A 72,089-nucleotide genomic window follows, 5' to 3' on the forward strand; every position below is an offset into this window, starting at 1 on the left:
CAGCAGGGGGTTGTTGACCCTGCATGAGAGAGTCTGGGAGTCGTACTGGGGAGGAGTGCGGAAGGTATTGATAGATGAGGCCCACAAGTCCTGGTTCTCCATCCATCTGGGAGCGACGAAGATGTACTGAGATCTTCGCCCAGACTACTGGTGGCCCTACATGAAGCGGGACGTAGCCTGGTACGTGGAGAGATGTCTGACATGCAGGAAGCTTAAGGCAGAGCACCAGAGGGCTCACGACAAGATGCAGCCGTTAGACATTCCTGTGTGGAAATGGGAGGATATCACCATGGATTTCATTACTAAGCTTCTCATGACAACACGTGGGGTTGATTCGACATGGGTCATCGTGGATTGGCTGACCAAGAGTGCTCACTTCATACCGATCCAGGAGAGTATCTCGGTTGAGAAGCTGGCCGAGATTTATGTGCGGGAGGTAGTAACACGTCACAAGGTGTTTGTCTCGATGGTATCATACCGAGATGTGCATTTTACTTCCAGGTTTTGGAAGCGGTTTCATGACGAGATGGGTAATCGTCTCCACTTTAGCACCGCTTTCCACCCCCAGACGGATGGGCAAAGCGAGAGGACGATTCAGAATCTCGAGGACATGCTTCGAGCATGCGTGGTAGATTTCGGTGGTAGTTGGGAGACATATCTTCCGTTAGCGGAATTTTCGTATAACAACAACTACTACTCCAATATTGACGGACCTCCCTTCAAGATGCTTTACGGGAGGAAGTGTAGGATCCCAATCTGCTTGGGAGACATTGGTCAAAGGGTCATGGGGAGTACGGAGGTAGTACTAAAGACCACATAGTAGATCCAACAGGTCCGGAGCAGGTTCCAGACTGCTCAGAGCCGACAGAAGAGCTAATCCGACAAGCGGCGTTCGGATTTGGAGTTTCAAGTGGGCGACATGGTCCTCCTGAAAGTGTCACCCTGGAAGGGTGTTATCAGGTTTCGTAAGCGGGGAAAGCTAGACTCAAGTCCATTGGTACGTATAGGGTTTTGGCCTGAGTGGGTCAGGTTGCTTACCGGTTAGACCTTCTAGCAGAGCTCAGCTAGATCCACCGCACGTTCCATGTTTCCCAACTATGGAAGTGCTTGGTGGATGATTCAGCAATAGTACCCATAGAGGATATTCAGGTTGACGGCAGCCGGAATTACATAGAGAGACCCGTGGCGATTTTAGATCACAAGACGAAGGAGCTGAGGACCAAAAGGGTCGAGCTAGTGAAGGTGCAGTGGCAGCATCGCAAGGGTTCGGAGTGGATGTGAGAGCCCGAGTAGGAGATGAGGGAGCACTACCCATAGTTACTTTCAGACACAACAGACTTCGAGGATGAAGTCTAAGACAATTGGGGGAGAATTGTAATGCCCCGTTCCTGGTACGCAATTATTTAATTAATCAAGTATTTATGTTTGAGCTACTCGACGAGTTGGTAGCCCTGACTTGTCGAGTAGATTCCAGAAAGGACGCGAGGTTTGAAGGGTCTACTCGACGAGTCCAAGCATGGACTCGACGAGTAGGTCTGCCAGGAGGAAACCTTATTTTAGGGGTTTTGCACCCTATTTAAACCACTTAAACCCCCTTTGGGCCTCCCTTACCAGCCTCATTGTCCTCCAGAAACCCTAATCTGATTGAGAGCTTCATCATTGAGATTTTGAGTGTGTTTTTGTGTTATTGAAGATAGTTGGAAGAGATTGGAGCTAGCAAGCTTGTGGAAGAAGAACAAGATCTAGGAATACATTCATCTTTGGCAGCTTTCTGAGGTAAAAAGCTCTTAGCTTGATAACCCATAGCTTAGATCTCCTTTAATGTTGATTTATGGGTATTTTTGACCCTTTTGAGTATGATAAGTTGCTTTTCATGGGTTGTATGCCAAGAAATCCCTCTTTCCTGTGATATTTAGCCTCTAGAGTCATAAAAGGGGTCTTGAAACCATTTTCATCCAAGCCATGGTCATATTCATGGAAGTAGATTGCTATAACTTGAGTTTGGGTCCATTTGAGGTGCGCAAAGCCGTCAAGTCTCCAACTTTATATAAATGGACCATGGAAACGACATAGATTTGTATTTTGGAGCTGTAGAAGTGTGAAACCAGTTATTTAGGTTAGATCTGCAAGGGACTCGACGAGTTCATAAGGGAACTCGGCGAGTCTGATGAAGAAACCTTGATGATGTTCATAGGACTCGGCGAGTTAATTAAGGAACTTGGCGAGTAGGAGGATCTTGTCCCTTTTCTGATTATTCCAGGACCCGGCGAGTCTGAGGATGACTCAACGAGTCAGTTCGACCAGTCACAATGATAAGCAGCTTGGGAACACGACGAGTCATAGAGTGACTCGACGAGCCGGGTAGCGATTCTAGAGTTTTGAGTTCTATAACTCGACAAGTCACAAGGTTGACTCGACGAGTTTGGTCAACTTGGAGAGTTGACCTTGACCAAGATGTTGACTTTAACAAGGGGTAAAATGGTCATTTTACCCTAAGAATGGTTATCAGTTTCTGACTAAGTGTCATTATGGAATTCATAGCCGGAGAGTTACCGGAGCAGCAGATAGGGATTTCTCACTCAGATTTTCAGCAGTCAGTCATATGAGGTGAGTTTCCCTTTAGTAGGAATGGGTTTAAGGCACCAAGGCCGGCCCATAGCATGTTATGATAGTAGCTGAGTGTGGGCGGGGCCCGTATCTATTTATAGTCGAGTGTGGGCGGGGCCCGTATCTCATAGATGAGCTTGATTATATTATATGTCTGAATGATAGATTTAGTTATACTTGTTGTCTATGTGATACTTGTATGTTTTTCTGGTAGTTGAGTGTAGGCGGGGCCCGTATCTCATAGTAGTCGAGTGTGGGCGGGGACCGTATCTCGAAGTAGTTGAGTGTGGGCGGGGCCCGTATCTCATAGTTAGAGGAGTATGGGCGGGGTCCATATCCCCTAGTTAGTGGAGTGTAGGCGGGGCCCGTATCTCCATGAGTGTGGGCGGGGTCCGTATCTCCTAGTTGCATGTTATATGTGTATGGTATATGGTAGTTTGGGGGAGCCCACTAAGCTTCGTGCTTACGATTTTCAGTTTTGGTTTCAGGTACTTCCACTAGCAAAGGGAAGGGATCGGGATGATCACATGGCACAAACCACATTCATAGCCTGGGAGTTTACTCTGGTGTGTTTTGTTATGAGATCTTGATTTGTGATAAATACTATGATGTTTTATGTAACATGATTCATGATTTTACTCGTTACTTTGGATGATTTATGATTTTAATAATGATTTGAAAACGAAATTTTTGGTCCGTATTTTTGGGATGTTTCATGGCAACAACCATGACCACACATATATTCTCCTTTTTCTCTTCCATCACAACAACCATCATCGTCTCCATCTTCGCTCGAAACCACCATCACCATTCGTCAGCGCACCACTATCGCCGTCTTCTCCCCTACCCTTACCTGAAAGAAAAGGAAGAACGGATTTGCGATTTTTTGCCTCTATCTCCATTCTAAACCCTAGCTCCACCTCCAACTCAGTTTGGAATCCTAAATCTGAGGTACATTTTGCCGACGTATTACGATAGGGAGAAGGTTTAATATCGAATCAAACTCAACAAAGTTTCATCCTTGAAGAAATAGAGTCTTCCATTGTTAACCTATTTAGAAAAAATGAGTCTACCACCACCTGGAGTGTAGATCTATGAGGATGTGGTGATGGTAGGTGTTTCTGTCTCTCTTGCTCCGACTGGTGTTTCTACAAGACCTGGAGGTCGACGGTGGTAGCATAAGGAATGATGGGAAGAAGAAGGAGAGAATAAGAGGTCATCGATAATGTTTTTGAGAGACAAAGATGTGGTGGTTGACGGTAGTGTGTGGTGGTCTAGTGGTGGTACACGGTGGTCGATGGTGGTGCGTGGTTGTCCGCCGGTGGTGATGATTTTGCTTTAGGGGAAAGTGGGTTTAGAAGGGAAGGGGTTAGATAAGGTGGGTGAGGTGGGGTTTTTATTTTATTTTGTAAATTTTTATTAACCGTAAGAAAAATAAAGTAAAACAAAAATAAAATAAAAGGGCAAAATAGTCCTTTAATGTCACATAAGTTGTAACAGCTCGTTTTAAATAGAATAATTAAATGGCTAATGGGGTGTTGGTTTTGGGAAGTCAAATGGCAAGAATTGAATCTCCAGGGGTTAAAGTGTAATTTTGGGACTTAATTTGTAAAGATTTTCATAAGTCAAGGAGTGTTTGGTATTATTTGGGCTAAATATGTAAAGATTCATGGAAGCAGGGACTAAAGGGTAAGTTCTGGACTTGAATGATAGGATTTTCAGAAGGCGGGGTCTGATTAGTAAATTTTGGATTCGTTTTGAAAAGAGTATTACAAGAAGGGACCAAATGCATTATTATGGAAACTTGTTCAAGGGATCGGGTATTTAACCTCTTCATCCGTCACTTTCTAAACCCTAACCCTAATCTCTATGTGTAGCCGCCACTCTCCCAACTATCTCCGACGCCACCATCTTTCACACTCGACTCACTTGTTCCAACCAACCAAAGACCACCTTCCACCGCCGCCTCCTTACCTGTTGAAGCCGGAGCACCTTTAGCCACTAATGCTATAGGAGTCGGAGAACCCCAATCAAACAATCGTTGGCACTGTTAATTATCGGAGAAGAAATGAGACGCAAACCCGACGTATGACAATCAGGGTGGTCAGGAGGGCGGGGGTTTCATGGTTCACAAATATTGTTGTGGTTCTGATCGTCCCCGTCCCTTCCGTTGTCTCTTATTACATAGCTCGTGTTGCCGGCTATCGCTGCAAGCTACCGTGAAGAACGACTGGGTCGAGTTTTCACCATTAGGAAGGGGGTGTGTTTGTCGTTGAGGATGACAGGATTCACGTGTATGGGTTCGTTTGGCCAGAAAAAAATCCGAGAAGAAAACCACCATGTCTGCTGGCCATGGTGGTTGTCGCCGACAACCGCTGCTGCTGGCCGTTTTCCTTGCAGCCGCTGCCACCGTGAGCCGCCAGGGTGGCTGGAGTATATTCTGAATCGGATGTGTGTGTGTGTGTGTTGCAGCCGTATCTTACAAATTTGTAGGTGTCTCGGGTTGCTGCTGCCGGAGAAAAGCCAAGGAAAACCACCATGGCTACCGCCTCAAGGACCACCATGGAGAGTGTGTATGCTTCTGTAGGGTGTTACTTTATATGTGGGGGTTTATTAGTGTTTGTGTGTGTTAATCAGATGGTATTGTAAATTGTAACAAGTGGAATAATGAAAGAAAAGTCTAAACCACCACCGTAGGGTGGTGGTTGCCGCCTCTTGCCGCCGTGTCGGGTGACGGTGTGCTTTGATTACATTTGGACCTCGTTTGGGGGATGTATGGACAATGTGGGATCAATGAAACCCTAATGGGCCCAAAGCAACCCTAGTGGGCCCAATGGAACCCTAATGAGCCAATAAGGCCCAATGTGACCTAAAAGCCCAACCAAGGGACTAGTGAACTAGTATTAGGTTGGAAAACCCTAATTAGGGTTTGGAAAACCCTAAGGGCACAAATCTCTAACCTGTGGAAATTGATCGGGACACACACACGGGAATTATTTAATAGACTTGAAATATTAAATAATAATCATTGGCAAACTAACTTAAGGCAATAATGGACTTAATGGATAAGCCCTTAATGGATTAAGTCCTTAATGGGGTAAGTAATAAACACTTAACCTTAATCATCATTTCATGTGAAAGTCCTAATCTCACTCGGGCCTTGAATTGGGCCTTCCTTTTGGGCTTTGGCAATTGGACTATTGGTGGGCCATCCAAGAACAAGTTAATGGACCAAAGTAATTAGATGGGCTTTAGGATAAGGCCCGTGTAAGGACTTGGGCCCAATTTGGAAAATTAGGCCATTGATGGGCTATAATTGGGCCTTTATGATTATGTGATATTGGGCCATGGGAATTGGATTGGAATAATTGGATGGGCCTTAAGGAAAGACCAAGTAGAGGTTTGGGCCCAATTTGAAAAGTTGGGCCATATGTTGGGCTTTGGCCCATTATTTGACTTTTGGGCTTTTGTAGTGTGAGTTGGACCTTGGGCTTGGAACCTAATTATTAATTGGGTATTGTTTGATGTTGACAGTTCGGGAACCTGTCAACCAGTAGCTGGAGTTTTATCTGCGGGACTTCAGCAATGCCATGTGAGTTTTCCTCACTATACTAAGGGGTCTAAGGCACCAAGGTCGGCCCATTGGATATGTTATCCTAGCAGTGTTGGATGTTGAGTATGTGTTAGTATTGCATGCTAGTGGTTATGACACTTAGGTAGATCTGTAGGACTACCTGTGATGTTATATGATTATTGCATGCTCAGTGGTTATGTTATATGTTATATGTTATGTGGGATGGGTTGAGGTTGTACTGCTCCGTGCGGTAGCCAACAGACCCCAGAGTATTCTAGATATGAGCTGAGGGCCCGATAGGCATTCCAGACTCATACTGAGGACTCGGGAGCATTCCAGATACGAGCTGAGGCCCGGTAGGCATTCCAGAATTGTACTGGGGGATCGGTGGCAATCAAGATGTGAGCTGAGGGCTCGGTAGGCATTCCAGAATCACACTCACACTGTGGGCTCAGGGGTATTCCAGTCTGTAAAGTTGTGGACACGTTACGTGCTGTTCTGTTCAGTTTGTTATGTTATGGTATTGCTGACATGGTTATGTGGACTGTATGTTTATCGGTATTTTGGGGGTAACTCGCTAAGATTTTGGGCTTACAGTTTTAGTTTATTGTTTCATGTATATCAGGGGATCGTGGTAAGAAAAATGCATGATCGTACATCTCCTCACTCTTTATGACTTTGTTTATGGGATACTGTGATATGATACATTTTGAAAACAAGTTTTGTAAACGTTAATGGATTTGCAATGTTTTTAAATGTTTAAATTGGCTTGAATTTTGCGGGTGTTATATAAGTGATGAAAATGTAAATTTAAACTAATGAGGAATGACATGTGCAACTTTTAACCAAACAAGGGGCGTTCCGAATTAATTTTTGAAAATAGAGACTGACCGTGCTTTTTAACACATATCAAAAGACGATTCAAGTAATTTACTCAAAATAGAAACTCCCATTATTCGAAAAACTTTTCCAAAATAACTTTAACCAAATGCAAACTAACTATTGAACAAATATTTCTCATGACTAGAGGACGATATATTCATTAATTTTTATTTTTCACCCTTCAAAATTCATTTTGTTCCAAAATAGCAAAAACGACCACCACAATTTTGATTGGGTAAATTACATCAATCGTCCTTCGTGCATATGCGTTCAATCTTTATTTTCAAAAATTAACTCGGGCCATCACTCGTTTGCTTAAAACTTGCACGCTTCGTCTATGATATATGTTTTTGTTGCAAATGTAGTCCACGCCAAATTTGAAATGAGCATTATACCATTGGATATTTATTTTTAATTAATCAAATATTATTTATTATTATTTATTACTTCAAAAAACAAATCTCTAATCTCTTTCTCTTTCATACGCCAACAAAATACCACCACCATTGATCTCTCTCTCTCTCTCTCTCGCGCGCGCGCGCGCGCACACACACACACACTCGCGCTCCCTCTGTCTCTCATCCTCCTTCTCCATAATTTCATTCACTTCTTCATTTTCACACGAAGGAAAATGATGAATATATTATTCCGGACTCTTGACCTTCTCTTCCGTGATGACTAACCTCCTGTCGTTTGTGCAATACTTCGTTTGTGTAATACTGTCTCATCACCGTCGACGTTTGAATCAGTAATGACATAGGAAGTTCCTTCCGTTTCTTTTTGATCACTGATGATGTAGTACTCATCCCCCATTGTTTCCGATTCTCCGATCGATGACTACTGTTAGATGACAGTGCCAATTCAGTCCCCGTCTCCAAAATCAACACAACTATCAACAACTAAGGCTTTGAAAGATCCTATCAACGACGGATAGGGTTTCGATATATGCATGGAGCTCCACAACTGCCATCGGCAGCTGCTAGGGTTTTGATCTTTGCCTCCATCGTGGCTGAGATATGGAGACCATCAAGCTCCACCATTGGAATCGAATCCGACATGAAGATGAAGGGTGGATCGATCGCAGGTTTATATATTTCTATCACCCCACCTTTTCGCCCCTCTTTCTCTCGATCACAGATTCCTCTTCATCATTCTTCTTTCTTTTTGAGTTACAATTCTGATCATGTGAAGATCAGAGTAAGGTAAGTGATGGTCCTGATAGTAGTTTTTGATGGATGGTTTTCTTGATATCAATGGTCATTTGTGTGAGATTAGGGTTGTAGAGAAGGCGCTAAACAGGAAAGAGTTGGCGGTGATATGTGGTGGTGCCGGAAGAGCCGACGTTGATATGTGGTGGTGGGTCGGGAGAATCTTGTTGTAGGAAATGAAAGGGGGAGGGGTGGAGATATATATTTTTTTGTTTTGTTTTGTTTTTGTTTTTTTTTTTTTTTTTTTTCTAATTTATAACTGATAAATAAATAAAAGAAATTGAAAAAAAAATTATATATTTGTTTTGTTTTGTTATTTTTTTTTCTAATTTATACGTGTAAGAAAAAACTTAAGTACGGTTTAATTTTTGAAAATAAAGAACACAAAACGTGACCTGGATGAGGGACGAAAACTGTGTAATTTACCCATTTTGATTATATCCGGCGGGAAATTTCCAAATTCTTCCAGATCCAGCGAAAGAGAAGAGATAGTGGAGATGGAGGGCAGCGAAAGCGAGGTGATTTTTGATTCCTTAAACCTCAACCCGCAGTTATTCCTCAACGCCGCCCTAAACATCGTCGACGAATTGATCGCGAGCGCCTTCGAGCATCTTCATCAGTCCGTTTCTATCATCATTTCCTGATATCGTTTCTATTAACTATTCACTATGCAAAAGACTAACTGTGCTCTTACAGGGAGGCTTCAGCTCAACTCAAGGTCGATGGTTCAGATAGGGCTGAAGATTTAACCAAGGTTTACCACCTGTTTCTGTTTTTCACTTCTCTTTTATTTCAGATGTTGTTCAAATCGCCTTAACTGTTTGCTATCTGCGTTTCTACTTGGTTCTGTTGTTGTGCCCTAAATTGTGGATTATTTGGTTAACAGGTTTTATTTTTCCATTCTAAATGTCATTTAGGGCTTGGATTACATTCGAAACACAATTCAATCCGCCTTGGACAAGCGATTGACTATGTGGGAGAAGTACTGTTTTCTTCGCTTATTTGTGGTTCCAGAAGGATTTTCACTGCCCAAAGATGTACATCCCTTTACTTTTTCTTCTAATCTATCACTAACTTATGTGTTTGATTTAACCCAAATATGAACTTCTAAATCTCCAATGTTTGTGTATATACAATCTTCAGGATGAGGCATCTGTTGGTGATATAATGGATGTTGATGTTGTTGGACTTGGTATCCCTGATCTTGACTCCCAGTTGGTTTCCTTGAGAACAAAACTTACTTTGGTAATAAAATTCTGATTCTACTCAATAAATTATTCTTGGTTTATATTGTTCCTTGTTATGTTTGATAAATAATAAGTTTTCTGTTTAATTTGTACAAAGGCTGAACAGGAGTCTGTTCAATTGAAGAGAGAGATTCAAGCATTGGAAAGACAATCTGCCATTAACAACCATCAAGCAACTGCAATAAGTGAATTAACAAAGCTATCTGACCAAATTTCTGAAAATGATGCATTCCAAGGTACTTACTTCTGTATATAACCTGCCATTTTTTCTTGGAAGAATAGTCTTTAAAACTTTGCTTAAATGAACAATGCACTGAAGATTTTGGATGCTACATTGTTTGTTGCAGAGTTGCAAAAACTTGCAGCGGAATTACACATGAAAGTGGAGAAGTTAAAGACTGAAAGAGAGGATGAAACTCAAAGGGATAGGTTCCAGAAATTGCATTTATGGAATGAAGATTTGTTAAAGATAATTGGTGGAAATGGTAAATATACATTGCAAGTTAACAATCTATATGCTAATAGCTATTATGTGTATAGTGAAATAGTGTTTTAATATATATAATAATGCAGGCCTTTCCAATGCAAAGCCAGAAGAAGTTGAAGGATTTCTTGCAGGTTTCAACACTCGTTGAACTTCTACAAACCTGTTAAAGCCAAGCAAGAATTCTTCTTTTTGCTTATATGTGTATTAAATGGATCAAATATTTAAAAAAACATCAAGAACTGAATATGAATTTGGTGCTTTTAGAATGACCATGATTCAGTTATAATGTTTCTTCCTCACTCCCCATTCCCCAACACCACCACTATGTCTCTTTCTTGTTGTAGTAAATCATAACATATTATACATTGTATTAATTTCGATTCCTCTGATATCCCAAAAATACCCCTAGTGATTACTTTATGCATAGAGCTAACTTGGTATAACCATTGTTTATAAAGTACTATTATTAAAAATTTCATACAGAAATGGATATAAGTATAAAATTTTATAAAAAGGAAATCAACCTTTATACTAGGTTGCCCTTTTATTTTAACATCATTCACCTTTTATTTCATAGGCCAACACACACACATGTCTAATTAGAGTAGACACCGATGAAATTAGTAAATCGAGACCCCACATACAGTTTTCCATCTTGTTCTTGAACCAAACTAATCGTCTTGTTGACAAACTCTTTAGCAAACGAAACCGTTTGTAGCACAACCCCATTTGAATCAAACCGCACCCCTTGAGGTGTAATGAGAGGCGTCGGTGGCATGAATCCATCTGAAACCGCCACCCAAAACTCTCCCAGTCCTCCTGCTCGCTTTATTTTATTCGGATTTGTAACATTTAGCAAAGGTTCCGCCGTATTTGCTTTGGGCCCTGCAAGCCAGTATTTTGAAATCCGATTCCCAGTAAGCTCAGGTACAAGAACAAATGCCCCATCGCTACTGACGGCAGGCCCACCACCACCAGAGAGACCGCTCAGCAAAACTGACACCTGTCTGGTACGTGGGTTGTAACGCATGAACCTCCCCGTTGAATCAGGCATAAATCCTGGTTGTGTAACATCTCTACAGAATATACAAAATATCCGAGAATTTGTAATAGCGTATGTTATAACTTATAACGTGTGTATTGTATGAAACCAAAGTGGTTACCTGATAGTATAATTCATACTAGCATCGCTGAAGTAAACATTTCCTGTTAACAAGTCAACGTCAACGCCTACAGTAAACTTGAGACCTCCAACTATTTGAGTTGCAAGCCCTCCGAGGGGGCCCACAACTAGAAGTCCATGATATGCATCGGCTATGTATAAACGGTTGGTTGCCGGGTGAAAACTAAGAGCCATTGGCCGTCCGCATGTTGGTCCCATATTAGGATCTGTGGTGCCATCACATCGTCTTTTTGTCCTGAAAACGTATTCCAAGAATTTTAAAAAAAGTTCATAAGTATATTACCACCTTAGGGGCGCATAAATATAATTAATTACACATAAAGTTGAAAAATAACCTTGTTGGAGATGTAAATGCGAAATCCACAAAACCGATTCTAGGTCCTCTCCATCTCATAATCCTACCATCGGTCACGGTGGTAAAGGGCCCGTTGACTGGACGTCCTGTAAATGCAGCTGATTCAGGACCAGTGACGCCTGTAGGCAATACTAACGTACTAAAATTGGTGAATTGACTAGAAACAAGGTTTCCAAAAATGCAAAGAAATGTAATATAAATCAAAAGTATTTGTGGAGAAGCCATATTTGGATATGTGAAGGGAGCCATGAAAGAGCATTGCATGATGCTTGTCTTTATATAGGACTGTATATATCATTAGCCGTCATATTTATTGGGAATGAGTATCATAACAACCATGATGTGATGTTCTTACCCATTCGGCACCATATTGGGAATAAGCGTCTTTCTAAGTTTAGAAAATCACAACAAATTGTATTATAAAATTTGGTTGTAGTTTAATATTAAAACATAAGTTTTATATTAAAAAAATTTAAAGGTGGTAGAACGGTTTGGAAGGTCGGATTGGAATAAAGATGAAGGCATGTTAATGTATAGGTGCACAATCCTAACCATTTTTTTTTGGTGATTGGTCCCATAAAACCGACCTGGTTTTTTATAATTTGTTTAGTTAAAACCGAATTGTCCGTTTGATATAGATTTTTAAAAAAAATTGAAACTGGTTTTCTTAAAAAACCAAACCGGACCGATTTTAAACGAAAAAATTGATTTTTTAATAAAATTTCGCTTCTGAAAACACCGGACCAATTATACCGGTTTCTTAACCCGAACCAATCTAAAACCCGTGTTTGTGCACCTTCGTGTTAGTGTCACAGCTTAGTTCTAACTGGGCCAGGCCCAAATTATCACAGCCTTATCCTCAAATGTTGGGCCAAATTGGCTTGAGCATGGTTTTTTTTTCTTGTAGGGAATTGCTATAAAATTTCATATTTTGTTATGTATATAAAATTGATCTTAACTTAATAATGTACAAGAATAATAGAATTAATACATTAAATTGTAACTTGGATTCTGACATTAATTGCTTTTACTAAATAGCATAGGCTATTAACGACAACGCAAATAATTTTTAAAAATGAACAAAAAAATATAGGGAAATCTCCAGAAAAGTCTTAAAATTTTATCATAATTTACGAAAAAGTCCAAAACTAAATTTTATTTACGAAAAAGCATGAATTACCGGTAAAAATGACAATTTGACCCATTTTTTTTCGGTTTACCAGTTTTATTACTTACCCGTTTCACTAAAGTCTCATTATTTTACCATAATTTGCGAATAAGTCCCAAAATAGAATTTATTGATGGTTTGACCCTTTGTTCTATGTAACATAGATTTTACCGGTTTCACTGCTGACCCAGACGCCTAGTCATTAAATGAGATGATGAGATGAATATGTTTAGTTATATAATGCTATGTAGAGCATAAAACTTGATATCCTGATGTATTGTCTATCTTTTTGGAACATAAAATGAATCCAACGACGACTACAATAATTACATAAATTAACAACAACTGCGTTATTTTTTATGTTTATAAGAAATATCAAATTGTCTATCTAATCTTATAGAACCCAAAATATCCATCTCATTAGACATCAACTCATTTTCTGCCATTTTTTCTTGGAAACACACATTTTATTGGTTTCATTGAGGACATAGATATATAGTCATAAATGAGCCGATAAGATGGATATCAAATTTTTTAGTAAATGTGACATGATATAATCAATCATATTCATCTTGTCAGCTAGCTTAGTGACTAGGTGTCTAAGTCAGCAATGAAACCGATAAAATGTATGTGACATGAAGAAAATGGCCAAACATCAGTAAATTTTATTTTGGGACTTATTCACAAATTAGGGTAAAATAATGAGACTTCAGACTTTAGTGAAACATGTAAGTAATAAAACCGGTAAACCGGAAAAAAGGGTCAAAACGCCATTTTTACCGGTAATTCATGTTTTTTTGTAAGCAAATTTTAGTTTTGGACTTTTTCGTAAAGTTCTTTTGTTTCGATGTTTACACAGGTTCCTTGATTTTTTTTTCTTCTCTTTTTTTTTTCTATAATTTTTATATATGGGTTTCACGTTCAATGAAATGATGTTGATGGTTTTTTACTATTAATATAAATATGAGTAATTTGATAAAATTGTCCTTGTGGTATATTGGATTTTATGTATAAGGTTTATTGTTTTTTATTTTTATTTTAGAGAAAATTACAAGATTGGTCCCTATGGTTTGGTGTTACTTGCACGCTTCGTCCCTGGAAAGAATATTTAACTCGGACCATCCCTATAACTTTAATTTGTTACCCACCTAGTGTGTGTTTGTGTGTATTTTAGAGAAAATTACACGATTGGTCCCTATTAGCACCATTTAGAAGACGGATGGTTTTACAATTCCGATCATCGTCAAACTAAAACACACACAAACACACACTCAGACGAAATCCCTTTCATTTCTCAAACCAAAAACCCTAATCGCTTGCTAAAACTTTGTATGCTTTTCCAAATAATCAACAATGTCGGTTTGGAAATTAAGTGAAGCAGGAGGTCAGATCATCAGTGAAGCAGAAGTTCGTCTTCAATATGGTAAGTTTACACGAACTAACCATTAATCCCCTTTTTATTTGCATTTGCTACGTGAAATCCTACAACCCTAATCAAGTGTTAATCCATTTTTTGGGCATTTCCTTAATAGGTAAGCATCCGACTATGTTTTGCATGCTATTAAACAATGGTGGAAAGTTTACTGATTTTCCTGGAAGGAAGTATGTAAACGGAAAGAGACATTATGTTGAGTTAGTAGATATCGAGACTTTCTATGTTCACGATATTGATGAAAACCTACATGTGGAGATGTACTATCGATGAAAACCTACATGTGGAGATGTACTATCATTTTCGAAGGCCACTTTGTGATCTGGATTTTGGCTTGTTCACTTTAGCTTCAGATGATGATGTTAGGCATTTAGCAAAATATGTTGGTCAACATAAGCTAATAAAGGTGTATACAGAGAACGTGCAAACGAAATTATACACATATTCGATGTCCCCAAACCCATCTAAGGTACGTATAGTTGAGATTGATTGTACCCCAAAAAAGATTGTTTTTGGAATGGCATGATACACAAGTTGAGCCTAATGACGTGTCGCCATTTAAGCCTAATAGAAACAACCCTCCTGTTTCACCTACTAGAAATGAGCCTTCAATTGACAACGTGGACATGGAAACTGATAATGCAATTGACATGGAAATTGAAATTTAACATGACAATGATGATAGTAGTAGTGGTGATGAGATCAACAGTGGTGATGATAGTGACAGTCAAGATGGTGACTTTCTTGTGGACGAAGACAATATCATTGATGATGTTGAAGTTGACATGAGAGAATTCCACTTGAACGTTGACCCAAATGTTGAGTGGATTGGAGGTGCTTCTAAAAGAAAGCATCATGTAGTTACAGATGATGGGAGTGAGCCAGACATTGAAGTTATAGACAATAAACTTTTATTGTCTGAGTCTTCATCAGATGATGGGATGGAAGGTGAAAGAAAGAAAAAGATTAAAGCTATTAGAAGGGCACATAAGAACAAGAACGCCCAAGTCAGTGAGTCTTTTTATTTATATCAAAAATTTAATTAGTCAAAGGAGTTTAAAGATAGAGTTAACCAACATGCAATAGACACAAGAAGGGAATGGGACTTTGAGAAGAATGATAAAAATAGAGTAAGGGTTGTATGCAAGGGAACCATAACAAGCCTAGGTGGTGGGACCGGCCAAGAAGTAGTTAACGAAGAAGGTAGGTGTCATTGGGTTCTTTTAGCTAGTAAGTGGAAGCGTGACAAGTATTGGACAGTTAAAATATATGTTAGTAAACATAAATGTCTTCAAACAAGAAAGGTTATGGCTTGTGATTACAAGTTTCTTTCAAAGCAAATTCTATAACAGTCAAGGCTTTAAGGGAACAACTTTAATGTATTTACAAAGTAGATATTTCTAAGATGAAAGCCTTTAGGGCAAGAGAAGCAGCCTTAAAAATTATCAGGGGTGATTATGCCACTCAGTACAAAATCTTACAAGATTATTTGTTAGAGGTGCAGTCTCAAAACCCAGACACCACCATTAAGCTTGATGTCGAAAGTGAACCAAATCCTAATGTTGAGACAAGAACCTTCAGACGTGTGTACGCGTGCCTTGGTGCTTTGACACAAGGGTTTGCAGCAGGGGAGAAGGATTTTCTTGGGCTAGATGGGGCTTTCATGTATGTTATTGGCTACCAACCTAGAGGAACATGTACTCATTCAAAGTGGATCCAATAAATGGTAGGAGAATGTGGAAGAAGTCACCTTATCCGACTACTTTGTTGCCTCCAAAACACCGTGTCCCAATAAGGAGACCAAAAAAGAAAAGAAGGAAGTCAACTTCATAAAAAGAGGATATGATCAAAGGGAATACAGTTTTTGGAGCACAAAAAACTGTTACATGTACCAAATGTAACAACAAAGGACACAATGTCAGGACTTGCAAATGGCAGTTACCAACTGTTGGTGGTGCATCTGGGAAGAAGGGAAAAAAGGAGAAAGGAAAAGAAAGTGATTCACTAAAATAAATTATTTGACAACTGTGTAAGGGAAAGTAATCGTAAATAAAAAATTATATACTAAAATAGATTATTTTTCAATCGGAAATTATTCAACAAAATACTATTCATCGTCCAACGAAAGGGAACTAGTATCCAAAAGAAGATAATCGTCACTGCCTCATCATGTTGGTATTATTCGTTGTCGTAAAATCGACTGATGACAAGATGAATGTTCCTAGAAATATAATATGTTTTAAGATGGAACTAAATTGTCGAAAGAACTATTTGCCGCCGCCGCCGCTTTGCGCGGGTACACCACTAGTGTTAAAAAATATATATCTTGTTATGTTTTTTTTCAAAGAGTACATGTTGCTATTTATGGTATAAACTCAAAGTAGTTGCTACTTTTATAACAAGGAAAAGTTCATGGCTATTTGAATCAAAACAACACATTGATTTCGACTTGGTTAGCATCAAAACAACCTTTGTCTTACAATATGTCAAGATTTACATTGATGAGCAGTGAATGATTGTATTATAGTTGACCCAAACTAGAAAGTCAAAGTATGTGCAAATTTCTAAACACATAATCGAACAATACAATTGAGTTGCTCACAAACAATCGATGTTGTGAAACTGTTAATTAGAGGCTACAACATAATCAACTTTCTTGGTTGTTAGTTTCACACTTCTAGATTTTCACTCACTCCAGTTTGATGGTGTTTAAGGCTCCCAATTGTTGGTCTTTTCAAGGCTACCTGTTTCTCACTCACCTATTGATCTAACACTACAAGTCCAGCCATTGAATTCCAGATTCAATTACCAATTGATGCAAGAAAAGTTAATTCTGTTAAGTTGACAAACATATAGACAATGTATTTCACATTTTTCATCATATGAAGTGTATGAAAGATAGTTGTCAATGTTGACATCAATTTCTAATAAGCAAAGTAAATTCTTCTATCTGGAATTTTTCAAACACATGTATATGTATATCTTTTTACAAATTAACATGTAAAGATAATTTAGAAGTGATTGTATAGTATAATAGTAACACCCTCGTGCTAATGATATTTTTTGAAGTTTTTATCTTCTAGATAATTGTGTTAATTATACAATAACATACTTTATCTATTAAATATGTTTTGTTAAGTCGGACGATAAAAACAACAAATAATAAAATCCAAATCATGCACATATAAACTAATACATCCATTTGTAACTTAATCTAACAATTATATTAAGACCATAAACCATTGACATTCAATAAAAACTAGTTCAAAAAATAATTAATCAACATATTACCAACTAATATCAAATAAACCTCAAACCTAAATAGAAATAATTATAAATAATAAAAAGATAGAAGATAAGAGACAATAAACAATTAAACCCCAAAAATTGCACAAATGGGAGCTAATTATTGCATATTCAAATAGATTTAACATGTGTCCATTAAGTTAGGTTCCACGATAAATATGTCCTTTTAGAGACGCAGAAAAAAACAACAAACAAATCTCTAAATATTATTAAAAGAGAACTCTTAATTCACCAATGAAGCAATCAAGGCCCTTGATTGTATTTCAATCATATGATTTTCACCATTAGATCAAATTGATGACATCATCTTCTCAAAACAGAATTCAAACATTTAATTATAGAATCTTTAAATTTACCAATTACATTTCAAACACAATTACATTAAATTATAGAATCTTTAATTATAGAATTTATTAATATTTAATTATAGAATATATTCATACTTTCGAAAATATATTTCACAATTCGGGCATAATTACATTTAATTATAGAATCTTTAAAATCAGCAATTATGTTATCAATTAAAGCATATCATTTTATTTATATATGAGACATCGGTTTCTCCATAAATCTGGCCAGAAACATGAATAACCGCCCCCATCTTTCTCCTTTATTTTTTTTCTCTTAAACTAGAATTCCCTAATCCTCTTCTTCCTCATGTCAATGGTTGTGCTTCAATTGATGTTTTGTGTGTTCATAACAGAATGTAGCACCATAACGTGGTTCCTTTTTCTCATGTATTCTTAGAATTTGCGTATTGCCTTTTCCTTGCATCTCCAATTATCACACCTCTGCTTTGGCTTCACACAAATCTCTACAAACTAAAGCAAGAATCTCCTTTAAGACATCTTTTGACGATCTATGTCATCATTAACCCTAATTAATATTGTTCATAATTTACTTCCATTATTTATAGTTTTTGGCTTCAAAATTTAAACCTGATTAGTTTTTTCTTTTTTAAAAAAACTTATTAAAAATAAGCATATCAAGAATTCTGTTATCTTTAATCTCTCTCTCTCTCTCTCTCTCTATATATATATATATATATATATATATATATATATTAAAAGAGAAACCTGATTACATCATCTTCAAAAATCAGGTCTGTTGATTGGCTTTTTCTTATAGTTTTTCACCCTTAGATCAATTTGATGATGTCATCAATGTTAATAGGATTTTTTTAAATCCTTTCAAATGTTGATTAAGGAAATAATTATTTTTTTGGATTCCGACATTTATGATTAAAATGTTAATTAAGGAAATAGTATCTTTAAATCATTCAAAATCGTTGACCCTTATAATGTTCAAAACCATCATTTAATCAAATCTCATTAAATATGCATCTAATTCATCTATTTTTGACAATTATTTGAATTTAATATAAAATTACACCTCCTGTTTTCTAATTATTTATTGAAAATCGTTAATCAGCTCTCATTCCTTATTATCTTCATCAATTTCCTTTAATTCTAATCTTTGGAGATACTAAATAATAAATAAACATGTTGTCTCCAATTTAAAGTAGATTTTAAAAGATTTAGTTTCTCATTGTCCGCATTTTGAAAATTATAAATAGTTCTCACATTTCTCATTCTCTCTTTCACATGTTCGTTCTTATATCAATGCACTACATAAATTGAACAAAACAATACATCAACCTTCACATCAATTTTATTACGAATCTTCAAGGTATGTCCTTATCCGTGTGTGCTTTTTAAGATGTGTATGTGTTGTGTTTCCCTTTGTTGGTACCTCTTATATGTGTTAACTAACTATTTGTAAATGTTCTCAAAGAAACCTGCATAAAAAGATTTACAACTTCATAAAAATATTAACAACTTCATCTTCTTTATATAAAGCAAAGTGTCGAATTTCTGCATCTACACACATTTATATTGACCCTTATAGATAGGGTCAAACTTAATATAAGTGAAATATAGAAAATCATAAGTACATGAATATATTCAGATTTCTATAAACATTTGAAATTCTTATAATCATTTGTTATGTTATGAGATCCATCTATGAATTTTATAATCTCTCAAACCTAATATAGATCAAGCAAAAATAGTTAATCTACATCATGGAAATTCAAATTAACATGTGTATGTGTTGTGTTTCTCTTTGTTTGTACCTCTTATATATGTTAACTAACTATTTGTAAATGTTCTCGGTGAATCCGTTCATTGCCCACTGCATAAATTCAAATAAATTAAAAAATATATATTGTTAACAACATGGGTTATTCACTTTGATACTTTTGCATGCAAACTTAGCAACCAAAGTCTGAGGTTTTTTATTTTACTTTGAATAATTATTCTTTTTTGTTTATTTTCTAATTTTAATAATAGAATATTGGAATTTATTGTTTTACACTGTGTCATGACAGCAATAGAATTTCACGACCATAAAAGTTGTATTTTATTTGCTTATCAAATAGTTATTAAGAAACAACTTACCTCAGATTTTATTTAAATAGTATTTGTTTTTTGGCATCCAACTTTGTTTGGCCAGTGCTATTTGGTTTCAGGTTGTATGAATTTGCAAACTGTTTTTTTTGGTGGGCAGGACGGGAGAGATAAACATTTTCCTTCATTAAAAACAAGATTTATGCCAGCAACAATCATTGTCAATATGAGGAAGCAATTTTTTAAAATTAGACATAAATTGAGAACTAGGAACATGTATTTGTTTCTTGTCATTCAATTTGCAATAAAATTATGGCATAAACTGATTGTGATTGAGTATATCGATCTATTAGGAAACAGTACAGGGACATTTTCGTTAATTTTTATACAATAACACACATTAATCCTTTGTTTTGGGTCATTTTTGCTGACTGATTTTGTTAGTTTCAGATTCCTTTGTGAAAATTTGGTGTTTTTCTTGGCTTTTGGTGCAAGTGTATGGTTTATAGTTTTTTTTATTTATAGCAAAGTACTTTGCTATTTGTGTATACTTATTTATAAAACAAAAAAGTTTTATTTTTTGGTTTGTGCGAGATTCGATCTTCAAGGAATTATTTTTGTTAATCTAAAATAGCAAAATGTTTTAATCTAAAATTATAAAAATATGATTAGAGACATTTTTAGCTATTTGGCTATTCGATCAAGGCCCAGATGTCAGGTTTGCAACCTGTGAAATTTTTGCATCTTATTCAAAGCTTATGGTTAGTTTGGTTCTCATGATATAAGTAATGCATATTTATGCATAACATTATGCTATGAATGTAAAAATAATAATAAAAAAAACTTTTATTTAAATAAAAATGTGGGTTTTAAACAAATATTTATATGGTTTAAAATGTAATAAAAGTATATTTATATGATTTCAAATGGAAAATGGTCAACATTGAATGAAATTGGATAAAGTGATGTTCGATTTGGAACAAAAATACAGAGTGTCAAAACTGGAAAAAAAATTACATTTAGTGTCAAAATCCAAAAAAAAAAAAAAAACAACGTAGTGTCTTTTGTGGGAAATAAATTCAATTTTGACATGTCATGTCAGCTTGTCACGTCATCATGCCACATCAGCAGCCAATCGGGTTGAACGGTCAAGTGGTCAGAATTGTAAAAAATTGAAAAACACAGTGTCAAATTTGAGATAAAAATAAACATAGTGTCAAATTAGAATTTTGGTGTAAACTTAGTTATTACAATTAGTTATAACTAAAGATGAAATTACGTTTAATCTATTGGTTATTTTAAAATTTTATTAACATTAAAAAAAACAAATTTTTAAATGATATAACTTTTATTTTATCGGTATTATTTAATTATAATTTGAAAGAATGTTAAGATTCTATTTAAATATGTTATGATATCATTTTTTTTATTTTAATTAAAATATTATAAAATCTTTATTAATTTTGGTATGATGTTGAATATTTTTGGTATAATTTTTTAGATGTATATTAAATTATAATTTTAATTAATTTAAAAATATCGAAGTTAATTATCTTTGGATTTGATACTAATTACAAAAATATCATTTTTATATATTAGAGATGATTATGATTTTTTTAAATATTATGTTATAAGAATCGGATTAATTTTGATATGATTTTAAAATATTTTGGTATGACCTTATTATACTTTTAGGTTGATTTAATAGTAAATAATATATAATCTATTTATGCATCCTTTGAAATTAAGTATATAAACGATTTTGTTGACATCTATAATATATGGGTAATAATTTCCAAAATTGTCTTTAAACTTCTATTGTATATATTGTATATGACTTCCTTAACGATTACTATTATTCACTGTGAACATCAAAACTCTCTAATATCGGAATCAAGATACCAAGAAATACACAAGGTTAGTGATTTTATTCTTTTTATGTATACAATATCAATTTTTTAATTGACACACATTGAAAGACAATTATTACATGATGTTTTGCTTACTAATTGTCAATTCGACTTATCAAATCACTTCAATTTATCAAATCAATAATGGAGCACGCTTCAGGCAATAAAAGTAATGATGCACAAGATCACTCATCCATAATATGTGGTTTACATCTTATTGTCTAACAATGACATATTGCAATTCGATGTACATTTAGAAGATTAATTAGTGATATATGCACCTTTTATTATTAATGATCTCAACTTGAATGCATCGAGACTTACCAAGTTTGATAGAAAATTGGGATATTTTTCTATAGGTAGAGATCGTTTGTGGGGTATTTGGGTTTTCATACATAATCACTGAGTTAAATCGATATTAGTAATTACAATGTCGATTCACATGAATGCTGAGATTATCAAAACAATCTCTTTAATTTTTTTAAAGGAAACACGATTAACTATGTTGTTCCGACACATCGTTTCTCAAGAAGTATTTTCATTTCATTCAGATTTTGAGATAATGACTGGGTCAAGTTTTAATCGTCAACTCATGTTTTATTTTGTTTAATGATATTAATTTTTTAGGTTACTTTATAATTTTTTTTTATTGTGTCGACTTTTTATAACTTTATATGATTTTTTTATACGTTCTTCCGCGTTTAACGCGGGTCATAATCTAGTAAAGATATAAACCACATGCATAAATACCAATATACCAAGGGGACGATTTTTATAATTTAATCTAACAATTATATTAAGACAAAAGAAAAAAAATTCAACCTCTTGACTACTACTATGGAATAAAGCTCAAATTCGTATTAAAAAATGGGGAAAAAAAGAGATAAGAAAGTAAAAAAGAAATTTAAAAAAAAAAAATCTAGGAGACCTTGTCAGCAAAATGAAACAAAATAAGTCCATACAAATTCAATAATCTTTTGCCGTTCTTGTGTATTTTCTTACAAATATTTGTATTATTTATACAATTCAACTCCTGTCAAAATATATGTTGTATCTTTTATTGCATTATCTAAGTAATGTTTTGATTTTTTTTATTTACAAAATAAAAAAATAAATAAAACCCCCAGAAAAGACCAATATCAGCCTGAGTTTAAGTCTAATGCATCTCCACCACGTATCCCTCGATCCATCCATCCATCCATCTCAATGCTTCTATTGTTCACATATATAACTTACATTTTAAATACAAAACCATAACTAAATTCTAAAACATAATTTGTTGCATACCTTTGTATAAATAGAAGCATCGTAGTCTTCCCAACATAATGAAGCATGGCTTCTCCACAGATGCAAGCACCCAATCTTTCTATCTTATTTTTGGTGACACTTCTCTTTTGCATTTGTGGAAGCTTTGTTTGTGGTGAATATGCCAACTTTGAGAAATTAGTATTGCCCGAGGGTGTCATCGGCCTTGGGGCAGTCACATTCGGAGGACTTTTCGCCCCAGGGCCCTTCATAACCGTGACCGACGGTAGGATTATGAAATGGGCAGGTCCCACCATCGGTTTTGTGGATTTCGCATATACTTCACCAACAAGGTCCGTATTACTACTTTTTCAATTTATCATATATTTACAAAATAATTTACATTTATAGTCCTTATATATTTGTTACCTTTTTTGAATAATTTTTTTGGAGGACAAAACAATTTTGTGATGGCACAACAGATCCTGAGAAGGGGCCAATATGCGGACGGCCAATGGCTCTTAGCTTTCACCCTGTGACCGGGCTTCTGTACATAACCGACGCGTATTTTGGACTTTTGGTTGTGGGCCCACTTGGCGGGCTTGCAACTAAACTAGTCGGAGGGTTTAAGTTTGCTAATGGCATTGACATTGACTTGTTGACCGGTCATGTTTATTTCAGTGATGCTAGTATGACTTATACTCCTAGGTAAATCATTTATTATTAATATTAACTACAAGTGATAAAAAAATCATAGAAAGTATGTTGTTATATTATTATGCAGAGATGCTGTAAAGCCAGGATTTATACCGGATTCAAGCGGGAGGTTATTGCGATACGAGCCCCTAACCGGAAAAGTAACGGTTTTGCTGAGCGGTCTGTCGGGAGGTGGTGGGCCCGTGGTGAGCGGTGATGGTAAATTTGTACTTGTATCGGAGATTAATAGTTTCTGGATTTCAAAATACTGGCTGGTGGGGCCCAAAGAGAATACGGTTGAAGTTTTGCTAAATACAAATGGGAATCCGAATAAGATGAAGCGAGCAGAAAAACCAGAAGAGTTTTGGGTGTCAACTGCAGGAATTGGGTACATAGCACCAAAGGCTGTCATCGTTCCTGAAGGGGATCGGTTTAATTCAACTAGGCATGTGCTGCTGATAGTCCCATTTGTTGCTCAATACTCTAATAATGTAACTAGTTTGGTTCAAGAAAAGTATGGAAAACTCTATGTGGGATCTCTTTTCACCAATTTCGTAGGTGTCTACTATAATTAATTAGACAGTTGTTGTACTACCAAATAATTCAAAATAAAATAAAAAAGGCAACTTAGTATAATTGGTTGATTCCTTCTTTATCATTACACAAAATAGCTTATGTTACAAGATACTCGAAGTCTAATGTATAAAATTTGCAATATTTATATTTTAATAATGTTTATTTAACAATAGAAATGAGATGAGATCGGCTTTTCTTTTTTTGGATGATATTGATAAGCGTTGAACCAAGTAGGAACATGGATGGGAAATTAAACTCATTTGCACCAATAGTTGAAACAACACACAAAAGAAAAAAGAAAAAGAAAAAATGGAATTGAAAAACCGATGGCTATAAACTTGAAATAAGTAAATTAACTAAGTTATTGTGTTTTTCCAGAATGCCAACAAAGGGGTCCCTCTATATTAGTTCATGAAACCAAATTTCAAAAAGACAATTAGTTGTTAATTTATTATTTATGGATCTTGATTTTTGAAAAGACTATTGCTGAGATGGATTTCATTAATAAAAACTTGAAATCAGTAAACCAACTCTTCGTATCAAAAAGAATATTGCTTGTTAAACATGGATATGTATGGATTTCTAGATTACTACCTTATCATATATATTCCAAAATGTACAAAAATGTATTATTATTTACGGTTCTGATTTTTATTTTTAAACTAAAAATTGTAAATTTTGCTTTTTAAATGAGAAGTAACATTGTAGTCCCAATTCATAATAAATACTTATATCACGTTCCCCACGTACACAATTTCTCATATGTAACTAAATTACATAAAAATACGTTCACACTTAACATCACTAGGGAAAGTTTTATCTTTTCCAGATAATTGTTTTAAATTTATATCACACATTTCCTTATCAACTTGGCAGCTAAATATACATATTTAAATAGATTTATGGTATGCATTGTTAAGTTAGATCCAAATATATAAGTTATACAAATGACCATGTGCATAAAAAGCTACTACAAAATAAAGATGATATATAATTGTAATTTAATCAAACCACTACGAAATGTGTGCTCCAGGGGCTCAATATTTAGAAGGAAGCAACATTAATGAATGGAACGAAAGAGGCACATGATGCACATGTCTATATCTTTTTACAAATTGCTAACATGTGAAGATATTTTTTGAGTGATCGTATAGTAACACCCTCGTGTTAAGGCTAGTTGTAATTATAGTAAAAGTTTTTATCTTCCAGAGAATTGTGTTACATTAAACATAACTTAAACCTCAGATATGTTGGCACTTACCTCACACATTTCCCTATAAACTTGGCAGCTAATTATACATATTTATATAGACCTAACATGTCTTGTTCAGCTACATCCAAAGATAAAAAGTCATGATAAAATCGAGAAATGAAAAAAATAAACCATGTGCATATAAACGATCAATACACGATAAGGATGATTCTTGTAAATTAATCAAACAATTATATTAAGATCTTGAGTACGTACTAATATCGAGGAAACTCGTGTAAAAATCATTAAAAAGATAAAAGAGGAAAAAAAAACAATTAATAAGACCACACAAAAGAAGTTAAACAAAGGAACTCGCTGAGTTTATTAATCTTTTTCCATCTTCTGTATATTTTAACAATATATGTATTATTTTGAACAGTTCATATTATTTATTAGATTTGATTGATGTTGGACTTCATATCGTACCTTTTGATCATACTGTGTAGTGGTGATGAGACTTAAGCTTTATATAACTATACCTGACTCGTACAACCAACTACAATTTTACTACTTTAACTTTTTTATGTATAAGCTATGTTTTAATATAGAACTCTAACTAAATTTTATTGCATAAATGATGTGTTTACCCAAAATTAGAAAGGATTTTGTGCCTAATATGGTGCAGCATGATCAAACCTCACATGTTGGCCTTTGTGTCACCCATTTCTCAACGAACTTGGGAGCTAATTATGCATAATTGTATAGAATTAACATGTGCCCCATTAAGTAAGGTCTATGAATAAAAAATCATTTTGCCTATTAGAAAAATAAATAAATAGAAGATATGAACCATATGTACAAATATAATAGCATATACTAGAGAGACGAGTTTATATTGTCTATTAAACTCAACCCAAGTCAAATTGTAACATCCCGAAATATCAAGAGTAGAGTTGAAGGGCTAAAAGAGTAAGTTGTGGAAGAGTGACTCGGCGAGTCCATGAATGGACTCGGCGAGTAGAGTCGCGACCGGGTCGCGTGTTAAGTAGCCGACTCGGCGAGTCAGTAAGGAGGACTCGGCGAGTAGGCGCTGAGTGGAGAAAACCCTAATTCTCGGGGTTGAGCCCTATATAAAGAACATAACAGCCCACTCTCAGCCTCTTTATTCATCCCCAAGTCCAGAAACCCTTAGCCTTCGTGTGTGAGTGATCCTATCTCAATTGGGAGCTTGAAGGAGATGATTATTGAAGGAACTTTGGGAGATTGAAGGCTTGGAGCAAGGGGCTTTGCTTGGATTCGAATTTCATTGCAGTTGGGGCGTCCATTGGAGGTAATATCTCGTTCTTGGTCTGATTGTATGTTGTTTATTCATTTTGGGGTTTGTGGGAACTTGTCTATGGATGTAATTGGAAGTCTAGAGGTTAGATCTGAGGTTGCTACCTCAGATCTGGAATGGAGAAGAATCAGAGAGCGTGAAAGTCCCTGTGTTGGAGTGTTTAGTGAAGCTTACATGTCCCAAACCCTAAACCAATGTGCAAAAGGCCTAGATCTCTTTGGATTCACGTAAAGTTTGCCACTTTACGTGATGGATGAGTTGTAGGAGGCTAGATCTATGTTTTGGATCAATTGCATGGTCTGGAATGCTTCTGTATGGATTCAGATCGGTGGTACTCGGCGAGTCACATGGGTGAACTCGACGAGTTGTTTGAAGATGAGCTGGGACTCGGCGAGTTGGAAGAACAACTCGGCGAGTTGGATGAAGATGGCCTGGAACTCGGCGAGTTGTATGAACAACTCGGTGAGTAGGTTGAAGATAGCCATAGACTCGGTGAGTCTTGTCGAAGAGTTCCGATATTCTCTGGTTGAGTCGAGAATCGGTGAGTCAAGGGATGACTCGGTGAGTTGTGTGCGAGAGGACTCAGAAGTTGTGGGACTCGGCGAGTCTCGGGGTGACTCGGCGAGTTAGGTCGCGGATTGAGTGAGCTCTGAGTATGGGAACTCGGCGAGTCATCGGGTTGACTCGGCGAGTAGGGTCAGTCAGGGGTTGAATTTGACCTTGTCTTTGACCAAGGGTTGACCAGTGGTTTCCAGGGGTATTTTGGTAATTGTTGTTTATGGTTTTGAGTTCAGTGCATTGGTGGCTGTCCAGTGGTGGAGATCGTATCAGTGATCGGAGCAGCTTGAGTTATCTGTTCTGTCGGCAGTTTCGAGGTGAGTTATCCTCACTATATCGATAAGGTTTATGGCACCAAGGCCAACCCTTTTTATCGGATGGAAATCCGGATAGTTGTCAGTTATTATGTTATGGGCCGGAAGGCGTTATATGTTGTGGGCCGGAAGGCATTTGCGATGTGGACCGGAAGGTCATGGCATGGAAAGGCGTATGTGTACATTTAGTATGTTGTCAGATTCGTAGGGTGATGTTATGCTAGTGACTGGCTAGGCTGGTATCTTGGTTAGGGTAATGCTATGTTATGTGATCTGTTGATCGATTGCTGACTGTGAGCCGTTATATGATTATGTGTTATGTGCCTGATTGCTAGGTCTGGGGTGTGACCCGGTATGCGGGGTCGTTCTATGTTCTGTTATGATATGTATGCTTTTTATGCTGTGGGCCGGAAGGCAATATGTTATGGGCTGGAAGGCAATATGTTATGGGCCGGAAGGCATTGCGTTATGGGCCGGAAGGCGATATGTTTTGGACCGGAAGGTCGTGGCCTGGAAGGGCGTATATGTGGTTGGTATATTGGGGGTATCTCACTAAGCTTTCGGGCTTACAGTTGTGGTTTTATGTTTTTAGGTTCTCAGGAGTCTGTGGCAAGGCAAAGGCGTGATCGTACCGTTCCTCGCGTTGGTGTTTTATGATTTGAACCTGGGAAAATACTCTGTTAAATAATGTATTGAAAACCTTTTGTAAAGATTTTATGGAATCGAGATGTTTTTGAAAAATTTAAAATTGGTTGTAATTTTCGGTCGTTACAAGTTGGTATCAGAGCCTTGGTTTGCGTGAATTGGAGGAACATTCGTGTGACTCCAGTCTCAAATCGAGGAGAGTTTTCAAAAGAGTAATTAAAAATGGTTTTAAAAAAAAATGAGTAAGGGAAGACGCGGAGGTACGATCAGCCGGAGCCAGTAAGTAACCCCCCAAAATACCATGCATGTTATTTGTTTTGAGCTTTGATAGAGCAGCATGCTAGTGATAGGCTAGGGATCTTCAGGAATTCATGATAATGTTGCCTGATTTGTGATGCCTGTAGCCTAGGATCCCTTATGGGAGATTCTCAGTGTTCCTCTAGGGGTGAGGGTTGATCGTTGTTATGCATGTTCTCTAGGGTATTGTGGTAGTACTTCATACAAATATGGGTAGGTGTGGAAGGTAGTATGGGCCCGTACTACTGAAAGCACAGGACCCATATGCGTATTAGGGAAACCATGATCTCTAGGGTTGGGTTGAGAGAGTTGGATCCCAGGCTTGTGGGAAGTGTTTGAGATTTTGTGGTGTTTTTCAGTATGGTGATCCCGAGGCATGCTGGGAGTGGATCCGGGTCAGGATCGGGAGTAGGAGAAGGGGTTCAGGGCGGGTCTGTGCCGCCCGAGGTTATTGGTCAGATGAGCTCGAGTGAGTTGGATGCGAGGATTCGCGAGATCCTGCATGATGAGGTTGCTGCATTGTTCCGGGCTGAGTTGCCGGAATTGCTTGGGTCGATCAAGACCGCCATGGTTGAGTATTTTGATGAGCGCTATGCGACTCTTGTGGAGACGGCTGCCGCGGCGGCTACAGTGGCTGTAGCAACGGCAGGGGGAGGAGCTGATAGGGATTTTCAGTATCAGGACTTCGATAATGCGGAGCCTCCCACGTTCGATGGAGTTCAGGACCCGATTGTTGCTATGAGATGGTTATCGGACGTGGAGGGGTGTTTCTTCACGTGTTCATGCCCGGCTGATCTGAGGGTGAGGTGTGCTCTGAACCTGTTGAGGCTCGGGGCGAATGATTGGTGGAGAGTGACCACGGGGTCATACTCGGATGCGCAGAGGGCTGCGGTTTCATGGGATCAGTTCAGAGAGATGTTCAGCACTCGCTATGCTCCACATGTTGAGAGGGAGAGATTGGCTCAGGAGTTCCTTGAGCTGAAGCAGGATTCGGAGTCGGTGACTGAGATCACCAGGATGTTCACTGAGAGGGCGATGTTTTTCCCTAAGTTCGCTTCGGAGCAGGCTCATATGTCCCGATATCTGAGTATGATCAAGGGGGATATCAGACAGATCGTGTCTGCGCAGAGGTACGAGACCTTGTTGGAGTTGTAGGAGGCCGCCAGGCGGCGTGATTTAGAGGTTGAGTTGCAGTTGCGTGAGCTGAGGCAGGCTCCGATGCAGTCGCAGCCGGCGCCGAAACGGTCTAGGACCGTTGATGTTAGAGTGGGGAATCTAAGCGGCCACACTTGTGGGAAGTGTGGGAGGGGTCATACCGGAGTTTGTTGGTCAGGTGGTGCATGCCGCAAGTGCGGAAAGGAGGAGCACTATGCGCGGGATTGTCGGCAGTCAGTGCCGGTTCGGGATTTGAGGATTTGTTATCATTGTTGTCAGGTTGGACATTTGAGGGTCAACTGTCCACAGCTTTCTGCAGGACCGGTGCAGGCTCCCGCACCGGCCACTTTGAGGATTCCAGGAGGAGGTCAGGATGGAGCGGAGCCCCCAAGGGCTCAGGGTCGTGCTTATCAGCTTGCGGTAGAGGAGGTCAGAGCAGTGCCGGAGGCAGCTGCGGGTATGTTTCTTTCTTGATGTTTTGTTATCTTGCGATTATGGTGGTGTATTGTTTATGCTGGTATCTTTGTGTGGATTTCGATGCAGTATTCGTCGTTTTGCGGGTTGAGGTTTGGGTTATGGATTTGTGTTTCGGGTTTTTGTCTTGGTATCCGTTGTTCCTTGAAGGTTTGGCATGGTTATGGATTTGTGTTTCGGGTTTTTGTCTTGGTATCCGTTGTTCCTTGAAGGTTTGGCATGGTTATGGATTTGTGTTTCGGGTTGGTATCCGTTGTTCCCTGAGGGTTTGGTATGATTATAGTTTGGTGTTTTGTGCTATCGTTGGTTATCGTTCGTGAGGGTTATTAGTGGAGATGCGGCATTGGGTTGAATGTCGGGTAGCATCCACATTCGTGGAAGGGATAATTGGAGATCGGATTCTTTTGAGCGGATTGATCAGTGAGGAGATGTGTTTTGCTGAGGGTTGCTTATGCTTGTGGGAAGCAGTCAGTGTGTAAGTGTTCTCTTTGTGCGGGGTTGTTCTGGAAGGTCGTTAATGGTGACCGGTGGTTGTTAGTCAGTGCTTTAAGTGGGGGAGAATTGGAGAATTCTCCGGGAGATCGATGAGTATTTGAGGGTGCTTAGCTGTTGGGATTCAGCAGTGTTCTGTCAGCCCAGAGTATAGGCTGATAGGAGCGAGTGTCGGGCATGCGGGGCGGGATACAGACCTAGGGCATTTGGTTGTGGAGGCCTGGGAGCAGGCCGGGATCAAGTTTGAGTAGGTAACCGGGGTTATGTGATCAGAGTATTTGTATGCTTTATGTACGTGATGTGTTGTACTGCTTTATTTCTATGTGATTTATGCTGTGCATGTTTATAGAGTTGGAACCGGAAGGTTCCCAGAGTTAGAACCTGAGGGTTCACAGAGCTTGGGTATACGGACCCACAAAGTTATAGCCTCGAGTGGCTAATATGTGTTATGTGAGTCGGTCCAGTCATGCTGGAGACTCTGTTGGTATTGTCGGATCAGTTTGAGATTGCGGATTGTGTATGTTGCAGTGGGATTGCATTGGAAGGTCTGGCCCCAGGTAGTGATCTTGTTTAGTTGAGGTAGTGCATGGGCTTGAGAGTCCCTGCGAGGAGAGTCAGAGTAAGTGTGTGGGATGGATAGCGGAGACGCTAAAGGGTGGTGTAGCGTTAGACGTGCACCGTGGCATTTGTCGGAGTGACATTGTGGCCGAGTGGATTCCTTGGTAAAGGAAGAGAGAGAGAGGTAAGAGGTGTGTAACTCCGAGAGGGAGTGCAAGTTCACGGAAGTGAAAGCGGCAGAGCAGAGTTATGATTAGAATAATTCGAGTATGGTTATTGAGCAACGTGTTTGCGGCAGTGGAGTAGAAGCTCATCTGGTTTGGAATGTCTGCTGAGGTCGCGGAGGGAAATCCGCAAGTGTAGAGCCAAGAGGCTCGGAAGGGATGCAGGGAGAGAGAGTCTTGGACTCTCAGTGTGATTCTGATCAGGGTATGGGGTGTATATTAGTGGTTCATCCTAGGGGATGTTTGAGGATATTATCAATGTATCAGGTTTTCCCAACCTGAGGGTGTTAGAGCTGGTTCAGCTTGTGTGCGCGGTTGCAAGGGGAGAACTCGTGAGAGTTGCTCTGAGATTGAGAATGGGTCTCTCAGTCGCCCCGGAATGGATAGAGTGGGATTCAGATCGGGGATCCGATGGTTCATGGTTTTCTAACCCTCATGGGTCGAGTGATTATTGAGATTTGGGGCAGTGATGCATCTTGGGTAATTCTCGGTTATTGAGAGTGATGATCAGGGGGTACAGTCGGTGCCCGGTTCGAGACGGTCGTCAGGACACCGTGAAGGAAGGGAAAGTGTGTTCGAGTTTCGATAAGTATGCCTTGAGAAACCTGGTCTGGTTAAGGCCATGTGGAGCGTTGTGGGAGTATCCTTGGAGTTGAGTTGCTGTAGGCTTCGAGGGCAAAGCTTAATTTAAGTGGGGGAGAATTGTAACATCCCGAAATATCAAGAGTAGAGTTGAAGGGATAAAAGAGTAAGTTGTGGAAGAGTGACTCGGTGAGTCCATGGATGGACTCGGCGAGTAGAGTCGCGACCGGGTCGCGTGTTAAGTAGCCGACTCGGCGAGTCAGTAAGGAGGACTCGGCGAGTAGGCGCTGAGTGGAGGAAACCCTAATTCCCGGGGTTGAGCCCTATATAAAGAACATAACAGCCCACTCTCAGCCTCTTTATTCATCCCCAAGTCCAGAAACCCTTAGACTTCGTGTGCGAGTGATCCTATCTCAATTGGGAGCTTGAAGGAGATGATTATTGAAGGAATTTTGGGAGATTGAAGGCTTGGAGCAAGGGGCTTTGCTTGGATTCGAATTTCATTGCAGTTGGGGCGTCCATTGGAGGTAATATCTCGTTCTTGAAAGTATGTTGTTTATTCATTTTGGGGTTTGTGGGAACTTGTCTATGGATGTAATTGGAAGTCTAGAGGTTAGATCTGAGGTTGCTACCTCAGATCTGGAATGGAGAAGAATCAGAGAGCGTGAAAGTCCCTGTGTTGGAGTGTTTAGTGAAGCTTACATGTCCCAAACCCTAAACCAATGTGCAAAAGGCCTAGATCTCTTTGGATTCACGTAAAGTTTGCCACTTTACGTGATGGATGAGTTGTAGGAGGCTAGATCTATGTTTTGGATCAATTGCATGGTCTGGAATGCTTCTGTATGGATTCAGATCGGTGGTACTCGACGAGTCACATGGGTGAACTCGACGAGTTGTTTGAAGATGAGCTGGGACTCGGCGAGTTGGAAGAACAACTCGGCGAGTTGGATGAAGATGGCCTGGAACTCGGCGAGTAGGTTGAAGATAGCCATAGACTCGGCGAGTCTGTTCTTGGACTTGGCGAGTCTTGTCGAAGAGTTTCGATAATCTCTGGTTGAGTCGAGAATCGGTGAGTCAAGGGATGACTCGGTGAGTTGTGTGCGAGAGGACTCAGAAGTTGTGGGACTCGGCGAGTCTCGGGGTGACTCGGCGAGTTAGGTCGCGGATTGAGTGAGCTCTGAGTATGGGAACTCGGCGAGTCATCGGGTTGACTCGGAGAGTAGGGTCAGTCAGGGGTTGACTTTGACCTTGTCTTTGACCAAGGGTTGACCAGTGGTTTCCAGGGGTATTTTGGTAATTGTTGTTTATGGTTTTGAGTTCAGTGCATTGGTGGCTGTCCAGTGGTGGAGATCGTATCAGTGATCGGAGCAGCTTGAATTATCTGTTCTGTCGGCAGTTTCGAGGTGAGTTATCCTCACTATATCGATAGGGTTTATGGCACCAAGGCCAACCCTTTTTATCGGATGGAAATCCGGATAGTTGTCAGTTATTATGTTATGGGCCGGAAGGCGTTATATGTTGTGGGCCGGAAGGCAATACATGTTGTGGGCCGGAAGGCATTTGCGATGTGGACCGGAAGGTCATGGCCTGGAAAGGCGTATGTGTACATTTAGTATGTTGTCTGATTCGTAGGGTGATGTTATGCTAGTGACCGGCTAGGCTGGTATCTTGGTTAGGGTAATGCTATGTTATGTGATCTGTTGATCGATTGCTGACTGTGAGCCGTTATATGATTATGTGTTATGTGCATGATTGCTAGGTCTGGGGTGTGACCCGGTATGCGGGGTCGTTCTATGTTCTGTTATGATATGTATGCCTTTTATGCTGTGGGCTGGAAGGCAATATGTTATGGGCCGGAAGGCGATATGTTTTGGACCGGAAGGTTGTGGCCTGGAAGGGCGTATATGTGGTTGGTATATTGGGGGTATCTCACTAAGCTTTCGAGCTTACAGTTGTGGTTTTATGTTTTCAGGTTCTCAGGAGTCAGTGGCAAGGCAAAGGCGTGATCGTACCGTTCCTCGTGTTGGTGTTTTATGATATGAACCTGGGAAAATACTCTGATAAATAATGTATTGAAAACTTTTTGTAAAGATTTTATGGAATCGAGATGTTTTTGAAAAATTTAAAATTGGTTGTATTTTTCGGTCGTTACACAAAAGTTTTATGTTGTATCTAAGTAATGTTATAATTCTGTTTTATATATACAACTTGTGTTTTGATAACTAGATTTTATAACATAACTTGTTGCTTTTTCCCTAAGATTAGAAAGTTACTTATTAATTCTTAATATGGTGGTGAATGATGAAGTAGGTTTGCATATAAGTAGATGGGTGGTGTAGAATAGTGTTCCACACATACTCAAATATGGCTTCTCCACCATCCATCCTTTCTATTTTGTTTACATTTCTTTTTTGCATTTCTAAAACCTTTGTTTCTGGTCAATTTGCCAACTTTGAAAAATTAGAACTTCCTGAGGGTGTTAGGGGCCCGGGAGGACTCACGTTTGGAGCACTTCCAGACGAAGGGCGCTTTGTAGTTACCTTGGATGGTAGGATTATGAAATGGATAGACCCCACCATCGGTTTTGTGGATTTCGCATATACTTCACCAACAAGGTATTTTTATAACTTGTTATGTATAAAATAAAATAAAATAAAATAAACATTACATTTACACATACAGACGACATACTCGCTCTTTTTTATATTTTTTTTTCAGGACAAAGGAACTTTGTGATGGTGTAAGAGATCTTGACACGGCATTAACATGCGGAAGGCCATTCACTCTTAGCTATCACCCCGTAACACACGACTTGTACATTGCAGATGTGTATCATGGACTTCTAGTTGTGGGCCCCGATGGTGGGCTTGCAACTCAGCTTGCAGGAGGGTTCAAGTTTGTTGATGCTGTTGACATTGACTTGTTAACAGGCCATGTTTATTTCATCGACGGTAGTTTGAATTTGACTTCTACTCTTTGGTAACCAATTCGACTACAATCTATTATGTATGTGTTTGTTAATTTAATTATAGTAAATAGCATTGTAACTTAAAATGGTTTATATATAACGTGCATCGATTCTTTACAAGTAGGATTCATACCTGATTCAAGTGGGAGGTTATTGCACTACGATCCAATCACGAAAGAAGTATCAGTTTTACTGAGTGATCTCGCGCGTGGTGCTGGTGTGGTAGTGAGTAGTGATGGTACATTTGTTCTTGTATCTGAACTTGGTAGTCAACTGCTTGTCCAAAAGGCAGATTGAATTGTGTTTCGGATATAATCCAAACCCTACATCACAATTCACAATTAGCATTGAAAAAACAAAGCCGCTTAACTAAATAATCAATAGTTTAGATCAACACAGAGTCAAAATACAACTGAACCAGGTATACACACATATACGAAACTAAATTCATTAGCACCAAGCAGTTAAGTGATTTGAAACAACACGAAAGATAAAGGAGAATTGAAAACAGGACAAGCGACAGACCTTGGCTATTTGAATCAAAACAACTCTGATTTGGACTTGGTTAGCATCAAAACAACATTTTTCTTACAATATGTCATGATTGTAATAGAGTTGACACAAACAAGAAAGGTAAAGTATGTGCAAATTTTCTAAAACATATTCGAACAATACAATTGAGTTGCTCACAAACAATTGATGTTGTGAAACTGTTAATTAGAGGCTACAACATAATCAATTTTCTTGGTTGTCAGTTTCACACTTCTACATTTTCACCCACTCCAATTTGATGTTCCAATTGTTGGTCTTTTCAAGGTTACCTGCTTCACACTCACCCATTGATCCAACACTACAAGTCCAGCCATTGAATTCCAGATTCAGTTACCAATTGATGCAAGAAAAGTTAATTCTGTCTAATAAATATTTGTATTAGAAGGTAAAAAAAAGTAATAAATAATAATAAAATAAAATAAAAAGTAAAAACCTCTAGGAGACCGTGTCAGAACACATGAAACAAAAGAAGTCCATAATTTTTTTGGCTGTTGTGTATTTTCTTACAAATATATGTATTATTTAGAAAATTCAACTCATGTTAACAGCTTTGTTGTATCTTTTATTGGATTATGTAACTAATAATTTGATTTTTATATATTTACATAATAAAAAAAAGCTCAAAAAAGACCAAGATCGGGCTGAGTTTAAGCCTAACACATCTCCAATCCATCCATCTTAAAGCTTTTAATTTTCATATATATAACTAATGTTTTACATACAAATCTATAACTAAATTCTAAAACATAATTTGTTGCTTTTTTCCTAAGATTAAAAAGGATTTTATATTCCCAATTAATGGTGGAAAATGGTGAAGAAGCTCACTCATAGGCCTGGCAATCGTGTCGTGTTCGGATTGGCGTGTCGCGGGTTCACGGGTCAAAATATGCCAACCCAAACACGACCCATGTAAATATACATGTCATGGGTTGGCGGGTCACGGGTTGGTGGGTTTGGAACATAAACCCATATATGGCCCACCAACCTATTTATTTATATGGGTTCACAGGTTGGCGGGTTCGTGGGTCAGATTTGGGTTCGTGGGTCCAAATTTTAGGCATTTAAGTATTAAACATCCAAATGAAAATTAAAAGCATTTATAGAAACATGCTATAGACTTAGCCTTATAGGTTACGACTTACGACCTTAAACCATCCACTACGAGTCAAAATGTCAAAACAGTCAAATGATCTATGAATCAATGGTATATATTATATAATACTTATTAAATATTAATATTTGATACATAAATACATTTAAAAATAAAATAATTTTTTTATTAAGAATATAAACGGGTTAGCGGGTCAACCCATTTCTTTTTTGAGAAACCCATATATGACCCGTTTATTAAACGGGTTGGCGGGTTGAAAAACTCAACCCAAACCCATTTATTTCGTGTCGTATCGCGGGTCGTGTCGAGAATTGCCAGCCCTACTCACTCACAATCACATGACTACTAAAGTATGCAAAGTATGCATGCTTACCTTTCTATAAAGTATGTAATTCCAGTATTATTGATAGATATCTAATCATATGGAAATTATTATCCAAATGCTATCATCTTCATTCAAACATACTATTCATTGTGTTGTTGGACTATGGAGAGTTAGTCCATGAGTCACTCTCATTATTCATTTATTCTTATCAATGTTGCCATCTTTTTAAACGTATAGTTAAAAGATGCCGCCACGCAGAAACCCAAGGCGTAACCCAAATAACGAAATGCTGATACCACCACCTCCCCCACCTCCTCAACCACCCCAACCACCTCCTCCTTTCGATGCCACTATGTTCCAGGCAACCTTCATAGCAGCCGTAGCAACTGCTGTGTCAGCCATCAATACTCTTGCCTCTAGTGGATTCGGATCAGGTGCGCATCCCTCCAACCACGGCGAGAGACATGGGCATCCTAGGGAATGCACCTACAAGGACTTTACGAATGTTAAACCCCGGAACTTCAATGGAACTGGTGGGGTTATGGTCTTAAGGCAGCGGATTGAAAAGACGAAAGCGGTCTTTGAAATCTGCGCCTGCCCGGACGGCAACAAGGTCAAGTTTTCTACTTGTACCTTCTCTGACAGAGCACTAACTTGGTGGAATGGCCATGTTAAGTCTCTGACTATAGTGGTGGCAAATTCCATCAGCCGGAAAAACTTGAAGACCATGTTGATGAGAGAGTACTGTCCTCGAGGGGAGATACAAAAACTCGAACAGGAACTCTGGGGTCTAGATATGGTTGGTTCCGACACATCAACCTATACGAATAGATTCTGTGATCTGGCAATTCTATACCCTGATATGGTTGCTCTCGAGAGTAAGAAAATAGAGAGATACATCTGGGGACTGTCGCCCTAGATCTAGTCAAGTGTGTTAGCATCCAAGCCTGTCACTTTTGACAGCGCCAAGGAGCTGGCACAATCTCTAATAGATCACGGGAAACACCAGAACCCAACAATCCCTACACCCCAGCCACAAAAGGGAAACAACGACGACAACAAGAAGAAGGGGTGGAACAAGAGAAAAAGAGGGGTTTCGCAAGATTCCTCGAAGAGACAACAACTCGTGGCGATCAATGCTGCTACGGTAACCCCTGTTGTCCCTGCAAACCCCTTACCAGCAAAAAATTATGCTGGAAATCTTCCGAAGTGCACCAAATGCAACTTCCATCACCATGGACCTTGCAAGGAAATGCACTGCTCTAACTGCAACAGGAAGGGGCATACAACCCGTTTCTGCAAGACTTCAGCAGGGCCGACCGCCCAAGTTCCTAACACCGGTGTGGACCAAGCTTGCTACGGTTGTGGCGAGGTGGGCCACTACAAGAGGAACTGCCCTAAGGCAGGGATGGCTGACGGAGTAGGAAGAGTTATGGCCATGGGCCACGAGGAAGCGGTAGCTGATCCTACGATAGTTACTGGTATGTTTCTCCTCGATAACTCATATACTTGCATACTTTTCGACAGTGGAGCAGAGAAAAGTTTCGTAAGTCATAAATTTGCACACTTACTTAAACAAAAACCATGTGCATTAGATAATTCATTCACGGTAGAAATGGCAAACGGGAAAACGGAAAGTACTAACTGCATATATGTAGGTTGTACTTTAACTTTAGATGGTCATACTTTCAAGATAGACCTCATGCCAGTCCCAATTAAATGTTTCGACGTTATTATCAGCATGGATTGGTTGAGTCTTCTTCGCGCTGACATCATGTGCTTTGAGAAAGCAGTCCGTCTTAACCTTCCTAACAACGAAACCTTAGTTATCTATGGCAACAAACCTAGTACGAACCTTCACATCATTTCATGCATCCAAGCTCAGAAGTGCTTGCGAAAGGAATATCATGCATTCCTCGCTCACATCGTTGATACGAGTCAAGAAGTAAAAGACATTCAGAACATCCCTGAAATACGCGAATTTCCCGACACTAATCTCAAGTGTTGTTTGTGATATTCTTCGCTTATGGAATAGACAAGTATGTCGTCAGCGAACATGATAACGAACTTGTCCAGAAAGGGGCGACACACCCGATTCATCAGGTCCATGAACACTGCCGGTGCGTTGGTTAGACCGAAGGGCATCACTACGAACTCGTAGTGACCATATCGAGTCCTGAATGCTGTCTTTGAAGCATCGTTCTCGTGAACACGTAGCTGATGGTACCCTGATCTAAGGTCTATCTTCGAGAAATAGCTGGCTCCCTGAAGTTGATCGAAAAGGTCATCTATTTGAGGAAGAGGATAACGGTTTTTGACGGTCAACTTGTTCAACTCGTGGTAGTCTATACACATACGAAAGGATCCATCTTTCTTCTTTACAAACAATACCGGGGCTCCCAGGGTGAGGAACTCGGTCTGATGAACCCTTTACTAAGTAGCTCATTGAGCTGACTGGATAACTCCTGTATTTCTGCTGGCGCTAAACGATAAGGAGATTTGGCTACAGGATTTGCTCCAGGAATTTGGTCGATGCGAAACTCGACTTGACATTTGGGAGGAATTCCTGGAAGCTCTTCGGAAAAGACATCAGGAAAGTTGCAGACTTCGGGGATGCTCTCAAAGTCTTTAACTTCCTGTTTCTCGTTTATTACATGGGCTAGGAATGCGCAACATTCCTTTTGCAGAAGTTTTTGAGCTTTGATGCATGAAATGATGTGAAGATTGGAACTAAGTTTATCGCCGTAGATCAGGAGAGTTTGCCCAGAGGGGAGATTGAGACGTATGGATTTTATGTACCAAGGATATCAGCATGATTAGGGCTCAACCAATCCATGCCAATGATAATCATCAAAGCTCTTTATGGAAACTGGCATTAGGTCGATGGGAAAGGAATGATCGTTTCAGGGTAAGGGTACAACCTATGAATATATTGCTAACGTTTTCTTTCTCACCGTTAGCCATTTTGACGGTATATGCTTCGGTTACTAGTTGAGGACTATGTTTAAGAAGATGTTTGAATGAATGGCTAACAAATCTTCTTTTAGTACCAGAATCGAAAAGGATTGCAAGCTTAAGAGTTGTCGAGGAGAAACATACCTGTGGCAACGGTGGGATCGGCGACTGCCTCCTCCTGCTTTATAGTTAGAACTATCCCGGTGTTGTTGGTTGTTGTTGCTTTTGGGAAGTTTCGCTTGAAATGCCCGACTTCACCGCACCTGTAGCAGGCCTGATCAACACCCGCTCCATAAGCTTGATTGGTTGGTTGAGCTGGTGTTTTGCAGTTTCGAGCAGTGTGGCTCTTTTTGCCACAACTATTGCAGATCATGTCACGGCATGGGCCAGCTATACGATGGTGGTAATTGCACCTGTTGAACCAAGGGAGCTCACCAGCATACCTATTGGTAGGTGCTTGAGCTGTAGGAGCAGCGACAGGAGTAGTAGCAGCTTGGACTGCCACAGTTTTGTGCTTCTTGGAGGGCCCTTGCGAAATCTGACCCTTTCGATTTTTCCAGAATATCTTCTTACTTTGACTACACTCATTCCGGTGCCTCTGATCACCTTCATGATCTTGGGGATGGGTGTTACTTCCTGATCCGCCAGACCCGCCGGGGTTCAAGTGTGACATTGCAGCCGTCACTGCGGCAGTAACAGCTGCCTGAAATATGATAGGGTCAAATTGAGAAGGATGTGGTGGCGGAGGATTGTTGTTCCTTGAGCTGGGTCCTTTCTTTGGAGGCATATTGATCTAAAATGATCAGGAAAGAGAGGATGGTAAGTCCTCTGAATTAAATCAAGAGATATGGAACAAGAGATATCTCATTATGACAGATAGAGTGTTCTACTATGTGATAATATAAAGGAAAGCTACCAAAGCAAGGGAATTTATCGCTAAGGGAGAATGAGTAGCAAAACTTGAACGAGCATTTCTATAACGAAGTTGGCTCTAGAAAATACTCCCCTAGTATTTTATGTTTCGCTGCTACGATGACTCATTGTTTGGATATTTGGTAAGTTTTAGGCCTGTTGCACACCACAGTCACTCCCAAGCACATGTTGGCCGTCTCTCGAATGAATATAGTTGATCAGGCTATATTGACCCTGGACACGACTACATAACTACCCAGGTTTAACCGCAGTGTACAACACCCAATTACTTATGTTATGCTCTACTCAGGGTTACGATTTCTGGCATTTAGCTATTCTTGTATACTTTTGAAAAATACTTATATTTTAAAGTATACTTTTAGTTCAGAGCACTTTGGCCCCTTAGTGTTTATAGTTATATACCATGTAAGGTTCGGTATACTTAGTTCACTATAAACAAGGGCTCTGATACCAATCTGTCACACCCCGAAACCAATGGCGGAAACGTTCCGGGGCGGAGGACGTCATGTAAAGTATCACAACCAATGTACATAGTAATCATAGTAAACACAAAACATTACATTACATAGGAATATTTACATTTGTTTGAAAGCAAAGTGTTACATGTTTTATCGATACATTAGTACGAACAAAAGTAAAGACGAGATGTAACACTGTAAATTTCAAAACAATTTTTCGCATTTTATAAAAGCATAATTCATTTATTACCCATAAAAAAACATCATTGTTTAAAACTCAATTCATAACATATATCAATCCCAAGATCTCATAGCATAAAAATCCCGTGTGTGTACTGATCAGGCCGGCGCCTTCCCACGATCCTCACTAGTACCTGAAACACATAACACATAACACTGTAAGCACGAAGCTTAGTGAGTTCGCCAAAATACCATATATAACACATATTAGCCACTCGAGGCTATAACTCTGTGGGTCCGTGCACCCAAACTCTGTGAAACCTCATGTTCTATCTCTGTGAACCTTTCGGTTCTAACTCTGTAAACATGCACAACATAAATCACATAGAATAATGTAGTGCAACACATAACACATATATAACATACAAACACTGTATCACATAACTCTGATTACCTACTCAAGGTAAAGTATAGTGAGAAGACTCACCTCGGATATCTCAGTAAATCTCTGACTCGGTAAACTCTGGTCTAGCCCCTGCCTAATCACATGAAATAAATACTCTAATTAATACAACCCTCGGGGCTAGGCTAATCTCTCTCTCTCTCTCTCTCTATACATCCTCTTGGAAGGGTAAAAGACTATCCTACCCTTCCGATGACTCTAAGGTCCAAACATTGACTAACCCTAAAAGTCAACGGTCAACCTTGACCAAACTCGCCGAGTGCACAACTGTGACTCGGCGAGTCCACACGTGTTCTTCACTCTCCTAGTCCTCATTCGACTCACTGAGTCAACCTCAACTTTGCAAATCATCACCGATCACAATCTGTGAAATGTCCCGACCCAACTCGCCGAGTTTGGCTTCTGACTCGGCGAGTACCATCGTGCACTCTGACCTCTAGATTCCCTCTGACTCACCGAGTCACTTCCCCAACTCAGTGAGTCACCAACTGTTTGATTATTAGGAAAACCCTCGTCCTACTCGCCGATTCGGCTATAGGACTCGGCGAGTTCATGCCATGCTCAAGCTGAACTGACCTCTTGAGGTCAGATCCGCTCCTTTAAACTGTAGATCTAGCTTCCCAAAGCATTATAATCACGTAAAGCTAACATCTTGGTGCTCATGCAAAGGCTCAAAGGCCTTATTTGAAGATATGACCTCTAAAATGACATCCAAAGCTCATAACCCCCCCCTTAACACTCATAAAGCCCCTTAAATAGCTCACTTAGGGTTTCTCTCTGGGGTCTGGTAGCCGCAAATGACGACCATAAGGCCCTTTAAATAGGCCCCAAACCCGAGGAATCAGGGTTTCATTAAACAACATGGACTTGCCGAGTCCTTGGGGCGACTCGCCGAGTCCAACCATCCACCCGAATAATGATTCGCGTCTCTACTCGGCGAGTCTACGCACCAACTCGCCGAGTTCTTCCACAAAACATGAAATACAATGAATAAATATAATACCTGAAATTCCGAATGTTACAATTCTCCCCCACTTGAATCAGACTTCGCCCTCGAAGTCTCATCCCTGAAATAGCTCCGGATGCTGCTCACGCATCTCCCGCTCCGGCTCCCAAGTCAACTCGGATCCTCTCCAATGTTGCCACTGAACCTGCACCAGAGGCACCTCCTTGTTCCTCAGAACCTTGATCTTCCGATCCACAATCGCAACTGGTCTCTCCGTGTAGTTCAGGCTCGCATCCACCTGAATATCCTCTAACGGCACTACCGCCGACTCGTCGGCTATACACTTCCTCAACCGAGACACGTGGAAGGTATTATGAATCCGCTCCAACTCCGCAGGTAGCTCCAAGCGATATGCTACCCTGCACACCCTCGCGATCACTCTGAACGGCCCAATATACCGGGGCCCTAGCTTGCCCCTCTTCCTGAATCGAATCACTCCTTTCCAAGGAGATACCTTCAGGAGAACATAATCACCGACCTAGAACTCAAGCTCGGATCGTCGCCTATCCGCATAACTCTTCTGGCGACTCTGAACGGTCAACAATCTCTGTCTGACCCGCTGTATCTGCTCTGTCGTCTGAAGCACAATCTCTGTGCTACTCATCACTCGTTGCCCTACCTCTCCCCAAAAAATGGGAGTCCGACACCTCCTCCCATACAACAGCTCAAAGGGCGGCATACCAATGCTCGAATGATGGCTGTTGTTGTAGGAAAACTCCGCTAAGGGCAAATACGTGTCCCAACTACCGCCAAAATCCAACACACATGCTCGGAGCATGTCCTCGAGCGTCTGAATTGTCTGCTCGCTCTTACCGTCAGTTTGTGGGTGGTATGCGGTACTAAAATGCAGTCTCGTACCCAACTCTTCATGGAATTTCTTCCAAAATTTGGAAGTGAAACGCACATCCCGATCTGACACAATCGAGATCAGCACCCCATGCCGTGATACCACCTCTCTCACATATATCTTTGCTAACTTCTCCACAGAAGAACTCTCACTAATGGCGAGAAAGTGAGCGCTCTTTGTCAAACGGTCTACAATCACCCAAATCGCATCGACACCCCTCGCCGTTCTCGGCAATATGGTGATAAAATCCATGGATATCTGCTCCCATTTCCACTCTGGGGCTTCCAGTGGCTGCAACTTACCATGTGGTCTCTAATGTTCGGCCTTAACCCTACGACAGGTTAGGCACCTCTCAACAAACCACGCTACATCTCTCTTCATACAGGGCCACAAATACTCCCTTTTAAGATCCAGGAACATCTTAGTGGCCCCGGGATGGATCGAGAATCTCGATCTATGCGCCTCCTCCATCAAGATGGTATGCGTTCCTCCAACAAATGGTACCCAAATCCGACCCTAGAAGGTCATAAGCCCTCTGCTATCGGTCACAAACTCTGACACCTGCCCGATAACTCGCTCTCTCTTACGGTTCTCCGGTCTCACTGCCTCAGCCTGAGCCCTTCTTATAGTGTCCAACACCGGAGTCATCACCGTCAATCTCATACAAATATCCCGAATCGGGGCGCTCTCTTCCCTACGACTCAGGGCGTCGGCTACCACATTAGCCTTGCCCGGGTGGTACAGGATCTCACAATCATCATCCTTCAAACTCTTGTGGCTGATCCATCAAAATACTTCAAACTCTTGTGGTCCGTGTATATCGTACACCGAACCCCATACAGATAATGGCGCCAAATCTTGAGGGCGAACACCACAACCCCCAATTCTAGATCATGGGTGGGATACCTTGCCTCATGGGGCTTCAGTTGCCTCGATGCGTACGCTATCACATGCCCCCTCTGCATCAACACCGCGCCCAACCCAGATATCGATGCGTCACAATACACCACGAAGTCCTCCATTCCCTCTGGAAGAGCCAACACGGGGGCTTCGCACAACCTCTGGCAAAGAGTCTCAAATGAGGCGTGCTGCTCTGGGCCCCAACTGAACACCACACCCTTCCGGGTCAACCTGGTGAGAGGAACATCAATCTTGGAGAAATCCCTGATGAACCTCCGATAATAGCCGGCCAACCCTAGAAAACTCCTGATCTCGGAAGGAGATTTCGGCACCTCCCAACTCATCACCGCCTCGATCTTGGTCGGATCGACCAAAATCCCCTTTTGGTTAATGAGGTGACCAAGGAACTGCACCTCTCGTAACCAAAAATCGCACTTGGAGAATTTGGCATAAAGCCTCTCCGATCTCAGCACATTGAGGATTTCTTGCAAATGCTCGTCATGCTGCTCCCTGGATCTCGAATATACCAAAATGTCGTCAATGAATACAATCACTGATCGATCCAGCATCAGTCTGCATACCCTGTTCATGATATCCATGAACGTTGCAGGCGCATTGGTGAGCCCGAATGGCATCACCACGAACTCGTAATGCCCATAACGAGTCCTAAACGCGGTCTTCTGGATATCCTCCTCGTGCACCCTCATCTGATGATATCCAGATCTCAGATCAATCTTGGAAAACCAAGATGCTCCCTACAGCTGATCGAACAAATCATCGATCCTTGGCAAAGGATAACGGTTATTGACCGTTAACTTGTTCAGCTCTCGATAATCTATGCACATTCGGTGCGAACCATCCTTTTTCTTCACAAAAAGGATCGGTGCTCCCCACGATGAGCTGCTCAGCCGTATAAACCCCTTCCCCAGCAACTCCTGAAGCTGCGAGGATAACTCCTGCATCTGTGGAGGTGCAAGGCGATAGGGCGCCTTGGCAATTTGTGCTGCCCCTGGAATCAAATCAATGTGAAACTCAACCTGCCTCTCGGGAGGCACATCCGGTAACTCCTCGGGAAAGACATCCGGGAATTCCCACACTATCGGAACCTCCTCAACCGTACTCGGTCTTTCTGCACCAACTCTCGTATCCATCACATACACTACAAAACCACTACAACCCTGTTGTAGACTCTGTCTCGCTCTAGCAGCCGAACAAAACGTTGAGTCGGGACGGGTACCCTCGCCGTACACCGTAAGAACTCCCCCACTAGGGTCTCGTATAGTCACCAGTTGCCGCTCGCAATCGATAACGACTCTAAATCTGCTAAACCAATCCATGCCTACAATGACACAGACGTCCCCCATCGCAATCAGAACCAAATCAATAGGAAACTCTACACCGAAGATCTCGAGTACACATCCTCGAATCACCTCCGTGGCATACACTGCTCTCTTGTTGGCGATGGAGACTCTCAGAGGTCGACTCAATGCCTCTCGACTAATACTGATGTGCCGACTAAAAGCCAACGATATAAAAGATTGACTCGCACCCGAGTCAAATAACACCAAAGCAGGTACAAAACTCACAAGAAAAGTACCTACGCATATCATAATATAAGCACAAAATCTCAAACATTAAAATAAATACATGAAAGAATACTTACCAACCACGACATCGGGCGCTGCATGGACCTCTTCCGCAGTCAACTGGAAGGCTCTCCCCCGAGCCTTCGGCGTCTCGGTCTTCACCGGCCGACTATCAGAAGCTCTAATAGCAGTAGGGGCAGACCCCTGAGAAGCTCCCTGTGCTGACCCTCGCAGCAGCGGACACTCGGCCTTCCGGTGTCCAGTCTGGTTGCAGTGGAAACACACTGCAAACCCCTTGGGGCAGTCCTTGGCAATATGCCCCTCGTTGACACACTTGTAGCAAGGCCCAACCCTACAAAATCCATCATGACCCTTGCCGCACTTTCCGCAAGTGCGGCCCTTCTAGCTCCCTGCTCTGGGATCAGCGGGCTTGGCCCGCTTGGCTGCCGGCTGGGACTGTGCCGGTCGCCGATCCCTCCCCTAAGACTCCGCCTCCTCCCTAGCCTGAGTCTCTAGCTCGATCTCCCTCTTCCGGGCATTTTCCTGAAGCTCGGAAAATGTCCGGTACGAGGAGTTCGCCACGAACTCCCGAATATCTCTCCTCAAAATACTCAAATAACGGCTCATACGTGCCTGCTCTATAGACACGTGCTCAGGGCAGAACATCGCCCTCTCATGAAACATCCTGGTAATAACCGTAACAGACTCCGTACCCTGCTTGAGGGTCAAAAACTCCTGTGCCAACCGATCCCATTCCACTGGGGGAACGTACTCATCATGAAAGATGGTGGTGGACCTCTCCCAGGTCACCGCAGCAAGCTCTACTGGAGAATAGTGTGCTGTCGTGAACTTCCATCAGTCCTTCGCCCCCAGGCGAAGCTGGTTCAGTGCAAACCGAACCCTCAAGTGCTCCGGGCACGAGCATGTATAGAAACACCCCTCAATATCAGATACCCATCTCATCGCTGCAATCGGATCCTGCGTCCCATCAAACTCTGGTGGCTTCGTGTTGCTGAACTCCCTGAACAACAACGAGTCACCCCCTTGCGGCTTAGCGGCAGCGACGGCTGCGGTGGCCGCTGCAACAACAGCCTCAGAAAGAGCGGCATAGCGCTCGTCAAAAGTCTCAATCAGCGTAGTCTTGATAGACCCGAACATCTCTGGTATCTCTGCCCTAATGGCTGCAGCCACCTCCTCATGGATGATCCGTCGGATCTCCTCATCACTAGTCTTGCCACTCTCTGGCGCATGACGTGTCCTCACCATGATCTACCTCTGAAATACAACATATGATATATTAGAAACTCACTCGAGCATACTCGCACTCAATAACTCATCCCTCCTTGATCTTTGGCATCCCGAAGATTCTTACTTGAACTGTACACCATCCCGGTGTTTTCAGTAGTACGGGACCAATATTGCCGTCCACACCGCATCAGTATACACCCCAAGTCCTCCTCCTAGGATCCCAAGTCCCAAGTACTCTATTATGCATAATCCACTCTCTAACAGATCTCTAATAAGCTCCTCACTGCTACCTACTCACTCTCAAGCATCTCATAGCAGCTCACCTCCCCTTAGGCTAAGGCATCACAAATCAGGCCACTCTAGTCCTAATAGGAATACCTAGCCCACTCTAGCACGAGAATACATCATATCAATCTCATAAGCATATAACATAAGGGTATTTTGGGAAATCACCGTTCGGGCGTTGACTGATCGTACACAAGACTCTGCTCTGCGTTATTCAAAAATCTTTTACTCTCTTTTTAGAAATCATGGTTCTCTTTTGAAAATATTTCTCAAATCCTCAGTTTGAGTTCAAATACGCCCGAAGGTGTACTCGAATCCCTCAAACCAAGGCTCTGATACCAACTTGTAACACCGTAAATTTCAAAACAATTTTTCGCATTTTATAAAAGCATAATTCATTTATTACCCATAAAAAAACATCATTGTTTAAAACTCAATTCAGAACATATATCAATCCCAAGATCTCATAGCATAAAAATCTCGTGTGTGTACTGATCAGGCCGGCGCCTTCCCGCGATCCTCACTAGTACCTGAAACACATAACACATAACACTGTAAGCACGAAGCTTAGTGAGTTCCCCAAAATACCATATATAACACATATTAGCCACTCGAGGCTATAACTGTGTGGGTCCGTGCACCCAAACTCTGTGAACCCTCATGTTCTATCTCTGTGAACCTTCCGGTTCTAACTGTGTAAACATGCACAACATAAATCACATAGAATAATGCAGTGCAACACATAACACATATATAGCATACAAACACTGTATCACATAACTCTGATTACCTACTCAAGGTAAAGTATAGTGAGAAGACTCACCTCGGATATCTCAGTAAATCTCTGACTCGGTAAACTCTGGTCTAGCCCCTGCCTAATCACATGAAATAAATACTCTAATTAATACAACCCTCGGGGCTAGGCTAATCTCTCTCTCTCTCTCTCTCTCTATACATCCTCTAGGAAGGGTAAAAGACTATCCTACCCTTTCGATGACTCTAAGGTCCAAACATTGACTAACCCTAAAAGTCAACGAAGTCAACGGTCAACCTTGACCAAACTCGCCGAGTGCACAACTGTGACTCGGCGAGTCCACATGTGTTCTTCACTCTCCTAGTCCTCATTCGACTCATTGAGTCAACCTCAACTCTGCAAATCATCACCGATCACAATCTGTGAAATGTCCCGACCCAACTCGCCGCGTTCGGCTTCTGACTCGGCAAGTACCATCGTGCACTCTGACCTCTAGATTCCCTCTGACTCACCGAGTCACTTCCCCAACTCAGTGAGTCACCAATTGTGTGATTATTGGGAAAACCCTCGTCCTACTCGCCGAGTCGGCTATAGGACTCGGCGAGTTCATGCCATGCTCAAGCTGAATTGACCTCCTGAGGTCAGATCCGCTCCTCTAAACCTCTTTGGGTCCAGATCTACAGCACCAACACGAGAGGGGACCAATTACTCCATATAACCATCCTCTAAAGGGGCTAAAAAGCCCAAACTCTAGGAATTATACCATAAACTGAAGAAAGGTCGAATGAATACCTCAAAATGAAGTCTCTGATCCTTGGAATCACTGGATTAGCACCCTCTTTAGCCTCCTCTTGTCTTGGTCCTCTTCTATTTGCAAAAACACCAACAAATGATCAGGAAATGGCTCATTTCCTCTCACAATCGCTCTAGCTCACTTAGGGTTTCTCTCTGGGGTCTGGTAGCCGCAAATGAAGGCCATAAGGCCCCTTAAATAGGTCCCAAACCCGAGAAATTAGGGTTTCATTAAACAGCATGGACTCGCCGAGTCCTCGGGGCGACTCACCGAGTCCAGCCATCCACCCGGATAATGATTCGCGTCTCTACTCGGCGAGTCTACGCACCAACTCGCCGAGTTCTTCCACAAAACTTGAAATACAATGAATAAATATAATACCTAAAATTCCGGATGTTACACGAGACTTCTAAACGCTCCGTCTTCTCCAAAAGAACGCGGGATACCTGTCTAACGAGAACCCGAGAATACAAGCAGTTTTAAAAATATCAGCATAAAGCTGGTGAGTTCATAAGCGGTTTATTTCTGGTAAAAGAACAAGTTTCCTTTGGTTTGCTGAAAAAGTTGTTATCCAAGAAAAATCCCATATTTTCTTATAAGAGAATTTTAGTTATCCATTTGTTAAACAACCTTGTTAAGAGAAGTTAAGTTATCCCAGGAAAAACACTTATTTTCCTTAAAAGTTGGTGGTTGGTTATAGATTCGAATGCAGTGTACAAGTATCTACCATACTTGTAGTGTTTAAATGAAGTTTCCTGAAGCCTGATTATCCTTGAAAAGTACATTAGTTTTAACATGTATATAAGACTAATAAGTAGGTAGTTTTAATACATAAAACTATAGAAGAAAGAGTGGAATCCGTGAATAAAGTTAGTTAATTTAATACTATTGTGAGTCGTATAACAATACTAATTTGACCCGTGACCTCCTTGACGTTCTTCAGGCATTGTTCGAGTCCAAAATTTTTCACCCCAGGCGTGCCCGCCTAACTGTAGCTAACAGTTAAGGTGTGGGATTGTCAGTCCCGAATAGATCTATCCACAAATTTCACGTTCTCCCTCTAGGAGACTCTGGTTATACTTCCGGAGAGGATTTACTGGTACCCCGAAGGGTATAATGAAGACAAGTCTCACAAGCTAGTATTACTAATTCACGATATAATTGGTCGTTATCGAGTTTTGAATTCATTTGGAACAAAGTAGATTATAAATAATTATATACAAAGTAATTATTTAGCATGATACTCTAGATTAAACATGGGTAAACTAAATCAGACATAGTTTATATATTGACTTTGCAATGAAATCTAAATTCGTAAAACAAGTAATAAAGATCCCAAATTTATTCCCATAATAAATTGAATGGTTTGGTAAGTTCCCACGCTATTTTGAAAACTATATAATTATATTCAGAAAACGTCCCTTATGCTCCGCATATTACAAAAGGGATAAAGTATCTAAAGTTTGTCAGAAAATCTTGTAATTACATCAGTTTTTAAGTTACGAAAAGTTTTATGATTTTCTTGTATTCCCCCCTGAAAACATGAAAAACTCAGAAAAGTATAGGGGTATGAACTTACCAGACAAGAAATGTGTCGGGTAGGACGCTAAGTATCAGTTTAAGGCTTGAACACGCGCGAGGTTCCTATGTAGCATGAGGAGATACATAATTGTATCTAATTAGACTTTGAACTACTAATTAAGTAAGATAATACACTCTGAGGCGCGAAAACACTTTATCTCAAGTGTTAGGAATGATCCAGGTTGCATCTAAGGGGGTGTAAGGCCTAGATATGGAGTTTGCTCTTCAAGAGTAAACTCCTAGGGAAGATTACGGCCCATAGACCATATCCCCATGAGTTTACGGCCATAAACTCATGGGTGAGGTGTTCTTGGATGTTTAAAGGCCTTATAACACTTGGGAAATTAAGCTAGGTTCAATTCTAAGGCATATGAAGTGATTAAATCATCAAATGGACCATCTATGGGAGTTTACGGCTGTAAACATAGGGTTTACGAACGTAAAATCTTACTTGTCCCTTCCTTGCATGATTTAGGGTCTCTAATGAAAGAATACAAGGTTCTATGCATCAATCCAAGCCATAAGGGGAAGTTAGGGCACCATTTGACCTCTTTAGAGGATTTTACGGCCAATGAACCAATCCTAAGGGGGTTTACGGCCGTAATCTCCTAAGGACATGGTTTCATTGATGTTTAGGGTCCCTACTTCGATGGTGGTTGATTCTAGACATTATTCCAAGCCATAGGAGGTGTTTAAGGGGCAATTTAACACCTTAAAAGGTGTTTACGGTCTATGAATGAGTGTCTACGGTCCAAGAATATTCTTGGGCCGTAAACTCATGTTTACTCCCCAAATGATAAGATTTTGGTGTTCTAAGTCCATTTATGCAAGCCCTTAAGTCATATCTAATCACTAGGAGTGATTTGGGAGGGTTTTGGGGCTTCAAAACCCCATTTATGGGTGTTTACTGTTTGGGGTTGTTCCTGGGCCGTAAACACTTGATTTCTACACTTTCGGATGATTTAAACACGAGTTTGCATGCTAAACAAGCTAAACTATAAGCTAGGATAGATTTCTTACAAGTTTGGAGCTTGAAAGAGGTGATTTTGGATCAAATATGAGTTGTAGAGAGAGAGAGAGAGAGAGTAGAGAGATAGACGGTGTTAAGAGTGGAAAAGCTTCAAATAGAGGTACACTCACCCTTATATAGGGTTTGAGTTTGTGGGCCGGTGGAAATCTACTCGATACCACGTTAAACGGAGCTTATGGTCTTACCTGATTAAGTTGTCGTAACCCGACGTGGTCGTGAATTAGAAACTTTTAAAAAGAATATCGAGGGTGTTTCGCGTGTTTCTAATGCGTTTGGACTATAACATCCCAAATTTCGAGGCCAAAAATTTCTTTTATAGAATTTAGCATGTAATAAGGCTTTTTACTAAAACATTGTCAAAGTTACATTAATTATAAAACATAAGGTCATGTCTCAAAACGATATCATCCGGAACAAGAAAAATCAGAGTACGATCCCAGAAAATCCAGTGCGGAATCATGTGTATGATGCGCCGCTACGCCGCCGGCTCTTTCCCCTTTGACGAAGAGGTACCTGAAACCACAATTAAAACTGTAAGCACGAAGCTTAGTGAGTTCCCCCATCATACCACATACCATTGAATGCCATCGGTATCTTTCAACCGGTAATCATCTTCGTTATCTTTCAACCGGTACTCATCATCGGTATCTTACAACCGGTAATCATCATCGGTATCTTTCAACCGTTAACTGGGGTCTATTCCACCCCTACTATTACTAGCATACAACAACAAGGTATAAGCATACAATCCCTATCATTGTCAGGGAAAAACTATCCCTATCATACACATAACATATCATACAGAAATATCTCGTAACCAAACACGTATCCATACCAAGATAATTATCACGAAGACAATCATCTTCTAAAATACTCCTACTTGGTGGGCCGGCATTGTAGCCTTAGACCGACCCTTATTGGGAGGTAACTCACCTCAAAAGGCTGACTGTTGAAAAGCTGATTCGCAAATGTCTGACAGCTGCTCCGGTGATCCCCCGGCTATATTCCCATAAAACACTTAATCAGACATTGATACTAATCCCAAGGTAAAATGACGATTTTACCCCTGGTTGATTCCAAACGAAAGTCAAGTCAAAGTCAACTTCCAGTTGACCTGACTCGCCGAGTTGGCTTACCAACTCGTCGAGTTCATATCCAGCCGATTGACCTTACTCCCGTCTCTACTCGTCGAGTTAGGCATTGACTCAACGAGTTCTCTTCCTAACCGAATACACAATGGTCCTTCATCCAACTCGCCGAGTTGTATGAACAACTCTTCAAGTTAATCTTCATCCGATGAACACGTTCTGTCCTCGACTCGCCGAGTTGACGAACAACTTGCCGAGTTTTATGAAGATTGCCTTGGACCCGCCGAGTCAGGGCATTGATTCGCCGAGTCCCTCCATTGATGAGTCTGGCTTCTGACTCACTGAGTCCACCTACGGTCCACTGCTCTACTCGCCTACTCGAAAAGGGGGAAAAATCAGGGACTCGCGACTCGACTCGCCGAGTCGCATCCATGCAATCTCTCTAAACTCGATTCTGCTTGAATCCAGTGCATTCCATTCATAGATCTAGGTTCCTAGGACTCGGTTAACACGTAAATTTTCCAACTTTACGTGTATATAATCATCCATGGGGATTCTAAGGCTCAAAACACACATAAAGGGGTAGATCTAGGGCTTTCATGCAATATGGCCCCATAAAGGTATTAGATCTAGGCTTCTGGAACTCGAACATAGCCAGGTCTTGCAGCTATTCAGCCCATTATGATCCCTATACCACTGACAAGCTTGGAAATGGGTCAAGGTTAGCTTAATGGTGTTCTAATTGGGATTTTAGCATAGAAACAGAATAGATCCGAATTGTACCTCAATGAACTCTGGGTTAAGTCCTAGATTCTTGCTCTTCACCTTCTCTTTTGGTATTTCCTTCCTTCTCTTCTTCAAACTCCAAGGAACAAGCACAAGATCTTCTTCAAATCACAATGAGAGGGTTAGGGTTCGATATATGATGCTCTGAGGGTGATGGAGGCTAACTTGGGGCGCATAAAGGGGTTTAAATAGGGTGCAAACCCCTGAAACTAGGGTTTCTTCCAGACTAATGGACTCGCCGAGTCTAGAATATGGACTCGCCGAGTTTCCAACTTAAACATGCTCAAAATCCCATCCCTACTCGGCGAGTCTAGCCTACGACTCGCCGAGTCCAAGGATAAAAAGGTAAAATACTCAAATAAATCATACATACCAGGAAACAGCTACTACAAATCTCCTCCGCTTTTTTTAGACTTTGTCATCGAAGTCTGTTGCTCGATCCTGAAATAGCTCGGGGTAATGCTCCATCATTTCCTTCACCGGCTCCCAAGTCCACTCCGAACCCTTCCGGTGTTGCCATTGCACCTTCACAAGTTCCACCCTCTTTGATATACTTAGCTCACTATAAACAATGCTCTGATACCAATCTGTCACACCCGAAAACCGGAACGGCAGAAACGTTCTGGGGTGGATGACGTAATGTCAAGTATCACAACACATGCATTATAGTAATCAAAGTACAACAAAACATTGAATTAATAGTAATATTTTTACATGGTTACATTACAATACATCAAAGTAATACAAGTAAATATAATAAGTACAGCATGGTACTAAGCTGTCTTCATCAACAGCTCCGGGGATGTACCTGTCTAATGCTGACCTGAGAATACAAGTTATTTGAAAAGCGAGTATCGGCATTTTTACAAATGCTGGTGAGTTCATAAGTATTTAGTGTCATTTCATTCAAATAACTTTAATAAAAGTGGTAGTTTTAGAGTATCCATTAAGTTAGAGTCCTTTCCAGAAAATCCTATATTTTCTTTAATAAAAGCAGTCTTCTACCAAGACTGGACGAAGTTATGTTGTAAAAAGTAGTTTTCCCTTAATCGCTATCATTATCAAAATACAGAATTTGATTATTAAAGAAAGCAAGAGAAATCAGGGAATAACATATGCCTCAGCAGTGAAGACTGCTGACTAAGGCAAAAGGAATCTCAGACTCCAGGAGAGTATCGAACAATGACACGCCTGGCTCAGTCTAACAAAGGGAGACACAGACCCCAGACGGTGCCAAATGAAAGGTATAGCTAGCAAGGTCTAAAAACAGAGAATACAGACCCCAGACAGTATCAAATGAAAGATACAGCTAGCAAGTTCTATAACAAAGAATACAGACCCCAGACAGTATCAAATGAAAGATACAACTAGTAAGGTCTAAAAACAGTGTGACTCTGAGAGTGGGTTTTCAGCATACAGTGTAAAGTATAGTGTAAAATACAGTGTGAGATACCGTTACCTTAAGGCCATGAATTATAAGGCAACCCGAGATACTCGTAACCATACTAACCAACACTAGAGTACCTGACGCCCTACAAGCATCAATATAAAATATGACATTTGTCACCCCTTGGCTTGGTAGGCCGTGGACTGTAGCTAGCAGTCAGGGTGCGGGGGTGTCAATCCCGTATAGATATATACACACAATGTCCGCTCTCCCTACAGGAGACTCTGGTTACCAACTAGACGACGGAGAAGGCTGTGTCCCGAAGATGCATCCCAAATAGTGGGTAGTGGGTTTCCAATATAAGTGCTGAACTAGAGGTAGAGACTCATAACTGAACTGACTAGAGTAAACCTATATGGCTATGCTCGTATACATAATATATAACTAATGAATCAAACGACCTTCGGATGGACATCCGATCCCACCAGACCACATTTCAACGAAGAAAAGGAAATAGGGCTTTTGAAGGGACCAAATGGTATGAATGGATTTAAGGCTTTTAAAGGGACCAAATGGGAGTTTACGGCCCATGAACCACCCCTATGGGAGTTCACGGCCGTGAACTCCTATACTTTGATTTTATTGAAGTTTTAAGCCCTTATTACAATCCTAGTGATTTATAATGAAGCATAAGGCCATTTGGGGGGATTAAAACTACCATTTGACATGGTTTGGAGGTGTTTACGACCTAGGCATGTGCTTGGGCTGTAAACTCCAATTTACCCCTCAATTCTTTGTGTTTAAATGTTCCAAACCCGAAATAGTTGTCTTTCCAAGATAGCTCGATGGTGACTTAAGAAGAAAATAAAAATTGGCACAAGAAGAAAAGAATGAAAAATAAAACAGAGACCTTCACTCAAGAGATGATGCTCGAAGTTAGGAAGTAAGGAGTTGGGCAAATCAAATGTTGAATCCTCAGTGATGATTCAACAAAGAGAGAGCTTCACTCAAGCATGCATATGAAAAAAAATTAACATGAATCTTACCTAACGTTTGTAGATGAACAATGATGTTGTAAGATTCACAAGTGACGACTCTCTAAAAACAAAACTGCTCATATACATTGATTTGAATATCAAAAAAAAAAAAAAAACTTTACATCCGGGGTTTAAAAAAAGCGTGATGATGGGAGATGGAGTAGCAGGTTTACACATACACTAAAAAGAATTAAGCATTAGATCATGATAGAAGTGAAAAAACTTTACAGCTAGGAAGGTTGATGATCAGACAAGATAATGCTCACAAAAGCATGATTCATAAATCTGATCATGTACTTAGATCATATCTGACTAACAAAAAAAATTGACAACTAAAAAAGAAACGTGATACAAGTATATGTATCAAGGGTAAAAAAAAAACTTGAGAACTAGGGCTGAAGTTAGTCTCGAACTCTCGATAATTACCTGATGATCATAAGAGGATCACGAGATGGATATGGATCAATGATCAATTGCGCCTAGAAAAAGATTACCAAAAACTAAGGCGTTGCTGATTGAAGTTGCGCAATGGAGTCGGATCGGAGTTGCGCCAATCATCAGTTGCGCATCTGGGAGATAGTCACGATGTGAATTGATGATGCGCCAAAGAGTTTTGACTGAAGATTGATCATGATCAAGAGAGGGATGATGCGCCAAGTTGATATTGATGTGAACATGGGCTGAGATGGTCGTAATCGGATGTACCAATTACAAAGCCGGATCATGAGAATGGTATGGAACAATGGTGTTGAGGGAGATGGCTCACATGAGTTGATTGATGAGCAATAGAGTGGCGCACAAGGAAGAGTATGGCGTAAGAAGAGTAGAAGATGCGCCAAGGAGAAGTTTAGTAGATGTTGCGCCAAAGTAGGATTGGATCAAAGTTGTATTGATCATGCGCCAAAACAAACCTGATGATGCGCCAGAGATGAGATTGTATCAACCAAATGGGTATTGCGCAAAAATACTGAAACAGTCGTAGGAAGAATTTGCACCAAAAAAAATGAGTATGGGGCAAGATGATTGACGACGTGATGAAGCACAGGAGGTAATCCTGAAATAAGGTTGGTGCAAGAGAATTTAATGTCCACCAAGGTATTCTAGATGATGTTGCCCCAAAGGGTTTTTGGTATTAGAAATTGCGTCAAGACTGGTACCGAGTACGATAGTCATGCAACCAAAAAAATAAAATAAAATAAAATCGTTAGGCAGCAGGTGGCGCAAGAAGGAATGATCAGGAGGGTTTTGATTTGGACTTGTTGACCACGAAAAAAAAAGTTGTGGAGACCAAGAGATGTGGCATTGATGAGGAAACAAGGGAAGGGTCAAGAAGGAATTCGAAATTGCTTGATGATCAAGAGGGAATTTCGAAATTTTGGCTTGGGTCAAAAAGGTTTTCGAAATTGCTTGATGATCAACATAAGGTTGTTTTGGATCAAGAGGGAATTTTGAAATTTTGGCTTGGTTCAAGAAGGTTTTCGAAATTGCTTAATGATCAAGATAAGGTTGTTGTTGATCAAGATGGAATTTCGAAATTTTGGCTTGGGTCAAGAAGGTTTTCGAAATTGCTTGATGATGAAAAGTTTGTTGATGATCAAGAGTGACTTTCTAAATTTTGGCTCGGGTCAAGAAGGTTTTTCGAAATTGCTTGATGATCAAGATAAGTTTGTTGATGATTAAGAGTGAATTTCTAAATTTTGGCTTGGGTCAAGAAGGTTTTTCGAAATTGCTTGATGATCAAGATAAGGTTGTTGATGATCAAGAGTGAATTTCGAAATTTTGGCTTGGGTCAAGAAGGTTTACGAAATTGCTTTATGATCAAGATAGGGTTGTTGATGATCAAGAGGGAATTTCGAAATTTTGGCTCAAGAAGGTTTTCGAAATGACTTGATAATCAAGAGGGCACAAAAACCTTGTTGATTATGAATTGCTCAAGAGGAATTTCGAAACTAGTGATGGCTCAAGAGGGATTTCGAAACTAGTGATGGCTCAAGAGGGATTTCGAAATCAGGGTTTGGGTCAAGAAAGAATTTCGAATTTACTTGATAATCAAGAGGGCACAAAAACCTTGTTGATCATGAATGGATCAAGAGAACACAAAAACCTTGTTGATCATCAATGGCTCAAGAGGAATTTCGAAATTAGTGATGGCTCAAGAGGAATTTCGAAATTAGTGTTGGCTCAAGAGTGTGTTGTTGAGGATTAAGAAGGATTTCCAAAAATTCTGGAGTATGTTTCCCAGTGGAAATGAAGGTCCAGATGTTAGATTCATGACCTTCTAGGTAGTACTTGATGCGATCTGCCCAAGAAGTGTATTCACTAGGCACAAGGATAGGTGTACGATTTCCTGCTCCAAGACTGTTTGCAACTGAAAACTGAATAGAAAGCATTTTGGTTTTGATTCACACTTGCCATTGAGAACATGTGATACTAGTTTGAAACTTAAACACAAAATTGAGAAAAGTTTTATAAGTCTCAAAGTCGATCACTCGAGCTCTGATGCCAACTGAAGAAATTGAGAAAATTTAGTAAACCTAGACTAGAGTAGTCCAAGTGTTGAAAATACTGAAACAGAGTTTCAGAATTGTCAAGTGGCAAGTAATGCGGAAAATAAAGAGTTGTGAATCACCAAGTTAATGATAAAAACGTTTTTTATATGTTCAAGATCAATGATTCAAAAGTGTCTCATATTCATCAAGATTCAGTTACAAGTGTTTGGAGACAAGCTAAATCACTCAAATGGCTCTCTGATGACTAATCTAAACAGCAATTGTGCAGAATGATCTGAAATGAGCAAGGAAGAGCAACTTTATAACGGATCCAAAGGGGCCTATTAATAGGCTTTGGAAAAGCCCATGACATGGCTTGACCAATCATGTGTTGATACGCCATCAAGACTTAGTCATCAGTTGACACCTTTTCCCTACATAACGGAGAATGGATGGAATAATCCAATTTCGTTAGTATTCTGTTAGGGTTCCATCCAAGTTATGAGTCTTCATAATTCTTGAACCTTCTTGATCAACATTGAAATAGTGATGAGAAACATGAGCATCATGTTGCTCAATTGTCTTCTTAGTTGTCATCAACTTCCAGAAGTGTTGTTGACGAAGTTGAGTTGTTACTTTGAGTGTTGGACTGTGACTTGAACTTGAAGATGTACCACCACATGTTCATGATGGACCATGGACGAAATTCATGTTCCTTTGAGCATTTGGACGTGCCTTCATTGTACATGATTTGTCATGTGCAGTCTTGTTGAGCCATCAATGTGATCATGTTGATCCATTGACTTGAGTTGAGCCACCAAGTGTTCTTATTGAGCCATCATTTCTTTTTGAGCCATAGAGTTGTGAATGAGTCAATAATGTTTCTGATGAGCCATCAATATTCCAAAGGATCCACAAATATCTTGATGCTCAACATATGATCTAGATGTGTCATCTGAGATCATGATGATCCAACTAGCTTTCAGCAAGTGATCCATGTCAACAGCAGGTGCTCCATGTAAGCTTCAAGTGCTCCAACATCTGATTCTTCAAACACTTGTTGAATCTTCAATATCTTTCCAACCTGAAACATTCTGATAATGTTTATTAGAAAATGTAAATCAATACTCAACTTATTTCAAGTGACAATCACATAAAAATATTTCCAACAGTTTCCCCCTATGTGATGGTTACTGAAATAAGGAGTTGTAAAGAGTGTATAAAAGGAAAAATATTGATTTAACATTTTCCCCCTCTGCTTCAATGGAATTTTCTGTTGAAGTAGATACACAAAAAAAAAAAATTTATTCGAGAGCATGTGTTCTTCGAACATGAAAATTTTGGGTGAAGAAAATTTAACTGTCAATATGACAACAAAAAATTGGAATTGATTAAAAAATGTTTGAATTTGCATGATCTAAACAAAAACTTGTTTTGTTAAGATAGGAATGTAAATTGACAGATATGAATAACTTTCAAACTCGTGTTATGTTTTATTTAGGCCAGAGGTTTGAAGAAAAAAATCAAGTGTTGAATAAGAATGAAAGACTTGATATTTTTCTACAAAGGGAAAAATAGATAAAAACTTTGATATTTTGCTAAAATCATACCATAAGTGTTATGATAAAGCAAAGTTGTTAAGTCTTGACCTTAAAAGACTATAACATAAATTTTTTTTTTTTTTATCACAAATGATATTTTCAAAATTGGTTTGAAAAAAAAATCTACGGATATATCGGTTGAAAATTAAATAAACACTAAGAATCCGATAATGATATGAAATTTAAACTAGGGTAGTGTTTATTGATATCTTATCCAAGTGATAGCTATAAAAAAAGAAACAATAAAGAAATAAATAAAAATAAAACAAAATAAAAAGATACAAAATATTAATAAACAAAATTGAAATAAAAGAATTTAAAAAAAAATAAAAGGAAAAAAGAGAAAAATCGTGCATGTGTGTGAGAGTGTAACCAACAAAAAAAATGTATGACTTTATTTTTATCACACCACAACTTGAATGTACCTTTTGTGACATCAAAATTGTCACAAAAGCTTCATGCAAGGGTATCAAAAAAAATTTAATTGTCACAAAAAGTTTGTGTAGCCTTGTTTTTAATGCTTATGTTTAACCCTTCTGCGACAGCAGGACCGTCACAAATGATTAAAAATATGTAACATTCAAGTGTCACCAAAAAAAAAATTGTCACAAAAACTTTTTTGAAGCCTTGGTTCTACGGAACATGTTGTTGGGGGGTTTCTTGAGGTGCTTGAGCACTTCACGTTGTCTTTCCAAGATAGCTCAATGGTGATTCAAGAAGAAAATAAAAATTGGTGCAAGAAGAAAAGAATGAAAAATAAAAGAGAGACCTTCACTCAAGAGATGATGATGCTCGAAGTTAGGAAGTAAGGAGTTGTGCGAATCAAATATTGAATCCTCAGTGATGATTCAACAAAGAGAGAGCTTCACTCAAGCATGCATATGAAAAAAAATTAACATGAATCTTACCTAATGTTTGTAGATGAACAGATGATGTTGTAAGATTCACAAGTGACGACTCTCTAAAAACAAAACTGCTCATATACATTGATTTGAATATCAAAAAAAAAAAAACTTTACATCAAGGGTTTAAAACACCACTAGAAACATGGGTTTTAGAGACCGACGAATCTGTCGCTATTCCGTCGCTAAATGTTGTTTGCGATGGATCAGCGACAGATTCACTGCATAGGTAATTTAAACGTGGCTAATGACTCAGCGAGGGTTTTAGCGACATACCAGTTTTTCCTTGCAACAAATTTAGCGACAGAATATTCGTTGCTAAATGTCACTCAAATCATTTACCCAGGACATTAGCGACAAAATTTGTTAAAGACATTCCGTCGCTGTACTGTCGCAAATTTCCCTAATCAGTTTTTTTTCCGTAGCTAATCCCTTGCAAAGTTCATATACTAAATTTTTTTTTCCGTCGCAGATCTGTTGCAAACTTTAGACATGATTTTTTCCCATAGCTAATCGCAAAATTCATAAATTAATTTTGTTCTTTTTCCGTCGCTGATCCGTCGCAAACTTTAGACATGATTTTTTTTTCCGTAGCTAATCCCTCACAAAATTCATGCATTATTATTATTATTATTTTTTTGTCACTAATCCGTCGTGAACTTGTAATATCATTTTTTTTTATTGTGATTCTAAAATAAAAAATACTACAATCATCAAATTATTATACTAAAAAACATCAAATAATGATACAACCAAACATTATAATACAAAAACTATCAAAATTACTGAATGGCTATACTCTAGGACAAAATTTCAAGTAAAGTGACTATATTTTTGGTACTTGAGTATAGCTGATTTTTGCAAATTTTAGTCCCAAAACAGTCATTTTACTTGGAACGTTACAACACCTCAAATAAGAGCCAATTAAAAAAAAATCAGCTATATTCTAGAACCAAAAATGTAAATTACTCCATTAGAAATTTGAAAAATCTGACCTGGGTAAGAGATAAGTCATGGACTGTAGGATCTCCAGTCAAACAATCATTTACCAAAATAAATAGCTTATTCTCATTCCTCCTTAATTGTATCCCTTCATTCCAGTAAACAAAGTCAGCTACATTATATTATTTATTTACATTTAATATAATCAGTTAGATAAATGCATACATGATGTTTCATCATGTCAAATTTCAAATAATACTTTGTCATCAACCTTCCAGGTTCTGCAGATACATGAAATATATACATCATATGCATATGTATGGGGTATAATATATAATAGCTTTATAGAGTAAAGATACCAAGAGGCTTCAAGATAAAACCATCTTCCTCAGTCCAGATCTTTTGGTAGTCTGATAACTCTTTGACCTTTGGAATCCATAAGATGAGTAAGAAACTGAGATAGATGTAGAGAATGTAAGAGTTGATTTTTGTACTGAAATACCTTGTATATGCTTCTCTAGATGGGAACCAAATAATTCTTTCTTTATTGCATAGCTTTGAGGGTTCTAACATGAAATGGGAAGTTTTAGACATATTATGAATAACATATAAGTAATTAAGGAAAATATATACTTGAGGAAGGATTTCACCGATTAAAGCAGCACATAGAGCAGTAACAGATCTGATTGTTATAATGTATCTGAAATCATAATGATGGTTTTAGATGTAAATAAAGATGAAATTACAATTACACCCTTTAGAAAGAAATGTTGTATGCTTACACTGCTCCATTCATTCCATAATTAGTAAAAGCAGAGGCGATACAAGCATATACACAATCCCAATAGGTAAATCTCTCTGAGGATTCTTCACCTTTAATATAAACAATATGAAAATTACAACTATACCCTTTAGAAAGAACAATCACAATCACTAGTGTTACCTCTTCTGCTGTGCTGGTTACTGCATCAAAATCAACATATGAGAAAAAAACGGTTGCAGATCCAGCAAGTACTTCATTAGCTCCATACGGGAAATGCCTAAAAATCAGAAACATATTTCATGTTGCCAAGGGTAAAATGGTAATTTAACACATGTGAAAAAATGAACATATTACCTGCCTGGAACTTTATATCCCACCCATTGAGTCTTAAAACCTATGTATCCATCAACTATTATGATGAAAAGCAAGGCTACAACGTTTATTGTTGTGATTATGCCTTGAGCCAATGAACTCTAAAAGTATTCATTTTATTAGTATAATAAAATTTAAGAATATGTGCTATACGAATAAGTCACTAATTGAAAGGACTAAAATACGTCTTTGATTCCAGTGGAAAGTAGTCCAATTATAATAAAGACTAAAACAGCAGCACAAGGATCAATTACAATTCAAAGAATGGTGGGTCGAGTTAAGAAAGGAGGAAATAGTTTTTGAATTTTCAGGAAATGATGAGATGTTGCCATTGTCACCTCGCCTTGCCTATCCTTTGTCTACTTTTTTTATATCTTCTGATAGGATGCTTGTTGATAGTGGGACCCGTTTCATCTTCATGGTAAAAGTGATTTGACTTTATTTGAATGCAAGAAATAGCAATGTACTTTCACTTATTTGTTTATTATAGAAATTTACTTTTAATATATTACTTGTTTATGATTTTTTACAGGATATAGTTGAGAAACTAACACGCCTAGTCATCGTACACTTTGGAGGAAATATTTTAACAAGAATTCTAAAAGTTTTTGATCAATACATGGATGAACTCATAAAAGCTTTACCTGAACCTTCTGAAGATGACAGTTTAGTGGAGTTAAAAGAAGCAGTACCTTTTAAAGCTGAAACAGATTCCCAACAACTTTCCCTTTTGGGAACTGCATTCACTATTGCAGAAGAGCTGTTACCAATGGTTATGTCAAGAATATGGAGTGTTTTAAACAAAAGTAAGGAAGCAGAAAATGACAATACTGCCCCTCTATTGAATAGTGGGATAGATTATAAGGACTGGAGGAAGCAGCTTCAACATTCACTGGATAAGCTTAGAGATCATTTGTAGACAATATGTGTTGAATTTTATATATTCAAGAGATGGGCAAACACGCCTTGGTGCAAAATTTTATTTATGTGGTGAAGGTGATGATGTTAGTTGGAATTCTGATCCTTTGCCTTCTTTTCCCTTCCAGGTAATTTAATGGAAGCATTTTTGTCTAAACAAGCTACATGATTCTGAGTTTTACAAATTTGCCCTTATTTATTTTGGGAATTGTGGTGTTTATGCAGACATTATTTGGGAAACTACAACAGTTAGCAACAGTTGCTGGAGATGTGTTACTTAGGAATGAAAAGATACAGAGAGTGTTGCTTGCAAGGCTGACTGAAACTGTTGTGATGTGGGTGATGTCTAATGAAGAGGATTTTTGGGGTGTTTTAGAAAATGAAGTGGCAAAACTTCAGCCACAAGGATAACAACATCTTGAGTAAAAATTCTACATCTTTTTTTTTATTGTAGTTGATTCTTGATATGCATTTCACTGTTGAAATCGCGCGTTTTGCTGGTTACCCTTCAAGAAATGTACACCAAATGGCATCATCTATAATTGTTCGTGCTATCAGAACATTCTTAGGGAGAGGGCTAAACCAACAAATGTAATAAGGGTATTAATTTTACTTTGAAAAATATACCCAATTATAACATTCAAAGTTGTTTCTGTATTTGGATGACATTGCTATAATTGGGTAGTTTTTTTCAAATATAAGAAAGTATAGATGCTATAATAAACAAACCAACATAAGTACATTGCTATTTGTGTAAATTGTTGTGTGGATAACAGCTAAGCTTACCTTTACAGGAAGTTCATCCACAGAAAAATCCAATTCTTCTCCCCACATTGGATTTCTTCAACCAGGAACCACTTAGTTGTAGATCAACATCAGTAAAAATGACCATTTCTATAAAACAGAAGCAACCAGTGAGATTCTTAATTGAAATTGACCAAATCTTGCTATAAATATTACCTAAAGTGCTTTTCTGTACCACAAGTGACGATTGCATAAGGTTCTTATATGTCATTCAAGTTGGCACCAATAAGATTCTTATCTGCGAACAGTTCCACCTTCAAAACATAACAGATAATGCTACAAATTAGCTAGAACAAAAGAAATGAAAAGCCATTTAGAAGTTTTGATACACCTTGATTACATAAGTAGAGCTGCCATTAGAGTCACCATTTTATTGATCTATCTACAAAAACAAGTATATAAGTGCTTGTCATACACAAAAGGACAAGCACCTGTGAAGCAAATACTATATAAAGTAACCAAAATTATCACATTTTTTTATTTATGTTTTTTGAATCTAATTAGTTAAAGTAAGATATGTTAATTAAGTTCTATTATTTATATTTATGATGCAGTGCAACCTGGGGATAATTTGAATAAAAACACAAATAGAATTATTTCTCAAAGGAATAAAAAATGTGATAATTTCATAATGTTGGGCTTGTTACAGAGCTTGTGGATGCATGTACAGAGATGACAGGAGAGGTTCAGTGTGAAGCTTTGATGCACAAAACTTATGCTACCAGGATTATATATGACTAAAGCAACCAATCAAGCCCTATATCAAGTTCTAATTCTAAGTATCTATTCTAATATAGATGCAATCGATATAAGAGGAATGACAACTGAAAAAGGAAAAAAAATGGAGAAATTAAACCCTAACGTAATATAGTGTGCAATTGAACCAAACCTAACCTAATATATGACTAAAGCAAATAAAATCTAGAGATTTACCTGAATCGGAAGTTAACGAAGAATAATTTTAGATTTTAAAAATGTGGAGGCTATCGGATTGGGAAGCTGCAATGGTCCATGGTGTCGTCATCTGTTTGAACGGAGAGGGTGAGATTAGGTTAAGCTGCAACTCGAGAGTTATGCGTGTTCAGTTGGAGTGATAAAGCAGGTTTGGGAGGGACGAAAACTTACACAAACTCTGTGAAACTGGAATTAGATTCGCCAATTTCTGTGAGAGATCGTCAATTAATAAAACATAACGTGTGTATGCTCCGTCGGTATTCTCTCGCAAAACACATACCAGATGGCAAAAAGTCGACAATTTTTTTCCCTCGTTGAACCCTCGCTAAATGACTTAGTTTTCCACTAATCACCGAGGAATAATGGTGCATCGATAAATACTTGTAAGATCCGTAGCTTATCCCTCGCTAAACCCTCTATAATATGCTATATATTGAATAAATAAAATACTTATTTAAATCATCGTAGATCTCTCGCAATTCCCTCTCTATAAGCCAAAATTTTGCTATAGAATAAATCTCTCTCTGAATCCGTAGTTGAAACTCAAGTTTCTAGTAGTGAAAAAAACGTGATAATGGGAGATGGAGTAGCAGGTTTACACATACACTAAAAAGAATTAAGCATAAGATCATGATCAAAATGAAAAAACTTCACAGCTAGGAAGGTTGATGATCAGACAAGATAATGCTCACAAAAACATGATTCATAAATCTGATCATGTACTTAGGTCATATCTGACTAACAAAAAAAATCGACAACTAAAAAAGAGACGTGATACAAGTATATGTATCAAGGGTAAAGAAAAACTTGAGAACTAGCGTTGAAGTTATTGGATTAGTGTCTAAGTCCATAACTATTTTGGTATGTACTTAACCCGATGGTGGATGGTCCTTTTGGGTTGCCTTCACCAAAGCAACTTGATAGGATGAATTATGGAGAGAAAGGATTAAATATGATTTATTAATATATTATGAGAATAATATATTAAAGGAGAAATCATATGGTTTAATTAATATTAGTCAAGAATTAATTGGTAATTAGTTTTGTGACTAAAAGAGATTAATTAAACTTAAGGGACTGGAATTGTAATTATAAGATAATTGTAATTTGGACCATGGATTGCCTTATATTAAGGAGTGGACGAATTCTATGGGAAAGCCCATGAGGAAATCGTCCAAGGCCTTAAGGAAAGGAATCTATGGGTTGCTTAGGGCTTAAGCATCCAATTTAGGGTTTCCTTGTTAGATAACCCTAATTGCCTCCTATATATATAGATCCCTTATGACCTAAAAACGTGGCTAAGACTTCTCTAGGGTTTGTGGACGTTTTTGGGCAGCCTCCATCCTCTCTCCTCTTCATCCTCTTGCTTATGGTGTTTGTGAACCATTAGAGGAGTGACATTTGTGACTCTAAGCTTTCTAAAGTCAATACAAGGAGGAATTGGATTGTTATTGCTACATAACAATCAAGGTAATATCTTAAACCCATTCTCATGTTAATATGATTACTTGTATGCTAGAATTAGGGTTTATAGTCTTGGATAACTTGCATGTACAATAGAGAAACCTAGATCCAAGCATTAGGGTTTGTATGAGCACATAGGATGTTCTTATGACCAAAACCCATCAGTGGTATCAGAGCCTTGATTGGTTTCTATTGTATTGATTCCTTGTATGTTGAAAAAATTCGAATTTTATGGTTCTGCATGATGGACTCGACGAGTTGCCCCCTACTCGGCGAGTCCATGGGGGTACTCGGCGAGTTCGAGCGTCAGATGGAGCTATTTTCGGGATTTCTTGCTGTTTATCTTTGAGATACTTGCCTTTATCATATTAGATCAATATAAATCCGATTTTGTGATATATTTGACTATATTCTTGATCTAATTGATGATATTCATCAATTAATAAAATATTTGTTTCCTTATGTGATAATTGATTAATTATTTTGATTAAATTGGTAAACTGTTTTGCAAGAAATCATTAAATAAATCAAATATGGATAATTATGTGATTAAATGTTAATTTGGATTATTTGTTATTTGATTCTTGTGCTTTGAAAAGTTTTCAAAATTTCCCCTTTAGGTTTTATAGTTTAAATTTGAACCCAAAAGTTTTGTTGTTTTGAAATTTAAATAGTTAAAACCCTAATGTTTTGAAAAAGGTTTCAAAACTTGCCCTCAAGTTTTGGAATTTAAATTTTGAATTAATAGGTTAATTTTGATGTATATTTAAATTCTAAACCCAAATGTTTTGAAATGTTTCAAAACTTGCCCTCAAGTTTTGGAATTTAAAAGTTGATTAAAAGGTTTAATTTAGGAATGTTAAATTCTAAAACCCTCGTCATGTTTTGAAAAGGATTCAAATCAGACCCTTTTGGTTTTATTAGTTAATTAAGGTGTATAATTAAAAGAGGTTTAATAAATCCATAAAGTTTTGGTTTACAATTTGATTGAATTAAAAGTATAATTGTTAAATTTGACCGCCTAGTATTTTCAAAGTGTAAAATACACCCTATACTATATATAACATTAAAAGTCTAACATTATATATATATATATATATATATATATATATATATATATATATATATATATATATATATATATATATATATATATATATATATATATGTATGAGTAAAAGTTTGTCTTACCGTTAGTAGGCCTCATTCACGAAGCTGGTCTATAAGGGGTGTTTAACGAAATTGCCTATAAACTGGTGATTGAATGGGTATCCACTCTTCCCACTGCACTCTTGACTAGTGGAGGGTCGTTAGCTGAATGGGTAGGATAGGACAAAACCTTCCATTATAAGTATAATGATATACAAAAGCAACTAAATGTTTTACAAATTCCCAATCTTAGTTACTTAGGCAAAAGTGAATTGATGCAATTCCATGAAATTACACTTTGTGCCCTTGCAAAGACGTTAGTGGAGCGTGTGTGGTTTACCGGCACACTAAATGGTTCTAAGCAAAGGTAGCAAAGGGTGACTCAATGTTTGTCATAGTTCGGTGGAGCGTGTGTGGTTTACCGGCACATCGAATAGGTGACTGTAACATGTGAGGGCACCATGTAAGTTTGCATGCTTATTCACACCCACTTTGTGATCCTCGGCATCCCAGTCACAAACTAGAGGGGCATATCGAGATTTAAACATGCCATTGAAATGTTCAATGAATCTCAAAGGATCTAGGAGTTTTCATATATTTAAAACATAAATTTCTTTTTCGTTTTTCGTGGTAGAAATTAGTGAATCGTCATTCACTTACCTTCAAATATTCTGCAATTAGGGTTACGGCATCCCTCTCCCGAGTTGTAGAATATTGTGTTGGGTCCTAGCCTTAGTATCTCATTTGGGTGATTTACTAAGGACTCAATCAATCGACTAACTTGAATTTGTTTCTCCCGTTTTGTAGATGTCTAAGTTCGACAACTATGGTCTTCCCAAATCCCGTGGAACAAGCATTCCACATGAAGATGGTATTCCACGATTCGATCGAGGAACAAGAAATCATGCTTCACTTCCTCCACCTCCTCCAATTATTCTCCCTAACCCACAAGCTCACTCAAGCCCTTTTTGGCAAGTAAACATATAGAAGGAAAGTCGGTGTGTGCACACGTCCTAGGGATGAAGTCACACATTGATAGGTTAAGAATGTTGGGATTCGTTGTCTGTGAGGAGATGGCTGTTGATTTGGTTCTTCAGTCACTTCCTAACTCATATAGTGAGTTCGTAAGAGATTACTATATGATGAACTGCGACGTGACCCTTATAGATCTCACCTATATGCTTATTGCTGCTGAATCAGTAATGGTTTGGCACAATAGAAAAGCAAAGTTGATTGGTGAATCTGCCTTCAAGACATCTATGGATATAGACAATGGCAACGAAAGACATGATATGATCAAAAAGTTTGATCATAAGAGAAAGGAAATGTCTGAACTAGTTCCGTGTCCTGTTCCAAGAAAGTCAATTTGCTTTTATTGCCAAGAGAAGGGGCATTGGAAACGAAGCTGCCCTATTTACGTAAGAGATCTAAGAGATGGGAGAGTCAAAACGTATGGCTCTGCTTTAGGTAAAATCCATTGACTAACTCTTTTAAGCTCCTATTCTAGATTCTTAATACATAATGTGATAAGATTAAAATTGATGTTTTGTAGAATCAAAGAAAAGAGAGGAAGCTTAAAGGAAGAAGTGAGCAGAATCTAACCGTGAAGAAATGGATTTCAATCGCATTACTTGAAGATTAGATTCTTGAGCTACTACTTAGAGTTAGAATTAGATTTCTAAGAAAGATGTATTAGCATAGTTTTTCAATGAATTGCATTGTAAGGACAAAAAAAATTTCCGCAATAAAATAAATTTTGATTTTATATAATTTATTTATCCTTGCAATGGCGTGTATGAAAAATTAATGTTAGAATATTAGCAATAATGGATTTGATTCTTAATTATGTTTGTGGAAATGTCGAAAATTTACCAAATAAGGAGAGTTTCTCATCGCCCAAGTTTCAATTGGACAGAAACTCGGAATCATGCAACTTGGTTGCATGATGAATGAGAAATTTCATTTTTGGAAATTAGACTAATTCATTGACAAAGTGTCAAGTAAAGGACTAAGAGATCGAGTACACAAAGTTGTGTGTTGATCAAGTCTACCACAAGAATAACAAAACATTCGTCATGATTTACTAAAGGTTTAGCAAATATGATTATAGTTATAAGATTAAGTGTAATTCTGAATTGATTGAAAATGTTTAAATCAATAGCAGAACGGATAAGAAGAATCAAATAGACAGAAAAGATAAAAGGTTCTCCATTCTAAGAAGAAAGGAGAGTACCTTTTATGCTTTATGATAGGTCTTAATGATTAAGAACTATATCTCAATTGATCCTCTAAGTGAATCTTAGTACAATTGTATGTCTAAGAAGAGGAATCAAGAATTGAAGAAATGGTTAAATCAAGAAGTCAATCATACTTCGTTCCAAAACAAGTCTTAGAGTTAAGATTGTGAAATTGAGTGATAAGTATTAAGAAGGTTTATAACATTCATCAAATTTGGAAAGTTGTGATGTCTTGGATAAGACAAAGACCAACTAGGACCAATTTATGAAGTGTTTGATAAAAACTACACTAACTCTTGAATATTTGTTTGTCAAGAAATGTTTATTGACAAGAGAATCTTATATGTCAAGGAGTCAGTGGGAGTCTTAATGGTCTTGAAAGGTTTCAAGAACAAATCAAAATAGACCTTATCGATCATCACTAGCACACGAGTTGAGGTGTACAACCTATCGTGTTGACACTATTTTGTTTTTGTGTCATTGCAATTGAGTCAATTATGCATGTGAGTTCTATGAGTTCTCATTTGAATGCATAAAAGGCAAGGACCTTGATCAATGAAAAGTACATTGATAGGAAAAGGTGATCTGCTTGACTACTTGGAAACATGGTGGGCAGCCGTGCTACCATAAGGCAAGAAATCAAGATTAAGAAAGTTCGGTCCATATGAGTTTGAATTTGTCGTAAACTTTGGTTTTAACAAATTCACATGGATAGGAACACATACACCGTTTAAATCTAAGTGTCATATGATTTCCTCCTTCATGAAAATGATTGTGAGGAAATACTTTCACTAAGAAAGATTTTAAGAAGATAGTGATTGTAAAATTGCATTCTCGAATTCGATTATGGTTACGGTATCCCTTTCCATAATTTGAATTGTGAGGTTTGGCAATTAGTCTGAATTGTTTAGACACACATATGAACTATCTAAGGAAAAAGTGTATAAAGCCTTGATAAAAGATTATCAAAGCACTAAGTATTAGAAACATGAACTTAAGAAATTCAATAAGTATTGTTTTTTTTGAAAGTTAAGCTGGTTTCTGAATACATGTCAAAGCTAGTGGGAGCATAAGTGTTATGTTTATAATAATCATCATGATAGTGGGAGC

At 38.9% G+C, this 72,089-nt stretch overlaps 4 protein-coding genes and 1 pseudogene across 4 annotated transcripts; 4 read left to right on the top strand and 1 right to left on the bottom strand.

The window, feature by feature from the left end:
- Positions 1-8,662: 8,662 nt before the first annotated feature.
- On the top strand, positions 8,663-10,271 carry LOC145103229 (protein MIS12 homolog). Its single transcript, XM_079040788.1, has 7 exons — positions 8,663-8,890; positions 8,968-9,025; positions 9,189-9,308; positions 9,415-9,516; positions 9,616-9,754; positions 9,866-10,003; positions 10,092-10,271. The coding sequence occupies exons 1-7, from the start codon at positions 8,769-8,771 to the stop codon at positions 10,151-10,153; spliced, it is 741 nt and encodes a 246-aa protein (XP_078896914.1). The 5' UTR covers positions 8,663-8,768; the 3' UTR covers positions 10,154-10,271.
- Positions 10,272-10,454: 183 nt separating this feature from the next.
- On the bottom strand, positions 10,455-11,798 carry LOC145103228 (protein STRICTOSIDINE SYNTHASE-LIKE 11-like). The gene is made up of 3 exons (XM_079040787.1): positions 11,524-11,798; positions 11,169-11,423; positions 10,455-11,081 (listed from the first exon to the last, which is right to left on the bottom strand). Exons 1-3 carry the CDS (start codon positions 11,790-11,792, stop codon positions 10,601-10,603), a joined length of 1,005 nt encoding a protein of 334 aa, XP_078896913.1. The 5' UTR covers positions 11,793-11,798; the 3' UTR covers positions 10,455-10,600.
- An 11,249-nt stretch (positions 11,799-23,047) lies between these two features.
- On the top strand, positions 23,048-24,344 carry LOC145100526 (protein STRICTOSIDINE SYNTHASE-LIKE 12-like). Its single transcript, XM_079037768.1, has 3 exons — positions 23,048-23,365; positions 23,466-23,720; positions 23,797-24,344. Exons 1-3 carry the CDS (start codon positions 23,100-23,102, stop codon positions 24,281-24,283), a joined length of 1,008 nt encoding a protein of 335 aa, XP_078893894.1. The 5' UTR covers positions 23,048-23,099; the 3' UTR covers positions 24,284-24,344.
- Positions 24,345-34,475: 10,131 nt separating this feature from the next.
- On the top strand, positions 34,476-35,376 carry LOC145099158 (protein STRICTOSIDINE SYNTHASE-LIKE 12-like). Its single transcript, XM_079036747.1, has 3 exons — positions 34,476-34,726; positions 34,830-35,084; positions 35,187-35,376. The coding sequence occupies exons 1-3, from the start codon at positions 34,476-34,478 to the stop codon at positions 35,374-35,376; spliced, it is 696 nt and encodes a 231-aa protein (XP_078892873.1).
- Positions 35,377-63,422: 28,046 nt separating this feature from the next.
- On the top strand, positions 63,423-64,966 carry LOC145099159 (exocyst complex component EXO84C-like; annotated as a pseudogene).
- Positions 64,967-72,089: the final 7,123 nt, after the last annotated feature.

Source organism: Lactuca serriola, chromosome 4 (assembly GCF_051521515.1).
Source record: "Lactuca serriola cultivar US96UC23 chromosome 4, Lser_US96UC23_V15, whole genome shotgun sequence".
In the NCBI taxonomy this organism is placed as follows: Eukaryota; Viridiplantae; Streptophyta; class Magnoliopsida; order Asterales; family Asteraceae; genus Lactuca; species Lactuca serriola.

Excerpts from the sequence above, each read along its gene's own strand:
- LOC145103229 (XM_079040788.1), top strand. The coding sequence starts at position 8,769 with ATGGAGGGCAGCGAAAGCGAGGTGATTTTTGATTCCTTAAACCTCAAC. Across the intron at positions 8,891-8,967 it reads GCCTTCGAGCATCTTCATCA|GGAGGCTTCAGCTCAACTCA; the intron begins GTCCGTTTCTAT and ends GTGCTCTTACAG. Across the intron at positions 9,026-9,188 it reads GGGCTGAAGATTTAACCAAG|GGCTTGGATTACATTCGAAA; the intron begins GTTTACCACCTG and ends AATGTCATTTAG.
- LOC145103228 (XM_079040787.1), bottom strand. The coding sequence starts at position 11,792 with ATGGCTCCCTTCACATATCCAAATATGGCTTCTCCACAAATACTTTTG. Across the intron at positions 11,424-11,523 it reads GCATTTACATCTCCAACAAG|GACAAAAAGACGATGTGATG; the intron begins GTTATTTTTCAA and ends ATACGTTTTCAG. Across the intron at positions 11,082-11,168 it reads AGTATGAATTATACTATCAG|AGATGTTACACAACCAGGAT; the intron begins GTAACCACTTTG and ends TATATTCTGTAG.
- LOC145100526 (XM_079037768.1), top strand. The coding sequence starts at position 23,100 with ATGGCTTCTCCACAGATGCAAGCACCCAATCTTTCTATCTTATTTTTG. Across the intron at positions 23,366-23,465 it reads GCATATACTTCACCAACAAG|GACAAAACAATTTTGTGATG; the intron begins GTCCGTATTACT and ends ATTTTTTTGGAG. Across the intron at positions 23,721-23,796 it reads AGTATGACTTATACTCCTAG|AGATGCTGTAAAGCCAGGAT; the intron begins GTAAATCATTTA and ends ATTATTATGCAG.
- LOC145099158 (XM_079036747.1), top strand. The coding sequence starts at position 34,476 with ATGGCTTCTCCACCATCCATCCTTTCTATTTTGTTTACATTTCTTTTT. Across the intron at positions 34,727-34,829 it reads GCATATACTTCACCAACAAG|GACAAAGGAACTTTGTGATG; the intron begins GTATTTTTATAA and ends TTTTTTTTTCAG. Across the intron at positions 35,085-35,186 it reads AGTTTGAATTTGACTTCTAC|CGATTCTTTACAAGTAGGAT; the intron begins TCTTTGGTAACC and ends TATAACGTGCAT.